Source organism: Leptodactylus fuscus, chromosome 1 (genome assembly GCF_031893055.1).
Source record: "Leptodactylus fuscus isolate aLepFus1 chromosome 1, aLepFus1.hap2, whole genome shotgun sequence".
Lineage (NCBI taxonomy): Eukaryota > Metazoa > Chordata > Amphibia > Anura > Leptodactylidae > Leptodactylus > Leptodactylus fuscus.
The window spans coordinates 104,614,031-104,686,119 of NC_134265.1; the positions used below are offsets into that span (position 1 = coordinate 104,614,031).

Sequence of the window (72,089 nt, forward strand, 5' to 3'; positions counted from 1 at the left end):
TAGTCAGCCAGGCTGAATTCCAAGTTGGAGAAAAAAACCCAGTCCTCAAGCTCAGGGAAGGGGCAGACAGGCAACCAAAACGCCCCCTCCCCTGCACCCAACAACTCCTGCACCCAAAAACTCCGCCCACCCTACCCATCCCGTCGGTGCCTGTGATCAGACCTCCTGGGTTTCAAGACCCCTAGGGGGTCTATTAAACGTAAAAGAAAAAAGTAAAAAAAAATATATATATAAAAAAAAGCATGAAAAATTCATATCACCCCCCTTTCCCTAGAACACATATAAAAGTAATTAAAGGGATTCTACCATTAAAATAAATATTTTTCTCACTAACACATAGGAATAGCCTTAAGAAACACAAACCACAAAAAAGGGTAAGTATGACATAATAAACACACTAATAATAAAAATCTCAAAAAATCTTTATTATAATAATTTAACACATACACAAAATAGGACGATGCAAAGAAAGCAAATGTACACATACACAAATGGGTATAATGGATGCCACAGCAAATAGTGGTCCCTGTGAATACTGCTAGTTTCCCTCATGAGCCATAATAAAGTACAAAATACACACTCTCGTATTATGTATTGAAATTCACATAGGTGAGTGTTACCATCATAAACAACTATATAGGACACAAATATAAATTCTGACTCCCAGTATTTTTATGTTCACCCCTAAGGATGAACAATAGATACTATAATATCAATGACTACAGGTCCTATTAAGATTTATCTTACTTCCTGTATACAAAGAGCGGTGTATACATTGCCCTCAGAGGTCTAGTAACCACCATATGTTAGAAGAAAGACATGTTGCAAGTACAAGAAGATTTGTATAGACACTCACCCATGGGGAAGGTAATCAGCAGATCACCAGGGACGGGCACCCACTACCCAAACCCCGACGCGCGTTTCGGCGCAGAGAGCCTTCGTCAGGAGGAGCGGTTACTAGACCTCTGAGGGCAATGTATACACCGCTCTTTGTATACAGGAAGTAAGATAAATCTTAATAGGACCTGTAGTCATTGATATTATAGTATCTATTGTTCATCCTTAGGGGTGAACATAAAAATACTGGGAGTCAGAATTTATATTTGTGTCCTATATAGTTGTTTATGATGGTAACACTCACCTATGTGAATTTCAATACATAATACAAGAGTGTGTATTTTGTACTTTATTATGGCTCATGAGGGAAACTAGCAGTATTCACAGGGACCACTATTTGCTGTGGCATCCATTATACCCATTTGTGTATGTGTACATTTGCTTTCTTTGCATCGTCCTATTTTGTGTATGTGTTAAATTATTATAATAAAGATTTTTTGAGATTTTTATTATTAGTGTGTTTATTATGTCATACTTACCCTTTTTTGTGGTTTGTGTTTGCGCTTTTTGTGGTAAGGACATGTGTTTATAGGGCGTAGAATACATAATGGAACTGATATATTTACGTTTATTTTGTGTTCCGATTTTGCTTTGTGTCTTATAGCCTTAAGAAAGGCTATTCTTCTCCTACCTTTAGATGTCTTCTCCGCGTTGCCGTTTGGTAGAAAGGCTGGTTTTCGTCGGTATGCAAATGAGTTCTCTCGCAGCACTGCGGGCTGTAAGTAAGCGGCCATTTTGTTGTGACCTGTGGGCATTCGCAATCAGTTCTGCCCGAGGCCTAGTAGTTTGAACGCCACCACCGGAGGAAGACGCGTGAAGAGGCCGTTCCTGAAGAAGATGGAAGTGGCGCTCGCAGCATTGGGGGACGCCCCCAGTGATGTTTGAGTGCTGGAGCCCGGCCCCAGTGCTGTGAGAGAACTAATTTGCATACCGACGAAAACCGGCATTTCTACTGAACGGTGGCGCAGAGAAGACATCTAAAGGTAGGAGAAGAATAGCCTTTCTTAAGGCTATTCTTACGTGTTAGGGAGAAAACAAATTTGATTTTAATGGTAGAATCCCTTTAAATACTGTGAAACACATAAACATTAGGTATCCCTGTGTCCGAAAATGCCCGGTATACAAATCTATAAAAATATTTGAAGGGTTTTAACTTCTGTGTTTTAGCTTGGTTGCTAATATTGTTTTTGTTAACCCTCTTTTCCACTTACAGAGCTAGTTTACAGTTAATGTAATTTTATTGGTGTCCAATTTAATTTTTGAAATTTTCCAGTAGCTGCTGCATCCCCCCCCCCTATACTCGAGTCAATAAGTTTTTCAAGATTTTGTGGTAAAATTAGGGGCGTCGGCTTATAACCAAGTATATACAGTACCTCCCAACCGTCCTGGATTCAGTAGAACAGTTCCGAATTACGCGTCCTGCCCTGCTGTTCTAGTTGGCGGGAGGTATGTCCCGGTTTCAACTCATCTCTGAGTTTGCAGATGAGAGTTGAATGCAATGATAAAGCAGGAGACATCCGAGGACAGCTCCTGCTTCACCACTGGTTCTCTGCGTGCTCCGGCCCCGAGAGCTGTAGGCGCAATGTGATAATGTCACTCACATCGGGCCTTTAGTCCTTGGAGCACTGATGTTTTTGCTCAAGTAGGATGAGAAGTGGGAACCATCTCTCACTACAGGGGATGGAGTAGGCAGGAGATGGTAGATAGGGATCTGAGTGACATCAGTGCCCCAGAGAAGCCCCCACCCCCAGTTGTTTTTCTCCAAATCTACAAAAGTGACATACATAACTAAGGTATGTTGTTTATCACTGTAATGTGCTCTGTAACACAGTGGTGAAAGTGGAGTGTGATTGAGGGAGGTGGTAGATTCCCTTAAAGAGGCAGAAGCAGCTAAGGGATAAGATTCTGAGTTCTGGCATTGTCCACTTCTGCTTGGAGCTCTGAATCCCATCCCCTTTCTTCTATTAGTTAGCTCTGCATATCAGAATATACAGCAGACAGGATCAGGCTATTATGCAAAATGTCACAAAAAATATCCCGCGACTTAACAGTCTTGTAAGCTGCAAGCCAAATAAGGCCTGCAGTTCTCAAGACCCTGAGAACACAGTTGAATGTCTAATTCTCAGCATAGGCGGCAGCGTGATGATGTCACAACATCACACCACCTGTGCTGAGACACAGATGTCCTATGGACAGTGAGGAGGCAGCGACTCCTTCCATATAAGGATCGCAGGTAGGTGAGTATAAATTCCAAAAATATGACCTCTCTGTTTACTCTCCAGCCAAGCTCTGCCCCCAGTCTGCTGCTGGAGCTGACTTCTTAAGCCTCCTTGATGAGCAGACTCTATGCAGCTGAGTCGCTGCCGGAACATCCCCAAAGTGTGGACTGGAGGGGCTGGAATGACAGGTCCCACTACCAACCTACCTGTCATTCCTAAAAATCCAGCCCAGTAAACCCTCTGAAATAGCCCTCAGCAGACAGTAGTTATCTGCTGAAAAACGTTCCTTCTGGAGTGTTCTCATCTCACCCACCTTAGTAGTCTGGGTGAGAAGTAAACCCCCTCCATTACCTGACCACCCATCGGCTTACAATGTGTATAGGACAAGGCTGTAGTTACATTACATGGCTGCTATGAGATGAATTACAAATAGAAGGGGCCACAGCGCTTACGCAGGTACCACGGTTCATTCAAACAGCAGATCCTGGGGTCCGGGTATTGGAACCCCAATACTGTGTAAGCGGCCATTTATCTTGTGGCCATTGTGACGAAGCCATTCTGGTGAAACGCATGTCGGGGTGTGTTCTGTGTGGTAAGGTCTTATGATCTGTATTTCATATTTCCATTAGGATCTATTTACTGTTTGATACTTTAATTTGGCTTAGCCTTTTTCTAAGCCTCTCTTTAGCTCATGTCTTTTTCACATTCTTACCTAGCATGTTGTGTACACATTACTAACTCAGTGTGTATCATGATAACATTGTCTTACTTGGATACCTTTATACTTACTATGTATCCGTGCAGTTTCAGAGTCCTCATATCTATATTCCTACATTGTTTTTGGACATATGTTTTATGTATATGTGATCCTGCTGGGTTTTTTTTCACTTCCTTTAAGACTTTTTGTCTTTTGATTAGTTCACATTAGCAGCATTCACATCACCCATGATACCATTGATGTCCACTCTCAGTATGATTTTTTTTCTGACCTTCCTCATTGATTTCAGGTAGCTTTGGTCCCCCTGTCTTATATATTATTGTTTGTTACTACTTGATATTTGTGTATTTTTTATTACACTTCAATAAATATTTAAAGGGATTCTACCACTAAAACACTTTTTTTTCTAGTTACCACGTCGGAATAGCCTTTAAAAAGGCTATTCGTCTCTTACCTGTGGAAGTGCTCTCCGCCGCGCCGTTCGTTCAAAATACCGGTTTGTACCGGTATGCTAATGAGTTCTCTCGCAGCGATGGGGGCGTCCCCATCGCAGGAGCAGCGATGGGGGCGTCCCCATTGCAGCTCAAAAACTGACCACAGCGCCGCCTCTCTGGTCTTCGGTGTCCTCCCTTTGCTTCTTCAGCGTACTGTCGGACACCTGCGCAGTACGCTCTGTTCGACGAAGATTGCTGAACGTACTGCGCATGCGCGAAATTGCGATCCCAGCCATAGTGCGGGCACCGAACTTTCGCGCATGCGCAGTACGTTCGGCAATCTTCGCCGAACAGAGAGCATACTGCGCAGGCGTCCGACAGACGCTGAAGAGGCAAGGGGAGGACACCGAAGACCGGAGAGGCAGCGCTGCGGTGAGTTTTCGAGCTGCAATGGGGACGCCCCCATCGCTGCTCCTGCGATGGGGACGCCCCCATCGCTGCGAGAGAACTCATTAGCATCCCGGTACAAACCGGTATGTAGGGTTCTTCTGTCCGCTTGAGAAGTCGGACATCTTCACTTGCGGACAGGGAAGGACAGGCACGGAGTGCAAAAGAACGCACCCGATGCCCATTTAAGTGAATGACAGGTGTCACGGACACAGCTAGTGTCCGCTCCTAGTGTCCGTGACAGATTTTGAGCGGACACTAGGAGCGGACACTACATGTCGGACACCGACGGTAGTGTGAACGCTCCCTAGCAATTTTTGGTGATTTCTGTCTTTTGACATAGTATTTTGTTCCAAGGCCAGTATCTGTTCTTATCAGTTTAATATCTGATATGTCCCCAATCTGGGCACCGTATAGTAAATGGATTTTTGGAACAGTGAGGTGGAAAAAACTCCATGCGTTGACTTAGTATTGCAACCCCCCCCCCCCCAAAAAAAAAAAAAAAAAAAAAAAAAAAGTACGCACAAAACTTTTTTCCAAAGTGAATTTTATCTTTTGCAATGTATTTGGTCTGTGGACCATTGTAAAGACCCATAAGGAGTGAAAAGGAAAGACAAAGTGAAAAGACGAAGGCAGGCGTTGCCAAAATGCACGTCGGGTGCAAGGCAGCCGCAACCCTCCTCTTTGCCCTCCGCTGTGACAGTTTCTTACATGGGTAAGAAGTATTTATTCCTCTAATGCTGATCTCTATCACCTAAAGGGAGTCTGAAAATCTGCAACAAAAAAACTCTACATTCCTATCTATCCTGGCTGTTGTGTGTGTTCGGGCTGAGCTGCTGCCGGACGGCTCATACACACACATACAGCTATATCTATGTATATGCGCCATCCGGCAGCAGCTCAGCCCGAACACACACAACAGCCAGGTTACCGCCTCGTACTCTGACGTCACACTTTGGTACGCTTCCTTCCGCGCATGTGCATCAGAACGGTATCTTATCCTGCACGTGTGCAAACATGGCTGCGCGCAAGGAAAAGCTTGCGAAACGGGTCTGTAGCAAGGAAAATGACTCGGTGAGGCATGAGCTGTACGCAAAGCTCCGGCAGGTGCTTGAGAACCGGGCAAACGCGAACTTTGTATTTGATATCCTCGAATATATGGAGGTAAGTGTGTGCGTGTCTGTATGTTGGTATTGGCCGCATTGATGTGTGCTTCCGGTTCATGTTAACCCTCTGCATGCCATGATAGATGAGCGAATATATAGCCTGTACCCCGAGCTTTTCTTGGTTCATAGGTCGCCCATGGACTGCTAAAACTATGCCCCTACCTCCTAAGAAGGTTACAAAGACCCCGACAATATTGCTGTACATTATCATTCACATTAGGTTGAAGGAGCTGTGAGGCCTGAGACCCCTGCCAATTCCAAACCACTAGCTGAGCATTAGGCATTTTCTAGCTGCCAATTTTGGATGGAAACCTGGCGGCTCCTATTATGTTATAGGGTAACCGCTTTTTAAGCAGATAAGGACTCCGTTTTTCAGGTTCCCAAGTAGACCCGGATAATGGAGACTTGAACACTAGTGTGATTCAGATTTTTTACTATAATTAAAGGGATTCTACCATTAAAAAACTATTTTTTCTAGGTAACACATCGGAATAGCCTTTAGAAAGGCTATTCGTCTCCTACCTTTGGAAGTGATCTCCGCCGCGCCGTTCGTTCGAAATACCGGTTTGTACCGGTATGCTAATTAGTTCTCTCGCAGCAATGGGGGCATCCCCCAGCGCAGGAGATGCGATGGGGGGCGTCCCCATTGCTGCTCGAAAACTGTCTGCAGTGCCGCCTCTATGTTCTTCTGTATCCTCCCCTTCCTTCTTCAGCTTGATGTCGGACGCCTGCACAGTACGCTCTGTTCGGAGAACTTTGCCGAACGTACTGTGCATGCCCGTGGCCATAGTGCCGACACCGCAATTTCACGCATGCACAGTACGTTCCTCGAAGTATTTGTTTTTGCAGAATTTGTTGCGTTTTTATTTTTTTTGAGCCAAAGCCAAGAATGGCTGCAAAGGGAATGGGAAATATATAGGAAGTTCTTATACTGTTGTGCTCAATCCACCCCTGGCTTTGGCTCAAAAACACGCAACAAAATCTGTAACAAAAAAAAGCTGCCCTTTTGTAACGTGGAGGTTTAGCTTGAGTGTCAGTTATTCATTACTAGCCCCTGCCCACGACTTCGTCTGCGTGTTGATGATCCGCTTATATTCAGCAAATTGCTGCCGTTGATGGTTTGCCTGCTCCGACGTTTCGGCAGCTCTCAAGCTGTCCTGCTGCTGAACATGAATGCCTGTGATTGTTCCGGCATCTCAGCAGCTCACTGGGACATCATATAATCAGGTGTATAAAAAGGTGTTTTCCCATCCAGTGTGTCAGCACTGATGCAGATCAGATAAATTGCAATTGCAGGTACACAATGGACTCAGGGTTAGCTGTGTGTTTACATAAAGAGATAACAGACCCGGCTTTCTCAGCTTGCTGCCATGAGCAGTTTAATATAGTATGTGAACATAAATTCATAACAGTCGTGAAGCCATGTCGTTTACCGGGATAAAAAGTAGCCTATGTGTTAATCGAGGTTACAAACTATCTACGTGACAAATTTCATCCAAATCTGTTTTTTGCATGATCAAGGAACAAACATCCAAACTTTCATATTTATAATATTAGTAGGATATTAGTAGGATGTCTTGATCCGGGTAAGGTTTGGCTCACCTAAAACAAAGCGGGTAATACCTATGTTTATGCTTAGAAGTGATCTGTGGAAATCTGCAGTTACTGGTCTGTCTGTAAAATTTGCAAAGTTGGTTTTCTGTGTACAGGTGAAGAAAGAAACAGAAAATATAGATGTTGTGAGCGCAATCTGCTCTAAGTATCACCATATTGAAGTTCAAATTGTTAAAGACATGGTAGCATATGCTAGGGATACGCACAAAATGCACTCAGCTGTGGTGTAAATGGTGGTTCTGTTTTAATGATGACAATGAAGCAGTATATAATACATTGCATAGGCAGGAGAAGGATTTACTTGCATAATTAGCATAACATGATTGGTGGAGAAGTTGTAACAACAAGATACAAAGAGGCTTTATTAGCATAACCAAAGAAAAATATTTAGTATTGCCAAAGCAAAGAATGGTTGAGGGTAGGAGAAGGGAGTGGGTATGGCATGTGTAGTTTGGGGGGTACGTGCGCCCTTGGGGTCTCATCGTTCTTGTTTGAGACATTTGGGTGTGGGTGGGCGGGCTTAAAGGTCTGTGGTTGGGGGGGGGGTTAATAGTCTTTGAGGTCTCATCTTCCTCTTGTTTGGTGGCAGCTTGACACATATTGGGCAGCGATCTCCACAGTGGTCTCCTCTTCTAGTAGGATGTAGAGTTTCCTCTTCTCGTCTGCAGATGTGAAGTCTGGGATGTGGGCAGAGAGTCTTTCAAAGTAGAGTATTTGGTGCAGTGTAGCAAGAAGTGAGCCTCATCTTTTAGGGCCCCTTGGTCGCAGTGTTGGCACAGTCTGTTTTCCCGTGGCTTGTATGACTACTTGTGCCACCCCCTTTCAATCTCTAGATTGTAGGCACTCAGTAACAATAGTCCTGGCGCGTTTCTATTGGATAAGAAACTGGAGAGAGGTCGCACCCCCTGAAGGCTGAGGGGGGTTGTGAGCTCTCTAAATAAACGTGAAAGACCACATGGCAGGACCACATGTCTGCTATCCAAAATTAAGGTTTACGCAAGCTGACATCCTCCACAATGTGTATTATAAAAAGCCTTGGCACTTTGTCTTCAGCTTCGTTGAAGTTGGTGCAAGAGAAATATGACAAACCTATCATAACTCTGGTAACCGTTACGGTGGGTGTCTTCAGTGGTTACGTGCTCACCTGTACATATATGAAGCTTTGCTGATCCTATGTTTCATGTACACTAATATTAAATATGTACTGCTTGTCTTGTATAGTCTGAACAAGAAGATGTAGTTCTTATGGCAATTCGGACCTGCACTAGGCTCTTTGAAGCCTTACTTGAGAAAGGAGATATTTATATTGGTGACCTTCCAGCTGAAGATGACCGTGATTCTGGTAAGCATAAACTTGAAAGCTGCAGTAGTACTGCTTGGACAACTCCATGGTATCTGATGTGATTTATATTTTAGGCTGTGTTTAGAAGGCAGCTTTCTCTCTATATTTGGTTTCAAAAATAGGGTGGGATTCCATCTGAATATACGGTAGCGAGGAGTCCTTTCCCAAGTACACATTCAGGAGAGTTACATTGGTGTACTATCACTTCTATATGGTTACAAGTGACCACTGAATACAAACTTTTTAATATACCAGAATTCCATTGCTATTTATTAAACTTTCCCTTAGGGTTAGGTTCAAGCATCAGTGGTTATGTTAAGACACTCTGGCACAGATGCATAAAAAAATCACCAGCAAAGTGATGGATTCCATAACAGAAAACCCACAGACACTGTCAGTTGGGGGGTCTGTTGAGTGTTTTCATTTATTTTTTTATAAGAAGAATTTACCAACATCTTTACCAACTCTTAGGGTATGTTCACACTGAGTTTTTTTTTTTGGAATCCGCCTCAAAATCCGCTGCCAAAAATGGCTCCCATTGACTTCAATGGGAGCTGCTTGCTTCTTTTTTCTGCTAGCTAGTAGCGGAAAAAAGAAGCGGTATGCCCAATCTTGCCGCGGATTCCGTGGCTGACTCGGCCGCAGCATCTGTGGCGCGAGACTCCCTTCCGATTAGGCCCATTGATTCGGGCCTAATCCAGACCGGAATGTCGCGACAGGATGCCGGTGCATTGCATTGGCATTCCGTTGCAGTTAGCCACGCAGTATGTTCACATGCGGAATCCATTTTCCACTGTGTGAACATACCCTTAGAGGGTCAAGTTAGTATATCAAACACCAAAATGAACTTTGCTGATTGCTTGGAAATGGTTGGGGCAAGAAAAAATTCCAACTGCATCGTAATGAGTGGGGAGGAGTCTATTAAAGGATGCCCTATGAGGTATTTATGGGGGACTACAGTGCAATGGCATTCGACTTTAGGGCACCATTTTCTTCTATTCATTTTGAAACTTCACATGTTTACATTTTCAGTACATTGAGAATAAACGTGAACGATTTTCTGCTTCATTAAATATTTGTGGAAGTCATTTATGCAAATGTTTGTTTGGACAGATTCACTGAGTGCTGAAGACAAGTACAAGATTTGGATGCGGGACCGTTATAACAGCTGTTTGTCACGTCTAGTGGAGTTTCTGTATTCTGATTTTATTGATGTTCCGGTCAGTATGGCTATCAAGATCTTCAAACCTTTTCTGGACCATCCATAGACTATAATCAGTAATGGTGAACCTTTTAGAGACCGAGTGCCCAAACTGCAACCCAAAACCCACTAAATTATTGTGAAGTGCCAACATGGCAATTTAACCTTAATACTGTGCGGATCCACAATTGCGGACAGTTATGGATCCATAAATTATAGCCATGTGAATGGGGTTTTACACAGCTTTCAATAATACAAACAACTTAGTACTAAATGTAAAGCTCTCTGCATTTAGTACTTTGAACATTAAATGTTCACTATTTACATTGTACAGGATCTGTTTTATAATGACCGAGCAATGTTATTACATCTTGTACTAATATCAAGTCTGCTATAAAACAGATACTGTGTGATATAAATAGTGAAGGGACCCCAGACAGTATTATATGCAACCGCAGTGCACCCCCTACAGTATTATATGCTACACAGTAGGTCCACCACACAGTATTATATGCTCCATAGTAGCCCTGCCACAAGATTATATGCTCCACAGTGGCACCCACACACAGTATTATATGCTTATCAATATTCCCCCGCAGTATTATATGCTCCTCAGTACCCCACACATACAGTATTATATGCTCCTCAGTACCCCACACATACAGTATTATATGCTCCTCAGTACGCATCCCCCAGTATTATACGCACACACATTCACCTACTCTTATACTTACCCATGAAGAGCCACTGACGTCCACTTCTTTTTGTTTGCGGGCATTGATGACTCACGTCATTGCGCCTGCTCTGGGGTAGAAGTCAAACTCTGCAGTTAGTGTAGGCCGCGGTCACGCGATCTGCGGCCTACACTGACAGCTTTCAGCTGTATGTGCATTTGCACATACAACTAAAGGCAGCCATCGCTCATCAATGGGGAATCATATATCGGATTCCCCGTTAGTGAGCGATCCGGGCTACCACATGTGTGCCAGCATAGACTGCTTTGCGTGCCATAGGTTCACCATCACTGGATTATATACATCCAGGTGGTTCCTTACTTGTTCTGAAAGGATGTACCGTTAAGTCCTTGCAGTTTTCAGTAATTGCATGAAATCGTTCAGCTGCTGAAATGGGGAGCCGGCTGTATCTATAGCGGTGCTCCCCTAGAGAACACTGGGAAGGTTTATTACCTTCCTGAGGGAGAAAGCCCCACCTTATAGGCCTCATAACTGCACATACAGTAGTGTTTGGTGAACATCTCTATATTATACTTTCCTTATTAACCTGTTGTTCTTTTAGTAGAAAATAGGTCCCAAGGTTCTTAGCGACATATTAACTAATTTAGCATTGAAAGGGAGAGTCTATCTATACACAGTGTACTGCCGTTATGTAAATATGTAGCAGTTTCCAAAAGGGGGTTGTCGCATCAGATAACTGTATCTCCAACAATGGTTCATATAAAGAGTGAGATTCTCCACTTTCATATGCTATCAAGATCACTATTTAAAAACAACATTGCTGACTGTCTTTATGTACAGCATGAACTGTTCTAGGTTGGTAGAACCACTCTTCTAGATGATGTAAAGCTGCTTATACAGCTATTTAACGTGACATTTTACCCCCTTTGTCTGCTGCTACATCTGTGCATACATGACAGATTATCTTTGGCAAAGCTTAGAGTATTACTAGGGAGAACTTTAGGACCTTTTCTCTACTGAAAGGGGAAGCATAGTGGCTTGTTCTGCTGAACAGACCCTAGAAGGTACCAGGGATAAGTAGTTATATGGTAGCCGCTTACTCCCGTATTCTGCCCGAGCTTTGAGTCTTTTGAGAAAATGCATTACAAATGTTTGTCATTGCCAAACTGGGTTAAAGTATATTATGAAAATATTCACCAAACACCCCTCGAGAAAAAAAAAAAAAAGTGAAACCACACTTGCACCTTAAGGTATAATAGGAAGGTGTAGAGAAGGGGTAGTATTAGACAATGTTCAATCTGTGTCATGTTGCTGATTTCATCCTTTTAAAATAGCAGATTCACTTTTAATCTATTTCTCCAGAATCTCTGTATAAATATAGTATCTTTTTAGATTAATGTAGTAGGCTATGCCATTCTGCCTGACAAAGTAGGTAGCTTAGGTTCTGTCTCAGACTTCAGAGCTGAACTATCACTTCACGGTGCTAGAGCTATGTCATACATCCTATAATGTATGGTGGGCTATGTTGTAAGTATTCTTACACATTGAGAACTACAATGAAAGTTGTCAGAAATTACAAGTCAGTGTCTTGGTCTGAGAGATTATTGAGTTTATAGTTGATTTGTAAGAAATTCTATTAAAGAGGACCTTTCACATCCTGGGGCGCATGCAACGTAATACACTGCTAGAAAGCCGACAGTGCGCTGAATTCAGTTCACTATCGGCTTTCTTGTTCTGTGCCCCCGCTGAATAGCTATCGCTGCCTCTCCTCACAGTAGTGTCTATTACGCTGTACTGTGAGAGGGGTCGTGTCTGTATAGTGCGGGGGGCGTTCCTCACCGCTCAGTGTCATGGCTGGGTGGTAAGGAATGCCCCCCCTCTCACAATACAGCGCAATAGACGCTACTGTGAGGAGGGGCGTTCCTGACAGACTGTTAGAAACGCCCTTCTCACACTGAAGAGCTATGGTAATGGCAACGATAGCTCTTCAGTGGGGGCACAGAATGGGAAAGCCGAAGTCTGCTTTCTAGTGATGTATTACACTGCATGTGCCCGAGGACGTGAAAGGTCCTTTTTAATAGACATGTCTATCTTAACCTGATGGCCAACTAAGATCTAGCTGATCTCGTCTCTTGTTACAGGCAATGGCATTGTGCATGCTCATGAAATTTGTCCAGCTTGAAGGAAAGTTCCCTTTGGAAAGTGCCACTTGGAAAGACAGTTACCGTTTTCCACGTCACTTGTTGAAGGTAAGGCCCATTGTGAAGTTGTAAAACTGTTCATTGTACTTTGGTTACTGTTTGTTGGCTTACATAGTTTTCCCTTTAGATTGTTATAGATGGCTTGCTGTACAAAAAGGACACTACTGGCCATGTAATAGATCGGTTCAAAGAATTTCTTGAATATGATGATGTCCGTTATTACACCATGTCATTGATCAATGAAAGTCTTGCACAAGCCCAGAACACTAAGGAGGTAAGTTGGTCAGAATTTGACTATGGTTGTAGTATTATTCTGGATGCCTTTCATAGTAAAGTCAGTATGATTTGATAGGGAGAAAGCTCTATACAGACACTGAATGAGGAGAGGAGCTTAGAAATTCTCTGAAACAACAGAATGCAGCTGAAACTATTGTATCAAACTGCCTGCAATGTGATCATTGGATATTATGAAAGTCAGTTTACTGTGCATTGCAAATTTATTGGACATTTACAGGGATTCTACCATTAAAACCTATTTTTTTGTGGATAAGACGTCGGAATAGCCTTTAGAAAGGCTATTCGTCTCTTATCTTTAGATGTGATCTCCGCCGCAGCATTCCTTAGAAATACCGTTTTTTACCGGTATGCAAATGAGTTCTCTTACAGCGATGGGGGTGGGCCCCAGCGCTGAAAATGCGATGGGGACGTCCCCACTGCAGCTCGAGAACACGATCCTGTGACGCCTCTATCTTCGGCTAGATCCTCCCCTTCTCTGTCGTCTTCCTCCTGCGTCACCTCTGACGCCTGCACAGTTGGCTCTGCCAGTGAGACACCATTGAACAGCAAGAGCGGCCTCCCAAAAATGGCCGGCATGCGCGGCGGCGATCACATCTAAAGGTAAGAGACTAATAGTCTTTCTAAAGGCTTTTCCGACGTCTTATCCACAAAAAATAGGTTTTAATGGTAGAATCCCTTTAAGTGTACAAGTGTATGAAATGAATGAGATATATGTAATTTTGATTAAAAAATAATGAAAATTTCTGTGAGAATTTCTGACTATTACCCGTTTGCTCATCCATCGCTCCTTGATGTTGGTTCCTGTGTCCTATACTTCTTACTGGGTAGGCAATCTACCAGTAACCATGTGACTGCCAAGTAGAGCAGAGCAGTTGGGAGCACATGAGTCAACAAAGTACTGTCTTCCTAAACATAGTTATGGAATCAATAGGCCAAACTACAGACTGATTCATGCTCCGGCTCCAACTGCTGACAGCCATAGTTCTTCAGAAGCAGTAAAGTCCCTCTAATTCATTAAAAAGCTAGTGATTCTATTTGTATGAAAGTTAATATGTATCAAACTATACAATATCAATAATTGTATAAAATTTAAATAATCATTTTCATTGAAGTCAGATCTCTTCTTTCATCTTCACCAAAATTTCTAAGTATTCCTACACTACAGTACCAGACTGTTGCCCTACTTTTTATCATACGATGTGAATAGTTTTCTACTTCAAGTTCATTTCCAAGAATCTGAAGTCTTACTTGATCCTGCATGTATAAATATAATCCTATAATTCTGCAAGCTGTGTAATAAAACACACAGTATGTTGCCATACAACTCCTCCTGTTGGTTTATCAGAAGCAGGAAAGGAGCAGCACACACTGTAAATAGGGCATTGTGCTGTGAGCAGGCATGTCCGCTTTTTATATGTGCTGCTGGTGGACACAACCTAGAGTAACCCATATTTAACAGCGAGCACCTTGTGTAGGTTGGATTGGCAGATAATTTCACCCAAGCTTTTCTGTTAATACATTTACTTAAGGATATTAGTATTTTCAGATATCGAGGTTAATAGTACTGGGTATCAGTACTGAAACCTATTTACACTAACGCACATATAGGATAGTAAAAATGTTTTTTGTTTGTTTTTTTTTCCAGCCCATTCCACTTATGTTCCTGGAAAATGTTATATGGCTTCTTTCGGTAATTAATATGCCAGATGATGGTGAATTAACAAACTACCTCATAACACAAAAAGGTAGGAATACATTTTATATGTGTTGCGATGTGTGATAAATGTGTGGGTTGTTTAAAAAAAACAACAAAAAAAACGCACTGATACAACGTAAAAATAGATTTCCTCACAGTGGTCAATGAAGTTGCAGTTTTTCAGATAACCTCTGAATAGTTGCAACACCATCACTTTTTCTTTTGCGCTTCATAGCAAACTCACAATATAACTAAGAGTTCAGTGTTTATCTATAGACAGGTTTGCAGTTCTGTAAGTTGAACATGGTGTGTGGAAGGTAGCTCGGTAGCAGCAATGGTGCGGACCCAACCAGTCAGAGACAGGGACACAAAATCTGTAGAAAACGGGTTTATTTACACAAATAAACATTTTGTACCTTCACGTCAGGTACAAAATGAGCAAAATAAAATACAGCCTTAACTTCAAAACAATAAGCACTAACTGTACGGGTGGCTTACTACCAGCCACACGAATCGACAAAAAGTGTGCAATATAGTCTCACCAGACTCCGTGTCAGGACAGACCCAGGTGCCTCCTCTCCTCCCACGATCTGCCCTGAAGTGCAGGCTCTGCAGCCTTTTATGGCCCAGTAACAAGCCCAGGGCCCACACCTGGGGCTGAGGCCTATTCCAGACCTGGACCACACATGTCAGAAATCTGGGGGAGATATACCGTGACTCCAGCACTGCCTGTCTCCTTCTCACAATGGTCATAAGGTTATTTTTGATTTTGTTTACCATTGGACACTAAAATTAACTCTTACTATTATCCCTAATCCCAACTTCCCACCACATCTTGTACTTGTGGCACCTGCCTCCCCAAAGCACACACAAAAGAAATCTAAAGCTATACTTGTCGCTGTGAAGGTACAGTTTTGAGGTACTTTCCTTCTCTGGTTGCCAGCTAGCAACTCCGACTTAATCATGTGCTGCTTAGCAAGCAGTGTGGTGATGGAGCATATTCATTAACCCTTTACCGACACCCGTCATACTATTACAGTGAAAGTTGGATGTTTAAATATGGTGCTCAGGAGCTGAGCTGCTGCCATAGCCACAGAGTCTCCACTGTATTATACAGAGGAGACATGGTGCTTATACCTGCGATCTGAGCGGTATTAACAGTTTCATTTTTGGGCCCCCAAAGTTAAAAAAAAAAAAAAAAATTCTTACCCAGCGCAGCTTTCTTTCTTCTTGGGTCCAGTATGATGGCTTTCGCGTGACAATATTGCCGCATGTTTTAACTATATGCCTGTTGAAGCTTGTCTTTGGCAGGCCTCAATAGGCATGTAGCTGTTTGCCTTTTTTTTTTTTAATAAATTGCCGCATTTTCCCTAGTTCTCAAAAATAAACAAAGATGAGTGTAAGCAAACTATGCATCGCCACAAAGGGGTTAATACATGAATAGATAGTAGCACCATCAAAAGTGTAAAGCTAAAGATTGCCCCCTTTTACAGCAAAGGGTGTCAGTCAAATGGTAATTGGTTATGGTCACATAATATTATAGTCTCCTCTGAAAACAAGGAGGTTCCATCTGTCAAGTCAGTAGTTGTTCTTTTGGGCCATTTCTTAGACCTGTTGATCGGACAGAGAAAAATGCTCTGTAGTCAGACTTCAACCGGTAAATTTCCTTTATACTTATATGGATTTGCTATAACATTGGTGTTAATAAAATGAAGTTTTTGTTCTTGTAATATTTTGACTGTTTTTTTTTTTTTAATGTTTTTAACTTAGAAAAAATAGATGATTGGAAGCCAGCAAAACTGAAGGTAAATCCAATAGTACAGTGTACTAATGTGTACAATGTTACTTCTAGTTTGTTGGCTTGATAGTAATAGTTCATGCTTTATCTTATAGGAGCATAGGAAGATCTTTGAGCGAGTCTGGATGGCCTTCCTAAAGAACAAGGTATGTTCTCCGGGCCTGGTTTATTTTCCCAGAACTACATGGTTGTCTTCTTTTGTGTTGTCATCATTTTAAGGAAATTCTGATATTTACTATTTGGCTTCCAGCTAACTGTGAGACAGTACAAGAAGGTGCTCTCCATGCTTCATGATTCCATATTGCCTCACATGCTTAAACCTGCTTTGATGATAGACTTCCTTACTGCGGCATATGATATTGGTGAGCAGACATAAGACGTATAGCTTACATTACAGCTAGAATATACTACAGGTTACTTTCTAAAAAACGCCTTTGTTTTTTGAACACTTGCTCAGGTGGATCCATAAGCCTTCTTGCACTAGATGGACTTTTTTACCTGATTCACCATCATAATTTGTAAGTAATGGATTTGTTACTATTTGTGTTAGTGATATTATCACATTGCTGTGGGACACAAATGTCATTTATTTCTTAATATTTTTATGTGGTAAAGTATCCCTACAATTGTAGACTTGTAAAAAGCTGTTATGCTTTTTATGTATCACTGAGTAAAAAATAAATCGTGGGGGGAGAAGCAGACCAGGACAGGATCCGTTTTTCTGTAACTCAAGGCAGAAATCTGGTCTGTTATACCTGAAATCTCTTCCGGTCCCTGAGATTACATTTCACTTCAGGTACATGGGGCCTCCCAACATGTGCAACTAAGAAGCTGGGCCTTTTAGTAATCCTAGCATCTATAGGCTGGCAGAGGAAAAGCCAATCTTAAATCCCCCTCCTTCCCACAGGGTGTATTGATAACCATAATAAAATGCCTTAACGCTTGTAGGGAGTGTTCACATGTTATGAGCTATCTGCTTTCTTAACGTACACTATATATCAGCTATCTCTACTATCTTTTGGCCTCACATGCATGTAACTGTTAAATATCAATTCTCTTACAACTGTATGCACATATATTTAAAAAAAAAAAGTGCTCCTATGTGGTAATAAAGACAGACATTGCAGAGGTAGGACCTGCATCCGTCAGGTATTTATTGCATATCCTGTGAATATTCTATAAGTGTTGGGGATGAGAACACCCCTTTAAAGGGATTCTACCACTAAACCAACATTTTTTTTCTAATGACCACGTCAGAATAGCCTTAAGAAAGGCTATTCGTCTCTTACTTTTAGACGAGGTCTCTGCGGCGCCGTTCCTTATGGCCGGTGGCCATTTTTGGGACTCCGCTCTTGCTCTTGTAGTTCAATACAGGAGCGCACTGCGCAGGCATCGGAGATTGGACCGAGACGGAAGAAGGAAGAGGCGGGGTTGCAGCTGAAGATGGAGGCGGCGCTGGAGTGAGCTCTTGGGCAGCAGTGGGGACTCTCCGATCGCCGTTTGAGCGCTGGGGCCCGCTCTCATTGCTGCGGAGAACTCATTTGCATACCGGTTAAAACCGGTATTTCTAAGGAACGGCGCCGCGGAGACCACGTCTAAATGTAAGAGACAAATAGCCTTTAAGGCTATTCCGATGTGGTAATTAGAAAAAAATGTTGGTTTAGTGGTAGAATCCCTTTAAGAAGTACAGTTTGCATAATGTATAGCTTGTACAGTTTGTCAGCTGCAGCCACTACCCATCACTGATATGTATGTTCTGTTTGATCTTTCAGGGAATATCCAAATTTCTATAAAAAGCTGTACTCCCTGCTGAATCCTTCAGTGTTTCTTACGAAATACCGTGCCCGCTTCTTTGAATTGGCTAACTTGTTCTTGTCATCTACGTAAGATTTACAACACCTTTATTTAAGAACTAAACTCTCCTAATTGGCAGTTACATGGGACTTCTCTGCAGCAGCTTACAATTTACATTCCTTTATGTGTTCTTCCAGGCATTTACCTGTGTACCTTGTTGCTGCGTTTGCCAAACGCCTTTCACGACTGTCTCTCACTGCATCGCCACAAGCCCTGATGATGATTATTCCATTTATATGTAACCTGATCCGGAGACATCCAGCTTGTCGACCCCTCATCCATCGACCCGCGGCGGAAGGTTAGACCTATCCTCAGACATGTTAGGACTTTTTGTTGCCAAATGATATTACAGCCCCAAAGAGACCAAGTGCATTGTATGCATTCTTGTGTACTGTAATAGTTCAAATTAACCAGAAGGGCCCCAGAAAGTCTTGCGTAACCCTGGCCATAAATTTCATATTTTAAAAACCTGACCATGGAGCATTATGTCAAACAAAGTAATTTTCCACAAATCAGTGTGTTAGTCCACATTAGAACGGGAAAATTGTCCGGTTTTGAGAGCCTTTGAACAAGGCGTCGTCTTTGGTGTTACACTAGCTGGGGCCAATATTTTAGAAGCTGCCAATCTTGTGGGGTTTTCTTGTGCAATGGTGTTATGAAAAAAAGAAAACATTCCATGGACTTACAACTCATCAGCTAAAGGAGTCTTAGGCGAATGTCAAGAATCATTTTGACAAACAAGTGCACAGTGAAGTAAATTGCAGCCAAATAAAACACTGATACTTCAGTTTACAAATCTGGAAACACAACTCATTGTTGGATTGTAACAGCCGATTACTAGTTAGTGTCATTGCTGCTGTCGAGAGACAGAAAGGCAAGATCCCAAAATTGTGCCAAAGCTGCATCCCAGAGCATTAGGAGACATTGCCTGGTACTGTTCTGATGGGAAGGTCAGAATTTGGTGAAAGTCACATGAATCGATGATTTATATAGTTCAGGATAGTGGAGATGGAAAGTTTTGTTAGCACACCCTGTGTTCCCTGATACCTGTGCGTAATATCTATATTTGTTTTCCTCCCTACATTTCTTAATTGCACCTTTATCATGTAAAGGAGTATATCCATACAACATGCCCTAAATTCTCTGTTCTGCATTCTTCATAATCCTTAACTCCTGGGCACACCACGATGTAACTGTATGTCCTGGAGAGAGCTTCATTAGCGCATCAGGACATACAGTCACATCCCAGCTCTGGGTCTTTTCTCTAGCAGGGAGTATGGCTGGGCATCTGAAGCTTAGCTGTTGCCGGCAGCTGAGACTCTCATGTGACTGATGAGGGACCACTACAAGTCTCCCCTCTCTAGCGATCACTGTGATTGGTGAGTCTGTACAGACCCACCATCCACAGTGCAGCTGTGTCCAGTACTGATCCTGGGGCAGTCATAACTGACAGTGTCCCAGAACAGGGTGATCAGAATATGTGCTCTATAACACAGCTGATTCTCCGATATGATCAGCAAGAGACCTGTCACATTCTTCAGTTGCCAGCGATCACTCACAGCCAGACAGCAGGGGCTAGGAGAGATGAGTATTCATTTCTGTTGTGTGTTTTTATTATTATTATATTATTAGCTATACCCGCGACTTTGTCCGCGGCCCCTCACCCGTTGTGTGAACCACCTGCAGCGTGACCTGTGGCCCCCACGCCCCTTCCCTTGCAGCCGTCGCAGGCCCCTCCCACACCATCGTGGGCCGGGACCCCACGGCCCCGCTGCTGCGCCTCCGGCCCCCCTCCCTTACCCCCCACCCGCACCTACATCTACATCCTACATCTCCCTCCCCCACCCCCTTCCCAACCCCCACCACCCGCACCTACCACCTCTTGTACACCCCCTCCCCTAACCAACCTACTGATACCTGTACCCGCATCACTCACCATGTAGATGCTGGGAGGTCTGTGTATCGTGGCCGCAACATCAGCCAGCATGTGTGGTCTTTCCCGAGACATCTGTTTTCCAGTACGCAGGTACGTGCAGCTGGCTCCGTTAGGCCTGGTTGCGCTGCTGCATGCTACGCCGGCATGAGGCAATGTGTGGCCAGCTGGCATGTCAGCGGCGTTTGGGTACATGCGGGCAGCCACCATGTTCAGCAAAGTGCACTTGCGCACTGGTCACGCCCACATTTGGCGCAAACCTATGGGGCCACTGTGCTGGCTCCCTATCCCACCCACACACCGCCATGCACCAATAGGAGTTGCGTGTGACTACCTACGCTCACGTCATGTCAGGGCCGACAGCGGAGCAGGAGACAACTTTTGAGGGTCGCAGTGGCGATTTGGGGTGAGTGAGACACATTTAAAGTAGCCTATTTTTCCTTCCTGGCCAATATGTATGTGTGTGTGAAATTTCAAAGAAATCCATTCATCCATTCGGGTGTGATTGATGAACAAACATCCAAACACACCAACTTTCACATTTATAATATTAGTAGGATTATTATATTATTTATCTCAGGATCCATAAGAGCTATTGAGATAGCCTTGGATTCATTTTGAAGATGAGATTCTCCTGATAATTCTTAGAGATCAGGAGCAATTCACCGTTGAAAACTCTATTGGGCACAGGGCAAGGATGTGTGTAGCATTGTACACAATGTTACATGTTGCATATATGACTTAAGTAAACATGTTATTTATCTTGTACTCCTTCTAGTACATGGAAAACCCCATACTACCTAAGCTGAGGGTGTGGTGAATGTTTAAACTTGTGAATGTGGTTTGTGGGTATCAAGAAGTTAAGTGGTGATGAAATAACTGTAAACTATATTAGGTTTTGTGCAAATAAATGATGATTGTTTTACTTGCTTTAGATTTGGCATCAGATCCATTTATCATGGAGGAGGAAGATCCAGCTAAATGTCGAGCTTTGGAAAGTTCTCTGTGGGAGCTGGAGGTAAAACTACAGTTACTATATGCTATTATTTAGAACCTAAGGTGATGCGTAACAATGAGCTGTCCTGTGGTGTCCATGTGAGAATCCTCCTCCTGCTACAGTTTAGCTACACTTAAGGGATTACCTTCTTAAATGGGTTATCCGTGAATAGAAGAACATGGTGGCCTTCTACCGCATCTGCCCAGAGGTTCTGTGTGGTAATACAGACTAGCTCCATTTAGAAACAATAGAGCTAAGCTGCAATACCAGACACAACCTATGGACTTTTGTAGGACTGTTTGTAAGACAGCAGCCGTGTTTTACTAATCCTGTACAACCCTTTTAATCATTCGTTGGAATGAAAATTTCCTCATGCCATTCTGATCCACAGCAAGCCGTTGCTGAATTCAGGGTTCTGTAAGCCAAACTACTGATTCACGCTCTTTCCAGTTCAAAGTGGTTCATTTAAAAACTAGCGACTGATTTCCTATTAAAGTAAATCTATAATATTTGTATTCATCTAATTTATACTATATCAAAAATTTGTATAACATAAGAATAATTAAGCATTCTTCTGAAGCCTGAGTCGGTAATTGTTTTCCTACTCCCCCCCCCCCCCCCAACCCATCCCATCCCCCGGGCTATACATTACATCCTCAGAAGGTACTGTAGTTACCCTAGATGTTGACTTGTGGTTTATCAACCTTTGAATGAAATTAAACCTTTTAGTAGCCATTAGAGGGAGCTTTATAAGTTTGCTGCATACTGTTATATATTGAACTCAATAGCGGCACAGCAAGCTCCCTCTAGTGGTGGCTGCTGGCAGCTAGTATGTTATTGCTTCGAAAATCTGACTTGATCTGATTTTATAGTAAACCTGAATTAATCTAACTGAACTACACTATTTCTTTTCCCTTTTACATCCCTGATCTTAATATGAGCTCCCTTTTATTAACACCAGGCTCTGCAGAATCATTACTACCCAAATGTTGTGAGAGCTGCTAATGTTATTAGCCGAGCCCTGTCCGCACAAGAGACTGACATTTCTGAGCTTCTGGAGCTGTCGTCCGTTCAGGTAAGGAAAACTGGCTCATGTGCCTACACTGGGAATTACCGTATTAGCAAATCTCTTTGCTGTCGTTTCCTAGTAACTAATTCCAGTTGATCAGTTGATGATGTCTGTATTTATACAAAGAGACTAAAGTGATTGAAAGAAATCTGTTCCAGCCACAGGGGATGCATGCATGAATAGCAATATTTAGATCTACACACAGGATGCGAGACACTATGACTAAGCTATAAGGTCCCTTTATGCTGGCCATCAATCAGGAACACCAGCCTTTGCATGAATGGTTGTCCCCGACTATTGGCCTATGCTGAGTGTATCTTTTATGCAGGTACAAAAATCAACTACCTGCGTAAACAGGATGTACTGCCAACAGAATGCAAAGTCTATGGAATACCTGTAATTGGCCATGCAGACATAGGGGAAGTCAATTCATAGCTAAAGTATCATACTTGGCAGGTTTACAGAACCTTATGCAGGTTATGCGGTTTGTTCCCGCTAGCGTCTGATTCAGCCGTGCTGTCTGCCCCGCGGCAGCACCCTCTGGACTAGGCCCATTAATTTGGGCCTACTTCGGAGTGGGAAGCCGCGACTGTCGGAAGCCACGGCAGGCACGTTCTGGTCCTATTCTGACCAATCAGGACCAAAATACGCTGTCCTGTGCCCCATGTGAACGGGCCTAAGGCTTACATTGAGGTATATAAAGAGCTGAGTGAATTGACTTTGGGACCCATTTTCTTGCCAATGAGCGAGGAAAGAGATTTTTTTTTTTCCCTGGACATTACCCTGGCCTTTATGCATTACTTCTGCATGCAGAAGACGGAAAGCTGTCAGACCGGGTCCGGCCGTGAGCGCCGGTGAGTGTTTTATGCTCTCTGCGGCGAAACCTCTTCTTTTTTTTTTTTTTTTTTTAAATCGGACATAGAGTACTGCATGTCCAATTTTAAAAAACTGTTTCGCTGCAGAGCGCATAAAACGCTCACCGGCGCTCACGGCCGGACATCTTTCAAACCCATTTAAATTAATGGGTATGAAAGAGTCCTGCAGGTTTCCGTCTCCTGCTCAGTTTTGTGCAGGAAACGGAAACCTGCATGAACAGAGACCGGGCGCAGATGTGAATGAGCCCATAAAGTGTTTTTGTCAGATTGTTAAGGAGATATTGTGAATATATATCATAAATTTTATTTTCTATGTGTTACAGCTTGTTGAGAAAGACATGAAGAAGAAATACCATACTGTGCCTTTGGAGTTTGAACCTGCTCAAGGTTTTCTTGGCAAGAAGCATGATATCACCGCAGACCACTTTTCTCTAAAATAGAAACCGGTTTTGTGCAAGGTTTCTTTATGAACTATCAGAACATTGTCCTTTATATGTAATACATTTCTTATGGTTATGACAAGCTGTGCTGTGTAATTTTTTTATAATTAGATTTAATACTATATCTGTTGGAATTTGCCTGTGCTGTTGCATAGCAACGTTCTAGGCATGCTTTAGGGGACAAGTGAATGTCTCCATCATTCTGTTTGATCCACGGTTGTCCTTCCATCTGCTATTCTGTTCCAGGGCTATTGCTATGGGGGCAACTATTACCCTCCCTGCCAGCAAATCTCTGCAAGCTTAATGGCGGCAGCAAGATGGGTAAAGCAATCATATAAATAGCTACAAAGGAAAGAAAACATTTTATGAATAGGTTGAGTTAAGGGGTTAATACTGTTCTGCTCGAGTTTTCTATAGAGATATTGTGGCTTCAGGAAGTAAAGGTTCATTATATTTATTGTCTTATTTGTCCCTATTGGTGTACATAATGACAACTCATGGATTAGGGGCTACTGAGTATATCTGAGCATGGAGCACTGAAGAGTGAGATTTTCATTGGAGGATCTTTGTTCTGCTAATTTGTTCTGCTCAAACTGGTAATTTTTTTTTTTTTTTTTTTTTTAAATAAAAACATGCTCATTCAGAAACCAGTGAGGCAATTTACATACCTAAAGGTAGGTGTAAAATAGCATTTCTAAAGCCTATGCAAGGATATGCTTAGTTATAGATGACTATGCTGCAGCTCACACTGACATGATGGCACTTGCTGAGAAGAAGAAAGCAGTCAAGTTCTGCATTATCCTTTTAATGTAACTCCTATTACTACTGGGGGGGGCGGGGACCGACTCTGATATGCGATTGTCCCCACATAGTCACAGCAACAGTTGGGACAATGTGTCACTCCACAGCAAGAAGCAGGAGGTTAGTGCTCACCACAAAGCCTCCATACTTGAACCTCATTATTGTCAGATCACAAACAGACCCTGGATTTGTAGCTGAAGACTATATAGTTCCAGTCTAGTCTTGTTCACTACAAATGAAGTTGCTGGTGACAGGGGAAGTAATGGCCCTGTGACACCAAGTTTCCTTCTTCTAAGTGCCTGGAATGATTTGGGCAGAGATGGGTGTGTAATGAAGATGCCACCTGTGTATGGATGGTGGACAAGTAAACTGTGTGCGCTTGTCAGTGGGTAAAACTACCCTCTTTCCCTAAAAATAAGACCATGTCTTATATTAATTTTTGCTCCTGAAGACAGACTAGGTGTTATTTTCAGTGGATGTCTTATTTTTCTATGAACGAACAATAATTCACATTCACGTATCTCTCCCCATCTCACTTGTTTATTTTCACCAGATAAACCAATATAACACAAAATTTAGCAACAAACATTTCTGAAAACAAAAAAAAATTCTGTGACTAATATAGCCACCTTTCTTTATGATGACACTTAAAAGCCTTCCATCCACAGATTCTGGCAGTTGCTTGATCTATTTACAATCCACGTTGCGTGCAGAAGCCACCACAGCCTCCCAGACACTGTTCTGAGAGGTGAACGGTTTTCCCTCCCTGTAGATCTCACATTTTATGAGGCATCACAGGTTCTCTATGGGGTTCAGATCAGGTGAACAAGGGGGCCATGTCATTATTTTTCCTTCTTTTAGACCTTTACTGGCCAGCCACGCTGTGGAGTATTTGGATGCATGTGATGGAGCATTGTCCTGCATGTAAATCATGTTTTTCTTGAACGATACCAACTTCTTCCTGTACCACTGCTTGAAGAAGGTGTCTTCCAGAAACTGGCAGTAGGTCTGGGAGTTGAGCTTCACTCCATCCTCAACCCAAAAAGGTCCCACAAGTTCACCTTTGATTATACCAGCTCATACCAGTACCCCACCTCAACCTTGCTGGCGTCTGAGTCTGAGTGGAGCTCTCTGCCCTTTACTGATCCAGCCTCGGGCCCATCAAGAGTCACTCTCATTTCATCAGTCCATAAAACCTTAGAAAAATCAGTCTTAAGATATTTCTTGGCCCAGACTTTGATGTTTTATCTTATGCTTCTTGTTCAAAGGTGGTCATTTTTCAGCCTTCCTTACCTTGGCCATGTCCCTGAGTATCGCACACCTTGTGCTTTTTGATACTCCAGTAACGTTGCAGCTCTGAAATATGGCAAAACTGGTGGCAAATGGCATTTTGGCAGCTTCATGCTTAATTTTCCTCAATTCATGGGCAGTTATTTTGCGGTTTTTTTTTTTTTTTTAATCAACACGCTTCTTGCTCCCCTGTTGGCTATTTGCCATGTAACGCTTGATTGTTCGGTGACCACGCTTCAAAAGTTTTGAAATTTCAAGACTGCTGAATCCCTCTGCAAGACATCTCACAATTTTTGACTTTTCAGAGTGTCAAATCTCTCGTCTGACTCAATTAGCCAAAGCAAAGGAAGTTGCCTAATAATTAAGCACACCTTTATAGGGTGTTGACGTCATTAGACCACACACCTACTCATTACAGAGATGCAAATCACCTGATTTACATAATTGGTAGTTGACTTTCAAGCCTATACAGCTTGGAGTAGGACAACATGTATAAAAAGGATGATGTGATCAAAATACTCATTTGCCTAATAATTCTGCACACAGTATATAAGCTATTGCTGTCACTAGTTGCTGGAACACACTGACACCTGCCCACCCCTCTATATGATAACCAGTTTGGGTTAAAGTTTGCTGCAGCAGCTTGCCCAAGCTCACCTGTGCATATGGTACAGCAGGGACAGCGTCGGCGGGCTTCTCCCAGCTCACCTATTCATGCAGGGACATTGGATTCGGTGAAGGTAGTGACCTCTCCCAGCTCGCATGTGCATACCGCTGCTTGGATAGGATAGAGGCTTCTTACAGCTCACCCAGGCACAATGGTCCTCGGAGACAGCAGCAGATGCATCCCACACAAGTTGAGGCCTATCTAAATGACCTGCTAATGTATGTCCTGAGGGGGAGCTGTAGCAATGACTACTGCTGGGTCTTATATTTCTAAGCTTGAAGAAAAATTGCACTAGGTCTTATCTTCTGGGGATGTCTTATTTGGGAAATTGTATCCTGTGATGGTGGGTAGATTGTCATCACTGGGCTGTGAGGAACACCCCCGTCCACTAACCTTAGTGTAAAGGGAGAATACCGAAGACCAAAAAGCCCGAATCTCCCCACACTCCCACCAAATATGAAGGAGAGAGCCAACAGGTGTCAAACACCATGGGGAAGATTCTATGACTGAGGTCTGGGCATCTGTACCAACGAGTCAAAATCTTAAAATTTTTCTCTTGAGCACTACTAGAAAGCAGCAGTTTGTGCGTGAACAGGAAAGAACGGGCCCAATCCAACTTTAATTTTTAGAGAGTGAAATGAAAGCTGAGCTGTGGTTGCTATAGACAACTCGGGCAGCTTTGCTTTTAGATTGTTTTCGTTGTAACAAATCTGCTCCCGTGAGTGTATATTAACTGTGTAGCTTGGAGCAATAGCTGAGTTATTCTTTATGAGCTGTTATGAAGAAGGAACCTGGCTTGGCTATTGTACATCGCTATGCGGCTGATCCCCCTTAAAGCACATCACTAGAGAAACCTAGGTGGGAAGTTTCCTTTAGGTTAAGGCCCCAGCGAAAAAGCGTTGTGGGAAAAACTGTGGTGGAAATGTACTGCTGTTTCTCCTGCAGCTCTTTTCACAGAAAGTTTTTCTGCTCCAATTACACCTATAGGGAAACCGCTGATGTTTCCATAGGTATAACTCACATGCTGCAATTTCTGCTGCGTGTATTTTTCTGCAGTGTGTGGATGGGATTCGACTTTGCAAGGACTATAAAACACTGAAGTCTTTGCTGCAGGTGTTTACACCACGTGGGGCCTCGCCCTTATGTGTCTAAACCAACCATGGATGTGCAGAGGGATTGACTGGTAGTGGGATATCTGGTCTGCTGCGTTACTCAAGTGTAAGCACTTTTAATGTTAAGTGCATCAATACAACTTTTTATCTGGCTGGAAACCCCGTAATACAATGAGAATAATAATACAATAAGAATGAGTATGAATTCACATCGCCATACAATTGGAGAACGAAGAATGGACCTTCCCGTATCAAAACATTTCTGCAATGAGGGTCATAATATCACCGATCACATGAAAATTTTGGTTTTAAGAGGGAATTTTAAGTTAAAGAGCAACGAATTTATGAGTATAAACTTATGACCCTGCTTCAAACACTGGAGAAGGGGTTAAATCTGTCACATAGTTTTATGGCATCTTACAGAAATCACTGACCTGAGAACTGATAAGAACCTGGAATTGTTTACGTTGTTCTTACATTGTTTCTACCAATGACTAATATCCCTCTACCCCCCCCCCTTCCTCCTAGAATTCTATCCCTATGTGTCCTTTTGTACATAAATATGCATCCTTCAGAAATGTTTTTTAAATTTACTTGAGAAAGGACCCTAGAGTTCCGAAACGTAATCTGTCATCATTATTAGTTAGCCATTAAAAAGGTATCAACTGCTGAAGACTATCAAGTTTTTTGTTTTTTATATAATACAATAATAGTAAGAATGATTTAATAGGAATACATACGTCAATAGAAAAAATGTAACTTTTTCTTCCATAAAGTGTTTTCCTATTAAACTTGGGCTTCTAGTGTAATCATTGCTTTATCTGTTAGATTTGTGGGAGTTTTTTTTTTTTTTTTTTTGTTTTTTCTGCATGGTTTTTGCAACTTACAGTACTAGAGATTTTTGTTTTCAAAGTTGTACTGTAAATGTATCATTCTTCTGCCTTTTAAGTCTTCGAAATCTTATCCCAAGACTGATATTGGTTTGTGACGGCTATGCTAGAGTGTGCTATACAGTACTATCCCATAGGTCATGTAATAGAACAGGATGTAGGGTGAAAAATGGCACCCACTGCAGTGTATAAGTCTTCTGCCCTCACCAGATCTCACTCGCTCTCTTTAGACAGCTATTTCCCTTCTACAGTGAAGCTCTAATTCTTTACAGTAGGCATCTGACACATTGGTCCAGAACTAGAGATGAGCGAGTGGTATTCGATCGAGTAGGTATTCGATCTACTCGTACTCGATCGAGTACCACTCGCTGTTGGAATGTAAAAGTTCGATGCAGAACCAGCATTGATTGGCCGAATGCTATACAGTCGGCCAATCAATGCTGGTTCTTCTCCTATCTTTAGAAGTCTTCTCCGTGCAGCTTCCCCGCGGCGTCTTCCGGTTCTTCATTCACTCTGCCAGGCATCGGGCCTGGGCAGAGTCGACTGCGCATGTCCGCTTGTAGTGCGGGCATGCGCAGTCGGCTCTGCCCAGCAGGGCCGGCTCCAGGTTTTTATTGGCCCTTGGGCGACAGCCTCAGTGGGCCCCCTTGTAAAGGAGGCGAGGGAGTCAAGACACTGTGCGTTGCAGATGAAGCGAGTGATGTCACGCAGGAGTGTGGCGTCACCAACGCCATACCTTCCTACTTTTAAAGAGTAGAAAGAGGGGCAAAAAGTGCGGCGTGCTCTGCGCGTCGTGGCAAATTTGGCTCCACCCGCTTTTATATTGACTCCACCCATTCTCATTCATTTATCATGTGCTCCCACACAGTATAATCCTCCTACAGTCACCCGTAAATTATATGCCCCCCTCCATCTCTCCCCCAGTTTCATATACACCCTTCCTCTGCCCCCAGTTTCATGTCCCCCCCTCCATCTCTGTCCCCAGTTTCATCACGTTCTCCCCTTCATCTGTCTACAGTTTCATGTCCCCCGTCTCTGCCCCAGTGTCATGCCGTTCCCCTCCCCCCTCCCCTTCATTTGCCCCCCAGTTTCATGGGCCCCCTTCATTATGTTCCACCTTAATATAATACAAAACAAACACACTCACCTTCCATCGTTCCCCCGACGCTCCTCTCTCCGCTCTCACTCCATTCACATAGGCGATTAAAGCAGGAGCTGTGAGCTCAGCTCCTGCTTTAAAGCTGCGGCCCGGCATGCGTGTGTAGGCGCGATGTGATGTCGTCATCGCGCCTACACACGCAAGCCGGGCCGCAGCTTTAAAGCAGGAGCTGAGCTCACAGCTCCTGCTTTAATAGTCTATGTATTCAGCTCATCGGCGTCCGTCGGACAGGCAAGTGCTGGGGCGGGCAAGTGCCGGGGGGCCCCCAGAGGCTCTGTGGGCCCCGGCATTTGCCCGACTATGCCGTGCGCTGATGCCGGCACTGCTGCCCAGGCCTGATGCCTGGCAGAGTAAATGAAGAGCCGGAAGACGCCGCGGGGACGCTGCAAGGAGAAGACTGCACGGAGGCTCCAGCCCGACCCTCACTCGTGGACTTGGTAAGTGTAATTTGATCGAACGTTGCCTACCCCTGAAACGAGCATTTTCCCCCCCATAGACTATAATAGGGTTCAATATTCGAGTAGTCGAATATTGAGGGGCTTCTCGAAACGAATATCGAACCTCGAACATTTTACTGTTCGCTCATCTCTAGCCAGAACATAAATCATGGTCAGTCTGTCTGTACAAAGCAGAACATCTTTGTATTGTTTCCCTAGGCTACTGCCTATACTCCCTGCCAGTCTTCCTGACTCTGGTATCATAACTTATTAAATTAGGTTAAAAAGATATTAAAGGGGACAAATGTATTACATCAGATCTGGATGTATTCCTTTTATGCCTCTGCTTGTTTTCCTATGTTTTCTTTTTCCATGGTGCTCTTTTATACTTCAGTCTGTGATTTTAATATTCAGACAAGCTGACCTGTTTCTTATCCTTATCTTTGTAAATTGTATCTTCTTGTAGAATTCTTCGTACTGGTACATAATATAATCAAAAATATGAAATCTTTAGCAAGGCTAGGTTCTGGGACATGACATGGCAGAAGTGGATGTGCATTTATAGCCTACTAGAAAATGTTATTCTGTTTGTAAATTTAATTTCCGGCCAAATGTAGAGAATCGCCAAAAATCTTTGTATCTGTCTTTTCTAAAGGCTGCGAACGGGAAGACTCCTAGAGAGCCCTGTAGATCCGCTTACTCTGCTGTACATATGTTATGTTCTCTGAATGAAATTGAAAGATCAAGAACACGTTGAAAGTTTTAGATGGAAGGAAAGGCTGGGGACATGATTCAATTTGTGCTCTAGTGCAGAGGCCTTGATACTAAAATGTAGCTATTGTGGCTGCAAAAAGTATGGTGTACTGGGATATCATGCCTATCTGCTGCTTGGTTAATATTCATAGTCTAAGCTTGTTACAAATCTAGCCATTTGACACTGGCTCTCCAAGAATATTGAATGCCCATTCCCCAAACTTTGAAGCGCACCCCCTACATATAGTGTGACGCGTGTATTTAGTGATGTATTGATGCTAGGGCACAGAATGTCCCTGACGGCTGCTAAGATTTGTGAAATGAAATCAGAGATCATTTGACACCCCTGTAAATGAAATAAATAGCTAAGTATAGGAGTAGATGATTTTATGAGGTGTAATTTCCTTCCCAATCAGTATACGACTAATTTAAATGTATTTAAAATGTAATTCTTAATGAATGAAATTAAACATGAATTACATTTACTTATAAAAATGTATGCAAAATCAACGATCAGTCAGTGTATGCTTTGGGAGCCTTGGCAATCTATTCTGACCTATCACAATGATACAACAGTGACTGTGGAGATGGGAAAACTAAAAAGTATGCAGGGAGTTAGGAATTGATCACTGTATGGGATGTATGGCATGTGCCCTATGGTCTGGAGCGGACTTAAGAAGGCTTCCTTTTATATTTCATGGTCATCTCTGGACATTAATACCTATGAAGGTCCATCCTCCAGGACCTTTACTCATGACCACTTTATGGTAGGTTTCTGTTGCGTGTAGTCTTGGGATCTCCCAGGAAAACCTTCATACTTGATACATATATTGTGACATGAACAAGTATCAATTATTTTTCAAGTTTTACCATTTTTTAAGCTTTAAAGTTTTTATTTCAAGACCTAACACTATTTCTTAAACCATCATTGCCTATTGAACAATGTAAGTGAGAACTTGCTGAGTGTTCTACAGTCCATTATAAAATTACTTTTACATAGCCTCTTAATTAACCCCTTTTTGTGATCCTTATAGGAACTCCGCTTTGTTCATTAAAGGCCTCCACTGATGCAGCTAACCAGCATCCTGCACAAACAGCCTGTCCCCTTATCAAAGCCAGCAGCCCGCTTCTTGCAGTGTCTGACGCCTCCTCAGATAATTGATGCTTTAATAATGCTGCATATTAACAAGGAGGTTCTGATGGAACGGCTAGTGCTAACAGCAGCATAAATCACTCTGTGTTATTTAATGTTATCAGATTTTCACTCTGAATTCAAGGAAAAGGAGGTGCCATTGGAGCCCTGAGCAAATAATTAGATACAAGGACACAGTGTCGCTTCACACTGGAAATAACTGTTCAAGAAAGTAGTTAGTAATGTAATTTACTGTACTATATGTAAACTTACACTAGGTTTATTTAGCTTAGATTCAGACAGTTTTGTAAATTATCTCTCTCTACATCGGGGGCCTGGGCAATGAAAATGAGGCCCTGGGCAATAAACTGAATAAGACTATTGCATAACTTCTTTCATGCGGTTAAAACCAAGCTTAATTTAACATGATGAGCCTGTTGGGCCTTCTTCAAGGCAGTAAGCACTGACAGCACAATACGGATAAACTGTGCATAGATCACACTATTCAATATGCCTGTTGAGACATAGACTCTAGAAAGACCTGAAATTTTCTCCAACAGATGATGTCTGGATCTTGTTGAATTTTTGAGGCAGAAGCGTATTCCCCTGTTCACTAAGAACATACACAATAAGCTGAGTTAAGCATGCGTGCGTATGGGAGGAACGGCTTTCGGCAAAACAAGTTTTTGATGGTGTAGGTACCTAGGGAAATGATACCTGCTATGTGCTAACTTCTCTTATGCTTACATTTTTTTCCACAGATTATACAATACTCCTGCATATGATCGGTAACACCAGTGGGCTATGATCCCATATTACATGTCAAGCCACCTTCATCTGGTCTGCTTGTTATCTTGTCATCAACTGGAAGTGGATCATGTATACACTATTTGCATTCCCTTTCATCCCACCAGCGGCACAATACGGGGTATTTTCTGCCCCTGTGTGCTGGTAGGACAGGCGAAAATTTAATTAGAAAGCGAGAGATCCAGCATCCACGTGAATATAAAACTAAAATACTTTATTTGAAAAAAATTTAAAAAGAAGAAACATAAATGTCAGACAGAGGTGCTCCCTTCCCCACAGACCGCAATGGCGCTGGAAATTTAATTAGCCAAGCTGAACACCTGGCTGACCCCTATAAGAGGGCACAGAGCCCCTCCCCCCGCATGTTTTTTTCTGTCCTGTGTGTTGGATAGGTGGGGAGGACTCTGTGTCCTCCTAGGGGGTCTGGTCTGGGTTCCTACCTGGTCATGGACCTTCTTGTCCTGGCTTGGAAAGTTCTTGCTCCTTCCTCCCCCTTCCTTCCCCTCTTCTCCGGCTGCCATGCGTCCCCACCTTTCCAAGTGCTGGGCTCGGTGTACCGGCTCTTGGCTACTCTGCAGGGCAGCCTCTGGCTTGGAGGCTGTTCTTGCAGTCGGCCGGCGGCCCTACGGCCTGCTGGTGGCCGGAACTATTGTGTGTGTGGGGGGGAGACTGAGTTTGCGGGCTCACAATTCTGGTGCGGTCTTCACTTCTGGTCGCACGGATCGTGGCCGGAGGCGTCTTTTGCCCTGCCTGGATGGTACAGGGTAAGGATAAAGATGTGGGGTGCTTTTGAGGGGGGTAGAGGTCCCCCCCCTTCCATCCCCTCTGCCTCAGTAGCCTTGGCTAGTCGCCACAGGCAAAATCTCAGACGGGGCGGTTACCCAGTGGCCCCACCCCAGGCGTGTTTCAGCAGATCGTCTAAAGATGGGGTCTCCCAGAGGTCGATCTCATGGCGACCCGACTCAATGCCAAGGTGGAAACCTTCTGCTCTCTGTATCAGGAGGACAATCCCTTGGCAGTGGATGCCCTATCCATCCCATGGAGATTCAGGCTGATATACATTTTCCCTCCAATTTCCATCATACGCAGGGTATTGATGTAGATAAGATAGGACCAAGTCTCGGGAATCGCCATAATCCCGTTCTGACTGAAAAGGACTTGGTTTGCCCAGCTCATGAGGATGAGTCAAGGCATTTACTGGAGGCTCCCCCCCCCTTTTGGTTGCTACCCTGAAGGTACATGTAGCCGCCTTGTCCACCCATGTGGGGAGGCGTTTATCTCAATACTCTCTAGTAAGCACCTTTTTAAAAGGCGCTGGGAGGTTGAGACCAGCAGTTACTGCTCCCGTCCACAAGTGGGACCTCAGTACGGTCCTGGCAGCACTATGTGAAAAGTCTTTTGAGCCTGTAGAGGACACAGAATTAAAATTCCTCACCTATAAAACTGCTTTCCTCCTGGCCATAACATCGGCCAAGAGGGTGGGTGAGCTGCAGGCGTTCCCCTCTGAAGAACCTTATACCACCTTCTTTGAGGATAGAGTCCAGCTCAGGTACCTCCCTCGATTCAGACCCAAGGTACCCTCCGTCGCCAACATGGAGTAGTTGGTCACACTACCAGTCTTTCATCCATCTCCTGCTATGGCGGAAGAGATTAAGTTTCATTCTTTGGACTTATCCAGATGTCTGAGGGTTTATAGAGAGCGCACACGTCCCTTCAGAAGGGCAGAAAACCTGCTCATTAATTTCCTAGGAAGGCTAAAAGGCCTTAGGGCCTCAAAACCCACTATATCCAGGTGGGTGAAGGGGGCCATCAAACCTCTTTTTCATCCCAGGGTCTGCCTCCACTTGCCTTCCTAAAGGCACACTCCACCATGTCAGTGACGACCTCGTGGGCCGAAAGACGTGCCTTGCCTTTGGAACAAATTTGCGCGGCAGCTGCTTGGTCCTCTGACTCTACCTTTGTTAGACACTACAGATTATGTAGCCATTCTGCAGAGGCCTCTGCCTTTCAGGCTTGCGGTGCTTAGCTCGGTTGAGTGGCAAAACCCGCCCTAGGGGATTACTTTCTATCTCCCCGTATTGTGCCGCTGGTGGGATGACAGGGAATGCTTGGTTATGTAGATAACCTGTTTTCCCTTTGTCCCAACAGTGGCACAAGGCTTCCCTCCCTATATTGCAACTTGGATTGTAAAGGGGAAAAATATATATAACCTTTATCCTTGTATATGTATATACTTATGTATAAGGTTGTCAGTATATCATGCTTTTGTATTAACACGCTGGGGGAGGGGCTCTGTGCCCTCTTATAAGGGTCAGCTAGGTATTCAACTTGGCTAATTAAATTTCCGTCTGTCCTACCAGCACACAGGGGCAGAAAATACCCTGTATTGTGCAGCTGTTGGGACTAAGGGAAAACAGGTTATCTACATAACCAAGCATTATGCTGCCTTGCTGATAAAAAGGATCACCAGGCCCAAAGACTCTACTTGTCCTGAGTACTTATATATGCTGTGCTGTATATTAGATCTATAGCGACTTATATACGTTATGTAATGCCCATAAAGAAGTTTTCTTCCACATAAAACCAGGGGACACTGAATAATGTTCTTTGATTTCTCCAGTGCGGTCAACACCATTCAGCCAGGGATACTGAGGGAGAAGCTGAACCTTAGTGGAGTGGACCACCACCTGTCCAACTGGATGCTAGACTACCTCACAAACTGACCACAGTATGTGAGAGCCCGGGACTGTGTGTATGACACTGTGATCTGTAGTACGGGGGCACCACAAGGTACAGTTCTTGCCCCATTTCTCTTCACACTGTACACTGCTGACTTTAGGAACAACTCATCCAGCTGTTACTTACAGAAGTTCTCCAATGACTCTGCAATAGTAGGCCTTATCACTGATGGCGACGATAGGGAATACAGAGACTTAAACCGGGATTATGTAGAATGGCGCCAGCAGAATTACCTCAGGATTAATGCTGGGAAGACCACGGAGATGCTGGTGGACTATAGTAAATGGAGAAGTGCTCCGACCCCGGTGGAGATCCAAGGGACATGCATTGAGATAGTCAAAACCTTTAAGTACCTGGGTGTGCTCCTCAATAATAAACTGGACTGGGCTGATCACCTGAGTGCGCTGCACAGAAAGGTTCACAGGAGACTCTACCTGCTCAGGAGGCTGAGGGCCTTTGGAGTTAAGGGGCCATTTCTTAGGGCCCTTTTCAACTCTGTGGTTGCTTCAGCCATCTTTTTCGGTGTAGCCTGCTGGGGGAGCAATATATCAACTAGGGACAGAAATAGACTTGACAGGCTGATCAGAAGGGCCAGCTCTGTCCTGGGGAGCCCCCTGGACCCAGAAAATCTGGTGGGTAACAGAAGGATACTGTCCGTGGTGAGCTCCATGCGGGAGAACAAATCCCACCCCATGTAAGAGACCTTGACGGCACTTGGCAGCACTGTAAGTGACCGTCTGCTTCACCCCAAGTGTGAGAAGGAGCGCTATCCCAAGTCCTTCCTCCCAACTGCAATCAGGCTACATAATCTACATCAGACCAAGCGAAGATCACTCCGCCCGGAGAACGAAGTGATCCTGAAGTCGTCTTTAATTCTTTCTTCTCTTCCTTAGCTGCTATGGACTCCTAGTATATCTTCTCTTCTCAGCATATGTGTGTCTACTTCCGTAATATATTACTCTTTATTATCCTCTATCTGTATTACTATGCTGCTGTAACACACTGAAATTTCTCCACTGTGGGACTATTAAAGGATTATCTTACATAGTCCTTTATTACACTTAATGCTGATTTATAACCAGTATGCCTACATTTCAACCTATATTTATGTTTTACACATATCAGATTTTGTAAATGATAAAAGACAGACGGACAGTTCTCAACAAAGAGCAAATGAGATGGTGATGGCATTGTAAATGAAGAGGTTCTATCGAACCCCATCACAATATACCAGCTCATGGCAACTGCTGGTCCTGTGCTATGACTATTACATTGATTTATGATTTAGATGCAAAACCAGGACATTTTCTAATAACACTTGTGTAAAGTTCTATTCACGTTCACCAACTTTGCTAAGCTTAAATATATTAATCATTTAAGAGAAGATGCTATTAATGAGAATAACCTACACTGGCGTTCAGCCAAGGATGTATAATAAATGATATCTTTAAAAAGTCCCAGTGGAGCAAACTAGTTAATTCATGAGAATGTAATTTCACATTTTCCATCAAGGTTATACAAGGAAAATCGTTTCCTCCTTTAGAAGCCCATCAGGTGTACAGGCTTAAACTATTAAAGTTAACCTGACAATTAGAATGTATCTAATAAAACCAGTAACTACAACCCGACTCCCAACGGGCGCCAGTGATTGCTATATACCATATTCATTTTGGACCCAGTTTTCTTATGACTGGTATTTTTGTTTAGCATATCTATATGTACAGCAAGTGATTGTATCTTGGCCATGGTTGAAACCAAGCCTATAATGCTGATACATTAATATATATATTTTCCTCCTCTAAAACCTGGGTGCATCTTATAAATAAAAAATACAGTATGTGACAACACTTTCTATACATGTGCATCGGCATGATGCAGATTCTTGCATGTCAGTGAATGAAAATCATAAGAGATCAGATTCATGTTACATGGACATATAGGGGCAGATTTATTATTGTTTTATGCCAGATTTCTGTTGATAAAGTTGCAAACCCTAGCTGTGTGACTTTTTAAAATGCCACTTGCAGCATAAATTACCGCAACGGGTGGTTTTGAGTTGTCCACAGCACTTTTCTCAAATAGGGGCATTACAAAGGCCATTTCAGATTTGCTATCATTTTCGCTATAAATCTGACATAAATGATGATGAAACTCTGGCCTGGCAATCTTAATTTATGAGGAGGTCTGTGCCTTGTCCATATATGAGGTGTACCCTCTGCTAGCTCAGGGGTTATGAAGACTCTCCCCCATAGAGTAAGTTTGATTAGGTCATAAAAGGAAGACCTAGAAAAGAGGCATTCATTTTAAAGGGGTATTCCCATCCCATAAGGATCCTATCTATACTGGTAGCTTATGTAAATTCAAGGGTTTTCCTAATTACATTGCTTTATAAATGCTGCTTTGTTTACCTGCTATGTGAAATTATTTCTCCCCATTGTTTAGACAGCATTGTCAAGGATCCTGGCCTGGTACCTATCCTTGTCTAGCATTATAAAACAGGTGAAGTGGGTCTGAGTTCTTGTGATCACATTTACTCTCACAGCTGTTATCTTCAGTTTGGGCAGTCATCTAATTGCAGTTTTCAGATAAAGGCTCAGATAAAATTGAGTTTACTGTCCCTCCGAACAGCATGTAAGTTTCTTTTTCTCTCTCCACTTTTTTCCTCAGATATATTATACATTTAGTGTGCATATTTGAGCTACATTTATATTAGAGTTCTAGTAAACTTAATAAATGACCTTTCATGGTAAAGGCATTGTCTATATCTACTGAGGTACTTCAGTAGTATCCTGTCCATCCAACCACCAGCTTATTGAAGAATACAGAAAGGAGAAGAGAGCAGGCAAACTTCTGAGAGAGGGAGACTGAAAAAACCCCAATGAATTGCTGCACGTTGTCCTAAAAGGGTTTGATAACAGGAAAGTGCACCATATGTGAGAGAAGCAAACGCCCTATACGTGAAAGCATGACAACACTGGGAGGAGTCACAAAAATAAACTGACACCTACCTCTATATGATAGTTGGCTAGCTGTAAATCTCTGAAAACCACTGTAGACCCCCCCCCCAACCCTTTTCTTCCATTTTTTGCCCCCTCCTTTCTATTCTCCTCCTCACTATACTTGCATTTTAACTGCTCTTCCTTGTACTTTCTTCTCACTTATCTCACCTCTCTAGGCTCTTCGATATTTCGATATACTCCACTACTCCAGTAACGCCTCATGTAACCTTTCTTGTAGTAATACAATTGCTTTACATCTACTGTATTACCTGAGCTTTAGCTTCTTTAGACTCTCTATTGATTTTGGCATGTAAGTGCTAGTATTGGATGTATGTATTTGTGCTTCACACTACCCTCTTATACATGTTAATGTTTCTTACTTTTCTCCTTTTGTCATCTTCTGTCTTTGTACCTATGGCTGTTCATTTGTTTGCTTTTTAAGCCATATTTGTTAGAGGACCTTTCATGTCCTGTAGCACACGTGGTTTTATATACCGTATTTTTAATATACAGTGTACTGTATTTATTAATGAAGAAAAAACAAATCATTCTTTACCTTACCGCTTTGTGAATTTTTTTGTTCCTGAATTTCATTTGCTAAATCTTCAATTGACGGCTGGTATTTCGTACACTGTTCTCTTCCCCCAGTATTGCTGAGCGGTAACTGTGGTGGTTACACTGGCAGCAGGGTGAGATTTTGGTAGCTGCTTTAAGCTAATGGCGGGGTGTAAGGAGCCCACATGTCTGAGATGACTCTCCTATCCCCCTGCAGTCACTAGAATGGGCTTTGGTCCAGCTGTCTCTCGCTGACATTGCAACTGTGGGTCTCAGTTTTAGTATTCCTAGATGTCTGGGTGCAAGTCTGCAATAAATTTAGTGAAGGAGCGCTCTGGCTTCATGGTCTAACACCAACTTCACTAACGGAGGTAAGATGTCCGCCATTCGTGCAGCACTGTCAGGAGGAAGCAGGAGAGTTGCTCCACCTCTGGATACTGTCAGCTTGCTGCATGTCAGCAAAAACGTCTCGCATGTTACCTGTGACACGCATGTAATAGGTTAACCATCAGGGCACTGGGACCACACGCCACCACCACATATTAACTAAATAATGCCACTATACTGTTACCAAATAACAGAAGAAGGGAAGTAATCCAGGATTCAATCAGGAAGGTAAAAGGTTAAAACAGGTTAAAAAATATCCCTGACACACCACCACAGGAGGGAGGGCTAGAGTATTACATGGGATCCATTGGCCTTGTAATGTACAGGCGTGCTTAGGCCTTAAAGGGGCTCTATCAGTAAAATTATGCTGTATGAGCCCCACATATGCGTGAATAGCCTTTAAAAAGGCTATTCAGGCACCGCTAATGTTATTTTATCCCCCCTTCCCGTTTTAAAATAAAACCATAAAAACATATATGTTAATTATACTTATCGTACACGGTGGGCGTTGATGCACGGTCCGACGTCATCTTCTGGCATGCCTTCCTCTTCTTTCGGCAACGCCCTCCGGTCCTGGCTCTTCCCTGGCTTCATCGTCCTCTTCTTCCGGAGGGATTGGTCCAAATCCGGTGCATGTGCAGTATTACTCCCTCTGGAGCGTTACTGCGCACACTCGGGCACTATTTTTCCCAATGGCAGATCACAAGCTTACTGCGCATGCGCAGTACGCTCGTGTAGTTCTAAGGTGAACTGATTATACAGAGTACCCCTTAGAACCGTACGCTCACGAACTGCCATTGGGAAAAATGGCGCCGGAGTGTGCGCAGTAGCGATACTGCACACACGCCGGATTTGAACCAATCCCACCTGAAGAAGAGGACGACGAAGCCGGGGAAGAGCCAGGACCAGAGGGCGTCACTGAAAGAAAAGGAAGGCATGCTAGAAGATGACGTCGGACCGTGCATCACTGCCCACCGTGTACGATAAGTATAATTATAAAACGGGGGGGGGGGGGGGGGGGGGTTTAAAGTAACATTAGCGGTACCTGAATAGCTATTCACGCATATGTGGGGCTCATACAGCATAATTTTTCTGATAGAGCCCCTTTAAGAAATAAAGGTACACATTATACCCCCCCATTCCGGCTAATCCTCTTCCAATTTCCAATTGGAGGTACAAAGCTTGTCTGAATCTATTTTCGTTGTAGATCTGGGAATACATTGTTTATTTTTTGTGTTGTCAGAGAAAACTGATAAAATGAGCCAAACCATGGAAATAGGGGAATTGCTAAAAATCATCATTTGTAGGTGAAGATAAACAACAAATGTTGGGAAATATATATATGAAAGCAACTTGTGTGAAAAGCAAACTTTTGTTATGTGTTTTATAGAAGTACATTGCTCTTTTGTCTGAATCTCTTTGTGGATGTTTCTGAGGCTGCCATTATTTCCCACAGTCCAGAAGTGAAATTACCATCATTTAGAAACAATTTTGGCCATGCTTTAAAATGACACATACATTTTGCAAGGGAGAGTTTTCCACTTCAGAGGAAAATGGCTTTAATAATGAATCTGGAGTGACTTGCTGCTAGCGGGACTTCGCTATTATTATTGGCTGAGGGAGTAAATTCACTGGCACGCAGTGTATCAGAAGTCGCCGTGTTATAAGAAAGCACCGTACATGCATGCAAACTCGTTTTATACTGTGCTTGTAAGCAAGTATCTCAGCTGATCACTACATGGGAGACTCTGGAAAAAAAGCCTGTGGGGAACTTTCTTTTACAATTATTGCTACAGATATTTCAGATGATGAACAAAACTCCAGGGGAAATGCACCAGGCCACTGAAAGCTACACTGCGGAGAGATAGAAAGGAAATAAAGGAATCAAAACCTTCCCAGATGAACACTGTACCACTACTACACTGTCTAGCTGACATTTTAACACTTGTCTCATTGTTGCTAGTGCGAAGCACAATTTGTTATGAGTGTTTGCATACATTAAGGCAATTGGAAATTGGTAAATTTGTAAGTAAAGTCTCTTGGACATGACATTTGTATAACATTCTGCAAATTATTTAGACTATGGACTATCTAGAAAGGGTCTTCTGATTGGTTCTTAAGACTCCTGCGGACCTAGACTGTCCCTGTATTAATGGCAGGCCATTCATTGGAAAGGCCATCATCACATTGTAAAAGACCCTCCCCTTTATCCCCTGAATGAAGGCATATAATGTGATTTTCCCTTACTACTCAGTAGTCTCAGTGTATAAAGGAAAAAAATATGCAAATCTATTCTCCTGGATGGAATTAGGAGAACAGAGTGCACTCTGTACACCACCCTATAGAGGGCAGCATCCTTAACATCATGAATGACTCAGTTATAAGGTCTTTTAATCATAATGTGGATTTAATTGCTAAATCAGTATTTCTGTCCCAAAAGGAACAGATTCCCAGCTATAGACAGCGCTGTTTCGGCCTATTGGGCCATCCTCAGCATAGCGTAGGGATACTGTTTTAGCAGAGTGAGAGACTATAGACCAGGGTATGGGGGCACTCATCCACATTAGGGAGAGTGTGTGCCTACATAGGCAGTACGGAGACTTACAAGTCATTCCTGCTAGGGATTATGGGTAAAAAATATGCAAATCTATTCTCCTGGATGGAATTAGGAGAACAGAGTGCACTCTGTACACCACCCTATAGTGGGCAGCATCCTTAACATCATGAACGACTCAGTTATAAAGTCTTTTAATCATAATGTGGATTTAATTGCTAAATCAGTATTTCTGTCCCAAAAGCGGAGCAGGAATTTCTGTCCCTAGCGGAGCAGGAATGACTTGTAAGTCTCTGTACTGCCTATGTAGGCACACACTCTCCCTAATGTGGACGAGTGCCCCCATATCCTGGTCTATAGTCTCTCACTCTGCTAAATCAGTATCTCTACGCTATGCTGAGGATGGCCCAATAGGCCGAAACAGTGCCGCCCATAGCTGGGAATCTGTTCCTTTTGGGACAGAAATACTGATTTAGCAATTAAATCCACATTATGATTAAAAGACTTTATAACTGAGTCGTTCATGATGTTAAGGATGCTGCCCTCTATAGGGTGGTGTACAGAGTGCACTCTGTTCTCCTAATTCCATCCAGGAGAATAGATTTGCATATTTTTTACCCATAATCCCTAGCAGAGCAGGAATGACTTGTAAGTCTCCGTACTGCCTATGTAGGCACACACTCTCCCTAATGTGGACGAGTGCCCCCCATACCCTGTATAAAGGAAGTGATATGAGTAACAAATTGATTTAAGGAAATTGGTTATATTGCAATTTGCTAATGCACCTGCATAGGCTCACAAAAAAAATCCTGCATAGATCGGTCTATTCCCTCCTTGCTAACTCTCTTCTGGACCCCTTACAATCAGGTTTTCATGCACTACACTGTACAGAAAAGGCCCTTACAAAAGTCTCCAATGATCTCCTGATGGCTAAATCTAAAGGGAACTACTCACTTCTTATTCTTCTGGATCTCTCAGCAGCATTTGACACAGTAGAACTCCAACTCCTCTTCACTATGCTCCACTCTATTGGCCTCAAGGACACCACTATCTCTTTGATTTCTTCCTATCTTTCTGACCACTCATTTAGTTTATCATTCTCTGGTGCTATTTCTCCTCCTTTCCCCTTGCTGTTGGGGTTCCTAAAGGCTCGGCCCTAGGCCCCCTACTCTTCTTTCTCTACACAGCTCCTATTGGACAAACCATCAACAGATTTGGCTTTCAATACCATCTTTATGCTCATGACACCTAACTATATATCTCATCCCAAAACATCACCCCTGCACTACTACAGAACCACCACTGACTGTATCTCTTCTGTCTCTGACATCATGTCTTCTCTTTATCTGAAATTGAATCTTTCAAAACCTGAACTTCTTGTGTTCCGTTCATCTACTAACCAGCCTGACCCGGATATCTCCATTTCTGTATGTCTTCTTACTATTACACTGAGGCAATATGTCCTCTGTCTTGAGGTTGAATTTGACTCGGATCTCACCTGCTCCCTATGTATTCAGACAGCTGCACATTCTTGTCACCTGCACCTCAAAAACATCTCCAGAATCCTTGCTTTTCTCTCAGTGGAAACATCATAAACCCTCATTGTCTTTCTGAGTCATTCTCATCTTGACTATTGCAATTCTCTTCTGATTGGTTTTCCTTGTACTAAACTCCCTCCTCTATAATCTGTCCTCAATGCAGCCGCCAGATTCATCTTTCTGTCAAACCGGTGCACAGATGCATCTACCTTGTAGCTTTCCTCATAGATTGTAAGCTCTCGCTGGCAGGGCTCTCACACCTAATGTTTGATACATTCAGTCTTTCTCCCATTGTAATGTCAAATATTGTCTGTTCCTGTCTCCTCTGATTTGCAAGGTGCTGCGGAATATGTTGGTGCAATATAAATAAAATTATTATTATTATAATATATGTGGTGCAGGCAGATAGCAGAAAAGTACATATAACACAGGGAAAGTGAAGTACTTTACAGTAAATGCAGTACAGATGGCAGAGATAGCAAGAAGTACAGTATAATGTAGTGCACATAAAGAGTAATTCTTTAGAGTATCTATAGTACAAGTAGAAAGATGAATGTTATATGCAGTACAGGTAGATAACATACTCTGTATGCTATATGTAGATAGTACGGTATGTGTAATAGTAGCAAGTAGAAAGCAGTACAATTAGTAGTACAGATAGAAAGCAGTATAGGTAGGTTACAGTACATGTAGTACAAGTGCCACAGCCAAGATGAAGGGAACTGGAGAATGGGAGTAGTAGTGGTGATAGCTGTGCCAACAGATAGGCCGAGTGCCCTCAACCAATCTCCCCATCTCAACTCCTACGTCGGACACCGACAAGAGGGGCCTCCTGTGCTTGAGATGGTGGTGGCAGTAGTTCCCCTGGGGTTCTTCCAGTTGGAGGGGGGTCCTCTCTTACCCCGAGTTGGTGTGATGGTGTTTCACAGGGCCCTGATAGTAATGCAGGAATGACTTGGGAGGCAGCAGTGGAGTTGAAAAAGGTTAAACTTTACTTAGCACACTGTAAACTTTGCAGCTTCCAAATGGGGGTAGTAGTCTCCCACTGTATAGCACTCCCAGCCTTGGTCTTGAGGGGATGCGCAGTTATGATAAGGCACTAGTGCCGTACCCCACTCCAACAATTTTATCTCCACAATACAGCCACCTCCATTGGGGGCTCTACACCAAGGCAGTCCTTACATAGGTCTGGTTACCTTTAGATAGCGAGTCCCAGACAAATCCTCCTGGCAGAGGACTCCTTCTCTCCTGGCACAGTGTCCTAGTGATGGACAGCAGAATTCCCTGTCTCAGGGCTATCTTTAGATGAGCTCCTCCTTCAGGGGCTGTATTGAAGCTGTTGGGTCTCAGTACACAGAGCTGGCTTGCTCTGTCTCCAACTATACGAACTACTAACTGTTAGCTCTAGAACTGAGGCCCCAGTGGTCCTTCAGAACCCGCCCAGTGGCCTGTGATAGGCCAAGGCTGTACCAAATGTGGGGTCAAAACAGTGGGAAAACTAACAGGGAAAATAACATGGCTCCAGGACACCGATACAGTTGAAGTAAATGGTAGAGCAGGAAGCCTCCTGCTCTGCCATTCTGCAAGCTAAAAGCTGCTACAGGGTCACAGAAAAGCTGCCTGCACCCAGGACTGTGCAATTATGTCATAGCATTGCACCTCCTGTGGTGAGACGTCCTGTCTGCTCCACACAGAGAAGAGAGACAGCGACAGCGGTGCAACAAGGGATTGCAGGCAAGTGACTATAAATTCTATTTTTTATTTTTTTGGGCAGTTCTTATATATGACATAGAGGACATGATAGGAAACATTATTCCTATAAGGGCGAGAACATTTATGTAAAGGGCATAGAGAATATAAGGGGTCATTGGAAGTATTATTACTATAGGGAAGAGATCATTTATGTAGGGGGACTTAAACAATACAAGGGGCCACTACATTATATATATATATATATATATATATATATATATATATATATATATATATATATATATATATAGTGGCCCCTTATGTTCTTTAAGCCCCTTTATATAAATAATCACACCAGTAATAATTCCCTCTAATGACTACATATATAGGGGGCATTATTACCATATGTACAATGTCTGCTCAGGTAATAAGGAGATACCAGGCAATGGGAAATATTGCATTCTGTATGGGGTCATCCCTGGACATCTGTGACCATTTATAAAAAGGAGTATTTTTGGTTGGTATCTCTATTTATATCACATTTACTGAACATACTTCATGACTCAATTAATTTCTTATTCAGTGATGATAGAAAGATCTCTCCTCATTTCCCTGAATGATAGGCCAGAAACACAGCGCCAAGCCAGGAAAGAATTAAAAAGGAATCACAGACATAAACCTGCACCGCCGGATGATTCTCCCCAGGCCGCAGGATATACGAGGATAACGTTTCCACTGTGAAATCTGCATAAATCTAATCTGTACAGATCAGCCGCATCCTGCAGGTTGGGTAGACACCCCGGAGTGGTATTAATAATTCAAAGAGCAGACTGCTCACCTGAAGGGAAGCATGGCGTGTGAACTCCTGTTTATGTTATTTCACACTGCGATTAGAGCATAAATAAGATGGTATTTAAAGCCGTCCTTCTCCTGCTGGGCTGAACCTGTTACTGTTATCTGGAGACAAATGGGCAGCTTTTATACCTGAAGTGCACAGTGATTTGTCACAATAATTTAAGTAGAATCCTATGAGTCCCATTGAGATCCACGTCTGTTTAATAGCATGTCTTACTCCTCCTCTTTCCTTCTTTAAAATCTGATTCATTCTGTCATCTGCACTGGAAGTCATGAGATAAGATGGCACATATTCCGTTCCTGTTGAGCATAATCATTGGTGTATCAAGTAAGCTAGTGATTTATCAAACCATCGGACTTAAATAAGCAGTTTTCAGCCCTCATCCTCAAGGGTCTGAGTGTACGAAGAAATAATGGAACACCCCTTGGAATCAGTTTCAGATCTGGTCTGACATAAAATCCACACAAACCATTTCATGGAAAAAGTAAATGTGTAGTCTGTTATTTTTGTTATGTTTTGCAATGCAATAAACTCTACACAATTAATGGAATATGTCAGGAGATTTACATATGTGGTTATGCATATGTGCATTACGCATACTCTCATAGAGAATAACAATAATGCACCTGGATTGATGCAAGACTCAGCATGCAGTTACGTCTCAGCCATATATGTAAATGACTAGAGGTGTGATCAGACATTGGGTCTTACCAGTACTGCCCTATAAAAAAGATCTCAGAGGCTATTTAGGTAGTTCACCTCTTGGTGAGAGATCATTCATTGTTAGCCATACCTCTACGACATTTTGCCTAGATGATAGGCTTTGAGAGGGTGCGCACTATTGGATTTACAGAAGCAGGATTTTTTTCTTTTGCCTTTAGACAATTCCATATTATCTTTAGTATCAAATCTAGATTCTGTGTGCGATTAGACAATGATCAGGTTCCAGTATGGATGTCTTGTTGTGAACACTTTAATCCTGTGGAGCGCCACACTGTGCCAACTGCTTGTGTGATGATCTGGGGACATATCACATACCACAGGCAGTCACAATAGTCATACGAGGCACACAAACAGCTCAGTGAAGTGTGCAGGGCATCCTGTGGCCACATATATCACATCTCAAGGCAGGGTTTCCAACTGGCATTTTTCAACAGGATAATGCCCGCCTGCACACGGCAAGGGTTTGCCAGGAATGTCTCCACCAGATTGTAACACTACCTTTGTCTGTTCAGAAAAAGATTTATCACCAATTTATGATTTCTAGGACCATTTGGGATGTTAGCTTCACCAACCTACAAGTGTGCAGGACTTACAGGTACAGCTTCACTATCTGTGGCTAAATGTGCTGCAGGATACGATACAGAATCTGTGTTTCTATTGCCAACCAAATCTCAACTTGTATGGCTAGAGGTGGCCCAAGAGGATACTAGAGTCTTCCTATATTCACACATATAAAATTAAATTAAATTCTAACAACAACTTCTTGTCCATTCATTTTTCTTCTGTTGATCAGTGTACAAACTGATATTGACTTCCAGGGAATCAATCTGTGAGTCCTATGGTAAGTCTAAGCAATATACACCAACCTGCCACTGCTGACTGACATCTTTCTTCCTATACTGTGCCGATGGAGAAGGCTACCAATCAGTGATTGCAATTCCACCGGTCAGAGTGGACTCTAGTAGACTCCATGAACCTGCGGATTAAAAGGTTGTTTTCATGCTGTGATATAATTAGACATCTATCCTAAGCTTCTTCCTAGTACTGTCACCAGTTTTGTATAGTCAGATCCTCTTCAACTTAGCCATGGACATAATACAATTCTGACTGTTCTACTGCATACACATTTATGTAACTCCCCCTGAAATCATGTTTGCACATTTCTTTTACTCTTTATATACTTTGGTTGCCTTTTAAAAGCTTATAATTGCTTATTGGTATTCTGGGCTTCTGGAGGGAGATTAAGGCTCTGTCCTTTGCTCTCTTTATTCAGGGGGTTCCCCCTGATTCTCTTGTTTACGTCTTTGGCCTCCCTCCTAGACATCTGAATAGGAATGAGTGCAGGCTTTTCCTATACCTTTGCACAGTGGCTAAGACTCACATAGCTAAACATTGGAAGAGTGTAGCCCATTCGTCCTGAATTACTGGCCAGGATGAAGGATGTGCAGAGCTTTAAGTATCTGACTACGAGTCTATATAATACCCCAGTCTATTTGGGCCCCTTCGGACACTTACTGTAACCTGCAGGATTTTTGAGCCTGGACCTCCCTCCCCCATTCCTTTCTCCTTCCTGTCCCCCGTTCTTTTCCCTTGTTTTTTGTCTCCTATTTGTTCTCCACCCCCTCTTTTTTCTTGTGTTTTTTCTCTTCCTTTAGTAGGCCCTTGGGCTTTGATTATGTGATTGCATTTCACTCTGTTTTGGGTCGTGGGTATCTGCCGCTCTCCACTTGTTTCTATGTTTCTGTTTTTGGATTATATATTGAAAATATCTTTAATAAAGAATTACAGATGAAAAAAATTGCTTATTGGGAGAAGCACATGAAGTGTAGCAACTAGCAAATGTTGGACATTTGCTACATATCAGACTGCTAAGATTAATAAAAAAAAATAACAACAGAACAGAAATCCACTGTATTAATGAGTCATCATATGCATAGTCAAAAAGTAGTACACCCTTATTAATTGTTGGATATATTGCATTTCAGAATGTCATAAGGAAATTGTACTAGACCTTGTTCATACTGCAGAATCTGCTGCTGGATTTGTGTTGGATTCCGCCCTGGTTCTGGTTCGTAGAGATCGGATTCGTATGCTGAAACAATAGGCGTCCTTCTCAATGTTGCCGCAGGTTCTGCAGTTAAGTCAGCCGCGTAGTCCAATCTTGAGACAGTCCACGCATTAGGGACTAATCAGTGGTGAAAAGGTGATTCTTTGCCTCGGCATTCTGTCACACAGAACAGGGGGACGGAAAATGAAGAGGAATCTAAGGTGACATGTGAATGTAGTCAATCAAAAATAAGTAAGCCATTACCATTTGACGCACAGACAATCATACATAGATCACATGCACTTCATATACCCAGGACTACTCACCTGATCCCCAATGTCAACATCAAGATAACTATAGGGTTGTGTCAGAGATCTCCAGCCACCTTACCTATATCTTCTCAACTTATGAGGGCACTTTCTATTGAGGTATAGTAGCTAATGTAAGGCGATATATTTATTAATCAGTTATAGCCAGTGAATTAAAGCAAGTTTATCGGTGGATTTCCATGCCATAACGACCATCTTCTGGGCACTGACAAGAATAAAAACGAAAAAAGATTTTGTCATAGTAGCCTTCAACCAATTTGTACTTGACAGCTATCAAACATTCCTGCAGATACGTGGAATGGTCATTCAAAAAGTGAGCAAGTGACAACTCAGAACGGTACTGGATCGAGAGTAAACATACCCTTTAACTCAGCAAACCTAAAGTGTCATCATGAAAAATGATTTCAGCCAGCATAACAATGAAAATTTTTTTAGCTTTATAAAAATATTTAATGCAGCATTTTTTATTGTTGGGTCTTGACCATCTCATGTTATATTAGACTTCAGCCCAATGGAGCTGAAAATGTACGTGTATATTATTAAAAGGACATTGCCCCAATAGCTGGCAGATGGAATTGTCAAGGCGAATAATTTTATTGTTCACTGGATGGGTGCACAGGGATGCAGTAACTTACAGTGCCCGCAGGCTGGCTGAAGAAACACTTCTTGCTGCACTGTCTAAGGCAATAGCTGTATTTCTGCTTCTTAGTAGTCTACGAATAAATGGGGATACTTCCATAGCATCTGTAGAAAGCCCTTCTGGGGAAATCTCTCTCTCTAGAGCCTATTCAGCTAGTGATGTGCCTTGAATCACCAGCACATAGCAGAAATGTGAGAAAAAAGCCATGCAGAGATGTGCAGCCTTGGTCTTGTAGTCTAATGACAACTAGAGATGAGCGAACAGTGTTCTATCGAACTCATGTTCGATCGGATATTAGGCTGTTCGGCATGTTCGAATCGAATCGAACACCGCGTGGTAAAGTGCGCCATTACTCGATTCCCCTCCCACCTTCCCTGGCGCCTTTTTTGCTCCAATAACAGCGCAGGGTAGGTGGGACAGGAACTACGACACCGGTGACGTTGAAAAAAAGTAGGCAAAACCCATTGGCTGCCGAAAACATGTGACCTCTAATTTAAAAGAACAGCGCCGCCCAGCTTCGCGTCATTCTGAGCTTGCAATTCACCGAGGACGGAGGTTTCCGTCCAGTTAGCTAGGGGTTAGATTCTGGGTAGGCAGGGACAGGCTAGGATAGGAAGGAGAAGACAACCACAACAGCTCTTGTAAGAGCTAAATTCCAGGGAGAAGCTTGTCAGTGTAACGTGGCACTGACGGGCTCAATCGCCGCAACCCAGCTTTCCCAGGATCCTGAATGGAATACACTGTCAGTGTATTCCCGTATACCCGATATATACCCCCGATACCCGTTCCAACGGTGTGCCCCCCCACCTTCACCCCAGAAATACCCTGCAAGTCCCCTAGCAATAGGATTGGGGCTATATACACCCACTATTTTTGCTACTGCCATATAGTGCCATTGTCTCACTGGGAATTCAAAGAATATATTGGGCTTACATATAACTTCAATTCCAGGGAGAAGCTTGTCAGTGTAACGTGGCACTGACGGGCTCAATCGCCGCAACCCAGCTTTCCCAGGATCCTGAATGGAACACACTGACAGTGTATTCCCGTATACCCCATATATACACCCCAAATCCCCGTTCCAACGGTGTGCCCCCCCACCTTCACCTCAGAAATACCCTGCAAGTCCCCTAGCAATAGAATTGGGGCTATATACACCCACAATTTTTGCTACTGCTATACAGTGCCATTGTCTCACTGGGAATTCAAAGAATATATGGGGGTTATGTGCACCCACAATTTTTAATACTGGTATACAGTGCCATTGTCTGACTGGGAATTCAAAGAATATATGGGGGTTACGTGCACCCACAATTTTTAATACTGCTATACAGTTCCATTGTCTCACTGGGAATTCAAAGAATATATGGGGGTTATGTGCACCCACAATTTTTACTACTGGTATATAGTGCCATTGTCTGACTGGGAATTCAAAGAATATATGGGGGTTATGTGCACCCACAATTTTTAATACTGGTATACAGTGCCATTGTCTCACTGGGAATTCAAAGAATATATGGGGGTTATGTGCACCCACAATTTTTAATACTGGTATACAGTGCCATTGTCTGACTGGGAATTCAAAGAATATATGGGGGTTATGTGCACCCACAATTTTTACTACTGGTATACAGTGCCATTGTCTGACTGGGAATTCAAAGAATATATTGGGGTGACGTGCACCCACAATTTTTGCTACTGCTATACAGTGCCATTGTCTCACTGGGAATTCAAAGAGTATATGGGGGTTATGTGCACCCACAATTTTTAATACTGGTATACAGTGCCATTGTCTGACTGGGAATTCAAAGAATATATTGGGGTTATGTGCACCCACAATTTTTAATACTGGTATATAGTGCCATTGTCTGACTGGGAATTCAAAGAATATATGGGGGTTATGTGCACCCACAATTTTTAATACTGGTATACAGTGCCATTGTCTGACTGGGAATTCAAAGAATATATTGGGGTTATGTGCACCCACAATTTTTACTACTGGTATACAGTGCCATTGTCTCACTGGGAATTCAAAGAATATATTGGGGTTATGTGCACCCACAATTTTTACTACTGGTATATAGTGCCATTGTCTGACTGGGAATTCAAAGAATATATGGGGGTTACGTGCACCCACAATTTTTGCTACTGCTATACAGTTCCATTGTCTCACTGGGAATTCAAAGAATATATGGGGGTTATGTGCACCCACAATTTTTAATACTGGTATATAGTGCCATTGTCTGACTGGGAATTCAAAGAATATATGGGGGTTACGTGCACCCACAATTTTTGCTACTGCTATACAGTTCCATTGTCTCACTGGGAATTCAAAGAATATATGGGGGTTATGTGCACCCACAATTTTTAATACTGGTATACAGTGCCATTGTCTGACTGGGAATTCAAAGAATATATGGGGGTTATGTGCACCCACAATTTTTACTACTGGTATACAGTGCCATTGTCTGACTGGGAATTCAAAGAATATATTGGGGTTATGTGCACCCACAATTTTTAATACTGGTATATAGTGCCATTGTCTGACTGGGAATTCAAAGAATATATGGGGGTTATGTGCACCCACAATTTTTAATACTGGTATACAGTGCCATTGTCTGACTGGGAATTCAAAGAATATATTGGGGTTATGTGCACCCACAATTTTTACTACTGGTATACAGTGCCATTGTCTCACTGGGAATTCAAAGAATATATTGGGGTTATGTGCACCCACAATTTTTACTACTGGTATATAGTGCCATTGTCTGACTGGGAATTCAAAGAATATATGGGGGTTATGTGCACCCACAATTTTTAATACTGGTATACAGTGCCATTGTCTGACTGGGAATTCAAAGAATATATGGGGGTTATGTGCACCCACAATTTTTAATACTGGTATACAGTGCCATTGTCTGACTGGGAATTCAAAGAATATATTGGGGTTATGTGCACCCACAATTTTTACTACTGGTATACAGTGCCATTGTCTGACTGGGAATTCAAAGAATATATGGGGGTTATGTGCACCCACAATTTTTAATACTGGTATATAGTGCCATTGTCTGACTGGGAATTCAAAGAATATATGGGGGTTACGTGCACCCACAATTTTTGCTACTGCTATACAGTTCCATTGTCTCACTGGGAATTCAAAGAATATATGGGGGTTATGTGCACCCACAATTTTTAATACTGGTATACAGTGCCATTGTCTGACTGGGAATTCAAAGAATATATGGGGGTTATGTGCACCCACAATTTTTACTACTGGTATACAGTGTCATTGTCTGACTGGGAATTCAAAGAATATATTGGGGTGACGTGCACCCACAATTTTTGCTACTGCTATACAGTGCCATTGTCTCACTGGGAATTCAAAGAATATATGGGGTTATGTGCACCCACAATTTTTAATACTGGTATACAGTGCCATTGACTGACTGGGAATTCAAAGAATATATTGGGGTTATGTGCACCCACAATTTTTAATACTGGTATATAGTGCCATTGTCTGACTGGGAATTCAAAGAATATATGGGGGTTATGTGCACCCACAATTTTTAATACTGGTATACAGTGCCATTGTCTGACTGGGAATTCAAAGAATATATTGGGGTTATGTGCACCCACAATTTTTACTACTGGTATACAGTGCCATTGTCTGACTGGGAATTCAAAGAATATATGGGGGTTATGTGCACCCACAATTTTTAATACTGGTATATAGTGCCATTGTCTGACTGGGAATTCAAAGAATATATGGGGGTTACGTGCACCCACAATTTTTGCTACTGCTATACAGTTCCATTGTCTCACTGGGAATTCAAAGAATATATGGGGGTTATGTGCACCCACAATTTTTAATACTGGTATACAGTGCCATTGTCTGACTGGGAATTCAAAGAATATATTGGGGTTATGTGCACCCACAATTTTTACTACTGGTATACAGTGCCATTGTCTGACTGGGAATTCAAAGAATATATGGGGGTTATGTGCACCCACAATTTTTAATACTGGTATACAGTGCCATTGTCTGACTGGGAATTCAAAGAATATATGGGGGTTACGTGCACCCACAATTTTTGCTACTGCTATACAGTTCCATTGTCTCACTGGGAAATCAAAGAATATATGGGGGTTATGTGCACCCACAATTTTTAATACTGGTATACAGTGCCATTGTCTGACTGGGAATTCAAAGAATATATGGGGGTTACGTGCACCCACAATTTTTAATACTGCTATACAGTTCCATTGTCTCACTGGGAATTCAAAGAATATATGGGGGTTATGTGCACCCACAATTTTTAATACTGGTATACAGTGCCATTGTCTGACTGGGAATTCAAAGAATATATGGGGGTTACGTGCACCCACAATTTTTAATACTGCTATACAGTTCCATTGTCTCACTGGGAATTCAAAGAATATATGGGGGTTATGTGCACCCACAATTTTTAATACTGGTATACAGTGCCATTGTCTGACTGGGAATTCAAAGAATATATGGGGGTTATGTGCACCCACAATTTTTAATACTGGTATATAGTGCCATTGTCTGACTGGGAATTCAAAGAATATATGGGGGTTACGTGCACCCACAATTTTTGCTACTGCTATACAGTTCCATTGTCTCACTGGGAATTCAAAGAATATATGGGGGTTATGTGCACCCACAATTTTTAATACTGGTATACAGTGCCATTGTCTCACTGGGAATTCCACAAATAATTTGGGGATTCATTCACCCTACATCTCAGGCTCTTGCCATATTCACCCAGGTTGTCAGTGCTGCACCAGCTCGTTCCCAGACAGCTCGGCCCGAAAAACACGTTACCTATATAGAGGATTTGGACAATGAAGACAACATGTTCTAAATCTAATGTCTGCACCTTCTCCAGAATTAAAATAAAGGCAGCGTTTAACTTTCAAATAGCACTGCACAAAGGAAGAGCTTATCAGCTTGTCTCATGACATGCTACTGAAAAGTTTCATTTGTGTATCTTAATGTAAATATAGTTGTATAAGCTTTTTGGGTTTTAGGCACTGCCAAGTTATTTATTACCACCCGCTCCCTTATAATGATGATGACGCCAAAGTCACTGTGGGTGTTCAGAGCTCACAGCTTTGGGTGACATTTGTCTTGCTCTCTGTCGGTACCAGCTGTCTTTTTGGATACCGTAAAGTTATGTTGACTTTATTAACAGCTATAGAAGCTTTAGCCAGGTTGTGACGGTGTGTAACCCTAACAACACTAAGTGGGATACACATTAATAGTCAGTCTATGTACGCTAAACGTATCACTGAAGTAATTTTTTTTCCCTCTCCCCTAATATAAGAAAGGAACAGACATTAGACCTAGACCGGGGTTCGAGGCTTGAAAAAATCCAGTATTATTTGTTCTTCATGATGTGAAATATGTGTTGAAAAGCAACCCAAGATGAAGTCAGCCATGTGTGCCAGTGTGTTACTTGGCATGCCTTTGCTGGCCCCAACTGTAAGGGTCACTCTCCATTTCCTCCATTTTCCACTCCCCTTCACACCATTTGTGGTGAAGCAATGGGATGCACTGAAGTGCACCCTCTAGCCTCGTGTGGGATAGGGACATCAGATGCCACTCCAACCCCCTCGTCTTCCTCCGCCAGCCAACGGTGCGAAGATGAGAGGAGTGTGCTCTGAATGTTTTCTGCCTAGCAGAGGCTAGTTCTCACTTACGAAAATGGCCCCACTTTGACCTGTATATCAGGCACAATGGTGTAGGTTTCAAAGAAACATGGCACCAACAAGTTGGAAAACGTGGGCCATGCGTGGACCGTGTTTGAGTCTGGCAAGCTCCAGATCTGCTACCAGGTTCCAGCCATTATCACAGGCGCAAAAATGCCAGGCCCCAGGTGTAGCAGGGAAAAAAAAATGCCATCTCAGCCAGGATGGCATCCCTGACCTCGGAGGCACTGTGCTGTCTGTCCCCCAAGCTGATCAGTTTCAGCACGGCCTGCTGACATCTCCCCATGCCAGTGTTACAGTGTTTTCCGCTAGTAGCTGGGGTGGAGGTTGCAGCTTCGTAGGGTTTCAGTCTACTCCTGCCATGAATTTTGGCCTGGGAGAGGAGATAGGCCACCCCAGTTTGCACCCGGGGAACAGACTCCACCACATTCACCCTGCCTGTCATTAAAGATAAGCACTGCAGCATCCCTGACCACAGGCGCTTGTCCATGTGTCGGTGGTCAAGTGGACCTTGCAGCAAAGCGCAGAGCTCTGGGCCCGACTGATGTTATGGGACACATGCAGGCGCAAGGCAGAGACAGCACACCAAGAGAAGTAGTAACGGCTAGGCCCAGCATAGGGAGGTGCCCCAGCTGCCATCTGCTGACGGAAGGCCTGGGTCTCCAGAAGCATAAACAAACACCAACATCTCCAGGGCCAGCAGTTTATCGATGAGGCTGTTACAGGCTTGGGCATGGGGGTGGGTTGTATTGTACTTCTGCCTGCAATTAAAAGCTTGGGAAATGTGGAGTGGCTGGGAAGAGGCGCATGATGGTGCAGGCCAAAAGGGCGCATGAGGGTGAACTCCCCAATGTGTCAGAGATAGGTGTGTAGGTGTCCTTGCATCATATACTTGCACCATATTTGGCTTTGGAAGTTAATTTTGTGCCAAAAAGTGGTTAAGACAGCGATCCCTCAGCTACTCCCGTTACACTGTCTATTGAAGTTACCATCTGTGGAAGTGGACCACCATTTCTAAGATCCCAAAGGAAGCAGGCAAGAGATGTGCAGTTCAGAAAAAAAGATGAGAAAATAAGTTTAGGCTGTAGAGCACAGAGGGATCGGAGAGGACAGAGCTGGTGTCGGCCAGGTATTCCCACAACATGCGCCTATACTTGTCCCTCCTGGTGACACTAGGCCCCTGAGTGGCAGTAATTTGTCCAGGGGGGCCATTAACGTGTTCCAGACCTAGGAATAAGTCTTCCAACAGGGTAGAGTTTTGCATGCCTTTGCTTCTACCCACTGTTTTTGCTGCTTAGCTTCCCTCCACATCTACTCTGCTTTCACCCCTAAACATCACCCCAGTTTATGCCTTTGCTTCTACCCAGGTTTTTTGTTGATTTAGCTTCCCTCTACATCTACACTGCTTTAGCCCCTAGACATCACCCCTGTCCATGTGGGGTCGGTGGCCTCGTCATCCACCAACTCCTCTTCCAATTGCGCACTGCCCCCTTACTGCAAACCGCACATGACCACAGCTTGCCTTGATGGCAACTGTGTCTCATGATCCCCACTTAGGTCCAGACAAGTCGGTGGCGGGTCCAAAACCCCAAAATTGGAAGGAAATGGCAGATGCTGCAGTATTTCTAACACCTGTTCCTGGTGCTCGGGCCTGGTCTGTGTTGTACCCTGCACCCTGCTTAACGCATCTGCCATATCCGAAGTTGTGCTGAGCGCATGCTAATGTTTCGTGTCCAGTGCAATGGATGGGATGGGATTTCACATAAGTCTGCCACCCATGGCCACTCATGGTTGAGCAACTGAGGGAGTTGACTTTGACGAACCCGAGGGTTTTGGAGTTGGAACTACATCAAAGGTCTGTGCTGCTCACACACTCTGCTCAACACATGATATGTTTAGTGCCAGCAGTGTGGAGACGTCGCACAACAGCCGTTGTTCCAGCAGGTACAGGCGTTGTAGGAGTGCATAGAGGCTAGCAGCGGCAACTATACACTTTAAAAACTATCCGCACAAGCGCCACACTTTCACCAGTAGCTCAGGAACATTGGGGTACCTTTTTCAAAAGATTAGCAGCAATGAGTTAAAAACGTGGCCCAGGCATGGAATATGTTGCAGGCTGCCAAGCTACAGAGCCAATCCCAGGTTACGGCCATTATCACACATGACAACATGCCTGGGCCCAGGTGCAGTGGCAAAAACCACATTGCCGTCTCATCGAGGATGGCATGACTCACTTTGTAGGCAGTGTGCTGTCTGGCCCCCAAGCTGATGAGCTTCAGCACGGCCCGCTGACGTCTCCCCACACCAGTGTTGCAGCGTTTCCAGCTCGTAGCTGGGGTCAATTTAACAGCGGAGGAGGGTGGTGTTTCAGCCCTCCTCCCAGGAATGTTGTGTGGGGAGACAAGTCAGGCCACCACATTTTGCGACCCGGTCCACGCCTCAACTACATTCAACCACTGTGCCCAAATTGAAAGGTAGCGTCCCTGTCCGCATGCACTTGTCCATTCGTAACTGGTCACATGGAACTTTAGGGCTAAGCGCTGAATTTAGGGACCGCCTCATGTTTGGGGGAAAGTGCTGGTGTGGACGGCACAGTGCGGTGGCGCAGTAGACACTCTGCCCAAAAAGGGCAGAGTGTCCCCCAACCGGGATTCCAACATCTCCTGGGCCAGATTTCTTGAGATGAGGCCGTTGAAGCCTTGGGCATGTGGGTGGGTTGCGCTGTACTTTAGCATGAAATGAAAGGCTTGGGAGATGGGGAGTTGCTGGGAAGAGGCGCATGATGGCGCGGGCAAAAGGAGAAATGGCAGGAAAAGGTGAGGATAAGGGTGAACTCCCCAAAGTGTCAGAGGCAGATGTGGAGGTGTCCTGGCTCCTGGTCTGGACTGCAGCGCCAGCCCTGTCAACAGTGGAAGAGGCAGTGGCCGCCAGGCCAAACGACGATTATCCTGCGCTTGCTCTCACCCACTGAGCCCAGGGCTTGCCTTCCAAATGATGGCACCCGCAAGAGGTGGTGAGATTCCTCTCCGCAGATCTCCAAACCATCTTGGACTTGCAAATTGCACTAAATTTGTCATGTAACTGACATGTATATGATGAGTCTATCCATTGTCTGTTCATTTTGGTGAAAGTCAGCCTGTCAGCTGACAGACAGCTGTGCTTGTCAGTGATGATGTCACCGGCTGATTGTACCCCCAGTTTTTGCTGCTTAGCTTGCCTCCACATCCACACTGCTTTTGCCCCTACACATCACCCCTATCCATGCCTGTGCCTCTAGCCATAAGTCTGCCACCCATGGAAACTCATGGTGCAGAAAGTGAGGGAGCTGACTCTGAGGAACCCTTGGGTTTTGTAGCTGGTACTCCATCAAAGGTCTCTGCTGCTCACACACCCTGCTGAACATACGGTATCTAGGGTTAGAGCGTGTGGTGACCTCGCACAACAGTAGGTGCTTCAGGCAGATGTAGGCCTTGCTGGAGTGTATTGCGGCTAGCTCCAGGTACTGTAGACTTGGGAAAGTGGGTGTCCAAGTGCCGCACTTTCACCCTTAGCTCAGCTAATTTGGGGTATGTTTTTAAAAATCATTGCACCACTACATTGAACATGTGGGCCAGGCATGGAACGTGTTGGAGGCTGGCAAGCTCCAGAGCCCTCCAACAAGCTAAAAAACCTGGCCCCAGGGGCAGCGGGGATAAACAAATTGCCATCTCATCCAGGATGGCATCCCTGACCTCAGAGGCAGTGTGCTGTCCGTCTCCCAAGCTGATGAGCTTCAGCCCAGCCTGCTGACGTCTCCCCACACCAGTGTTGCAGCGTTTTCAGCTCGTAGCTGGGGTAAATCTAACAGCGGAGGAGGAGGAGGGTGGTGTTTCAGCCCTCCTCCCAGGAATGTTTTGTGGGGAAACAAGTCAGGAAAATTCTTGAAACGGGAGAGTTTTGCATCTTTGCCCTTGCTGCCTATGGACATCCCTTTGCCTCTAGCCACCATTTTCCCTGCTTTGCTTGCCTCCACATCCACACTGCTTTTGCCCCTAGACATCACCCCAGTCCATGCCTTAGCTTGTACCCCCAGTTTTTCCTGCTTAGCTTGCCTCCACATCCACACTGCTTTTGCCCCTAGACATCACCCCAGTCCATGCCTTAGCTTGTACCCCCAGTTTTTCCTGCTTAGCTTGCCTCCACATCCACACTGCTTTTGCCCCTAGACATCACCCCAGTCCATGCCTTAGCTTGTACCCCCAGTTTTTCCTGCTTAGCTTGCCTCCACATCCACACTGCTTTTGCCCCTAGACATCACCCCAGTCCATGCCTTAGCTTGTACCCCCAGTTTTTCCTGCTTAGCTTGCCTCCACATCCACACTGCTTTTGCCCCTAGACATCATCCCTATCCATGCCTCTTCCCCTAGCCATAACTCTGCCACCCCTGGAAACTCATGGTGCAGAAACTTTGGTTGCTGACTTTGAGGAACCCTTGGGTTTTGTAGATGGAACTCCATCAAAGGTCTGTGCAGCTCACACACCCTGCTCAAGATATGGTATTGTAGGGTTTCAGCGTGTGTGAATGACGGACAACAGCCTGTGTTTGGACAGATGTAGGCCTTGCTAGAGTGTTTTTAGGCTAGCAGCGACTCCTGTGCACTTGCAAAAGTGGGCGCACAAGCGCCGCATTTTCAACAGTAGCTTCGGTACATTTGGGTATGTTTTTAAAAAACTTTGCACCACTAGGTTAGACGTGGGCCAAACATGGAACGTGTTGGAGGCTGGCAAGCTCCAGAGCCGCTACCAGGTTCCAGCCATTATCACAGGCGTAAAAATGCCAGGCCCCAGGTGTAGCAGGGAAAAAAAAATGCCATCTCAGCCAGGATGGCATCCCTGACCTCGGAGGCACTGTGCTGTCTGTCCCCCAAGCTGATGAGCTTCAGCACCGCCTGCTGACGTCTCCCCACACCAGTGTTTTAGCGTTTGCCGCTAGTAGCTGTGGTGGAGGTTGCAGCGTCGTAGGGTTTCAGTCTACTCCTGCCATGAATTTTGGCCTGGGAGAGGAGATAGGCCACCCCAGTTTGCACCCGGGGAACAGACTCCACCACATTCACCCTGCCTGTCATTAAAGATAAGCACTGCAGCATCCCTGACCACAGGCGCTTGTCCATGTGTCGGTGGTCAAGTGGACCTTGCAGCAAAGCGCGGAACTAAGGGCCCACCTGATGTTGAGTGACACGTGCTGGTGCAAGGCGGGGACGCCACACCGGGAGAAGTTGAGACGGCTAGGGACGGCATAGTGAGGTGCCACAGTTGCCATCAGGTCCGGGAAGGCGGGAGTTTCAACAAGCCGGAACGCCAACCTCTCCTGGGCCAGCAGTTTAGCGATGTTGGCGTTCTAGGCTTGCGTGGGTGGGTGGTTAGCGGTGTATTTCTGCCGGCGCTCCAATGTCTGAGAGATGGTGGGTTGTTGTAAAGAAGCGCCTGATGGTGCCTTTGATGGTGCAGGAGAAGGAGATAAGACAGAAACAGGGGAGGATGAGGGAGAAGTCAACAAAGTGGTGGAGGCAGATGAAGTGATGTCCTGGCTCGTCCTCTGGAGTGCATCGCCAGCACTGTGAGCAGAGGCAGTGGCATGAACGGCGGGCGACGTTTGTCCTGCCGTTGCTGCCTGCCACTGATTCCATTGCTTGGATTCCAAATGACGGTGCATTGAAGTGGTGGACAGGTTGCTCTTCTCAGGGCCCCTACTCGATTTCGAGAGGCAAATTGTGTAGACGACACTATATCTGTCCTCGGCGCATTCCTTGAAAAAACTCTACACCTTCAAGAAACGTGCCCTCGATGGGGGAGTTTTTCTGGGCTGGGTACAAAAGGGAACATCTTCGGACATTCCGGGTCTGGCCTGGCTTCGGCAAAGCAGCTGACCTCTGCCTCTGGACATGTCTCTGCCTCTAGCTACCCTTTTTGGTGCTGCACCTGCCTCAACATCCACACTACTTTCCCAGCTTGACATCTGCCTTGTCCAGGTGGGGTCGGTGTCCTCGTCGTCCACCACCTCCTCTTCCAACTCCTGTCTCGCCTCCTCCTCCTGCACAATGCGCATGTCAACTGGCTGCCCTGACAGCAACTGCGTCTCATCGTCGTCGATGAGGGTGGGTTGCTGGTCATCCGCCACCAAATCGACCGGAGATGGAATGGAGGAGACTCTAGTGTTTGAGCATCTGGACACAGATACTCGTCTGTTAGGTCCGTGGAATCGCGAAATGGAGGGGCAGGTTGCGGTACAGTCAAAGGAAGGGAGAACAGCTCTGGGGAGCAGGGACAGTTGGGGTTATTGTTCTGGGAAGATTGGGAATTTTGGGTGGAAGGAGGACAAGACTGTTGGGTAAGAGGAGGTAGAGGCTGACTGGCTGGTGGACAATGTGCTTTAAGCGTTATCCGACAGCCATTGCAAGACCTGTTCCTGGTTCTCGGGCCTACTAATCTTTGTACCATCCAGCCTAGTTAATGTGGAACTTTTGTGCAAAGCGCAGAACTTAGGGCCCGCCTGATGTTAAGGGACACACGTTGGTACAAGGCTCAACTCACCCTAAGTGCCAAAAACACTGCTGGTGCAAGGCTCTACTCATGCCAAGGGCCTCAATCTCTGCTGGTAGCTCAGCTTAAGGTCATGTAACTTTGTTTGGAAGGGCTCATGTTAAGGGCTAGAAAAGTGAATTTTGGAAGGTCTTACCACATCACACACACACACACACACACACACACACACACACACACACACACACACACACTCAAAATGACAGTTAAGGGTGAGGGCTTTTGGAATTCCCATTGCCTATTCCATTTGTGGTTGTCATGGGGAACGTGATTTAAAGGGGTGGTTGTTACTGTTTGTTGAGCTTAAATTGGGGTTTGTGTCCATCCATTTGGGGAGTAAAGAAGGTTTCCAGGTATTTTCCCACTTTGATAGAGGTTTTTTTGAATGTGGAAAGTGTGTAGTTGTTAGGCAGTGATGTTGGGGTAATAGAGGGTCTTTGGTGTGTTAGATGCCCCCAGACATGCTTCCCCTGCTGTCCCAGTGTCATTCCAGAGGTGTTGGCATCATTTCCTGGGGTGTCATAGTGGACTTGGTGACCCTCCAGACACGGATTTGGGTTTCCCCCTTAACGAGTATCTGTTCCCCATAGACTATAATGGGGTTCGAAACCCGTTCGAACACACGAACATTGAGCGGCTGTTCGAATCGAATTTCGAACCTCGAACATTTTAGTGTTCGCTCATCTCTAATGACAACCAGTTGAAAATATATTACCAGACCAATGTAGAGAATAGAAGAGTTATGTTTAAAATGGTTATGGATATTAGTAAAATCTAATAAGTTATATGCACATTGTGGCCATGTACAATACAGGTAGTCCTTGACTTACGACGTTGATCCGTTCTTACGCGTTGTCGTAAACCGAATTTCAACGTAAGTCGGAAACATACGTAACTGTACCATACGACGCCGCGTAGGAAAGGATCAACCTGATTTAGTGTGCAGCGGCTCGGAACCGAGGAAGACTGTACCATATACAGTACAGTCTATCTCGGTTCCGAGCCGCTGCACACTAAATCACGTACTGTAAAGGGAGAGCTGGCAGCTTGCGTTTATTCGGGAGCTGAGGAGCTGACTTTATCTCATAGGAATGCATTGACCAGCGTTGATTGGCCAGTGTACAGCTGGTTCTGCCAGAGGCTCATCTGTGAGGAGGTGGAGTCTAAGATTGGACCACAGCAGTCTCCATTGTGGTCCCATCTTAGACTCCGCCTCCTGGCCAGTGTTGATTGGCCGAATGCTGTACACTGGCCAATCAACTCTGGACAATGCATTCCTATGAGAAAAAGTCAGCTCTCGCATAAATGCAAGCTGCCAGCACTCCCGACTACCAAGGACCTACTCGCTCATCTCTAGTCATAACCCGAGGACTACCTGTAGATAAAAATTGTTTGCATGTGATAATTTTGTCAGGATCTCCTTATGATCTGCTGTTTTTGGATCCTGAAGGTGGGAAAGAACTGGAATAGAAATATATTATACAGAAATACTGACATTTAGAATAGCAGAACATCCCCCAGAGAATAATATCTGGAGCCCACAATGCTGTTCTGCTCTAGACACTAGAATTGGTGTCATATGAGGTTTTTGTACAGGGGTCCTCTTTTGTAAGCTACTGCGAAGTCACCAGATTGTTTCAGTTTGGCTACATTCACACAACAGTGAATAATGGCCGTGTGACGTTTGTTTTTTAACAGACATCACACGGGAAGCAATAATTTCATTGTCACTCAATGGGAGCTACTCACACGACTATTATTTTCATTTTCAGGTCATGTCCTATTTTTGTCCATTCTCACAGGTCTCTCCATAGACTGAAATATATGGGGGAGCCCTGAAAATGGGTGCCCATTGTGCACAAGATGCCCGTGAAAAAATTAACTTTTTCAAGGCTGTTTTACAGCTCTTTTAAGTGAATATAGCCTTTTGTAAGGTGCCGTGAAATCACAAGTGTATTTGTCTTAAGGGTGAATTGTTCCAAAAGAAAATTTTTAACAATTGATGGTCGATTACAAAACGTGCCAATCAGTGTTTGCTCGTTACCAGTCTGATTACATGGACCAATGCAGAGCATGTACAGGAGGAATGATCACTGAAGTGACAATTTCCTTGGCATATACTTTTATTGTTTGCAGGCAGCACAGATTTTATTACACAGGGTGATGGACTGCTGACAGACAATGATGTTTTGTCCTATGAAAGCAACCAATCACCCAAAGAATAGGCCAACACTTGATCATCAGGTGAATGGCTGGGCTATTAGACAGGCTGATTATAGAGAACAATCGCTGGTACAGTGGTTGTACAACCCTAGGGAGTCTAAAAATAAAATTTACAGTTTTTAAAAGAACAAAATATATAAAAATACAAAAGTTTAAATCACCCCACTTTCCACAGTTTACACATAACAATAAATAAACATAAATTAACATAAGCAAATTAAGCTTCGTCGTGTCCAAAAATACTTCAATTATAAAAACATACGTGTCAAGCTGTTCTATAAACATGGCACAGATGGAAACTGTAATACTCATAACTAGAGATGAGCGAGTAGTGTTCGATCGAGTAGGTGTTCGATCGAATACTACGGTATTCGAAATACTCGTACTCGATCGAACACTACTAGCTGTTCGAAGTTTAAGGTTCGATGCAGAACCAGCGTTGATTGGCAGAATGCTATACATTCTGCCAATCAACGCTGGTTCTTCTCTTACCTTTCCGAAGTCTTCTCCGCGCTGCGTCCCCGTGTCTTCTTCCGGGTGGAATTCACTCTGCCTAGGCATCTGGCCTAGGCAGAGCCAACTGCGCATGCGGGGGCATGCCCTCGCATGCGCAGTCAGCTCTGTTCAGGCGTCGGGCCTGGCAGAGCCGACTGCGCATGCGCAGTCGGCTCTGCCTAGGCCCTGATGCCTAGGCAGAGTGAATTCCAGCCGGAAGACGCCGCGGGGGTGCTGCGCCGGGAGAAGACTTCAAGGGGAATGCAGCCCTACCGTCACTCGTGGACTTGGTAAGTATAATTGTATCGAATTTTGCCTACCCCTGAAGCGAGCATTTCCCCCCATAGACGATAATGGGGTTCGAAATCCGTTCGAACAGCTGAACAGTGTGTGGCAGTTCTAATCGGATTTCGAACCTTGGACATTTTAGTGTTTGCTCATCTCTACTCATAACTGTTTGGGGTTCCAGCGGTTGGATCAAGCACTTATCCATTAACCTGTAGGCAGAGGTAAGTATCATTAGTAGGAAAACCTTTTTGGGCTAAGGCCCCAATTAGTGGGCTGCAGCAAAGAAGTGGTGCTGGAAAAAAAAAATTTCCCACAGCGTTTTTCACAGAAAGTCTACAGAGATTTCCACTACAGACTTTCTGCTTCCATAATACCTGTAGGGAAACCGCCATAATTTCCATAGCTATAATTGACATGCTGCGTGTATGTTTCCGCAATATGTGGATGGGATTCGCTAGACAGTGTCTGTAAAACACTGATCTCTTTTTTTCCTGCGGCATTTCCACCAAGAGGGAACGCAGCCTTAATGTTAAGGCCCCACAATTTTCCGATAGATCCAATATGGGGCGATGATTATAGAATAAATTTGTGCTATCTTATGTATTATAATTCTTTGCACTAGGGTAGGGAGTAAGAATGGAGAGGCAGCCACTGGGAAACACTTTTAAACCTTGGAAAATGGTGAGATTGATTTTCTGACACGCAGATTTGTTGGGCTTCATGGTGGTTATTTCATTAAGTTGTCATACTAATGCATCTTTTTAATCATGTGCACTTAACATTCAGCACCGCTCATGAATAAACCTAAAGAATTGAGTATTTGGAGCAGACCAGCAGCTCCAAATTATTTAGAAGAATGATGCCGTAAGACTCAGACTCCATGAGGACATTGCCGTTATGCTTGATGAATCTCACCAATGCCATGTAAGAGTATAAGGCCGGTCACTGTGAGTGGGGACAACCACTTGCCAATATTGATAGACTGAAATAATTACATTCATTTGGTTGTCGAAAAATTGATGGGGATCATTACCACTAAAACCTGGCCTCATCTTTTTCCTTTCAATTTATGTGGGTCTGAACTTGCTGAACAGGCATTTCACACACCTCATTTTCCACTGGTTTTCTCGGTGTTTGCTATTAGTGCATTGATTTGTAGGATGACATGGGAGTAATTGAGAATGATAAAGAGGTAGGAATACAGAATACTCACAGCAATGGTAAAATGGGTGCACATTCATTGTGGGACTGATCACTCTCCCAAAGAAATCCAATACAATGAAGTACAGGACAACACTCCAGCACAAGGTACTTTATTGTGTAACAAAATCCTTTGATCACTGCTTGTAAGTGTATCTTGTATTTATGCAGCATTTACAATTTACAAATATATTCAACTATCAAGACAAAGTGCAGAAAACACCCAATAAGCACACAATACAAGCAAGTATTTTACAGAGGAACAAGGTGCCAAAAATGATAATAAAGATAATTTTCAATAGGAACGCCAAGAAAACAAGGAACATCACTATACATTTGTCAGTCATGAGCCAATCTGTCATAGAATTGCCATTAGGACCAAGAAGTACAGGAAATGGCAGATAACAGAGAAGAGCAAACAATCTAAGTCTCAGACTGCACTGGACAATAGATCTAAGGAACCCCAAACATTCTTCACCAGAGCCTGCCATGAAGCTGACTTCAAAGACTTATGCTAAATTTGGGCCCATGTTATTGTTCAAGGGCAAGAAATAGATGCTCTGCAATCTGAATACAAACCAAGTCAAAATGAGATCAGAATCAAAAGAGTAAACGCATCCAGGCTGGAGTCAAACCAAAAAGTCAAAGTCAACGCTAAAATCAGAAGACTAGAGAATATGCGGTGAACAAGCCAAGTTCAGTATAATGCTAGGTTCACACTAGCGTTCTCCTGTCCGTTCAGTGGTTTCCGTCTTCTGCATGCCAGAAGACGGAAACCACAGACCGGGTTCGGCCGTGCGCGGCGGTGAGCGTTTTATGCTCTCCGCCGCGAAACCGGATTTTTTTATCCGGACACAGAGTACTGCATGTCCGACTCTGTGTCCGGATTATAAAACCCGGTTTCGCGGCGGAGAGCATAAAACGCTCACCGCCGCTCACGGCCGGACATCTCTCTCACCCATTCAAATGAATGGGTGAGAGAGACTCCTGCAGGTTTCCGTATCCTGCCTCTGTTTTAGGCAGGAAACGGAAACCTCAAGTACGGAGTTCACAACGCTGATGTGAACGAGCCGTAACAGCAACAACAGTTATGATCAGAGTTCTGGGGCCAAACTTAACTAATAGCAGGCACATGGGACATTCAGAACAGGCTTTAAATGATCACTTATTTCTCAGATAACTTAGTCTAATTTTATATAGCTTTTGATTATGGACTACCATGTAATGCACTTTAATTAAAATGTTGATGCTTTTTCCCTAAAAAACCTCTTTTAAGTTCTGCCACTAGGTATCTCTCTTATAGCTAATTTACAGTTGACTCCTTTGTTACCAGAGAAGTACATCCCTAGCACAAAGATGGAAAAACAGTGAGGCGAGGAGGAGGGGTTTCTGTTTACACATCGGGAATAATATAGATGGGGGGGGGGGGTAATGTTCCTCACAGTGTACAATGTAAGAAAAAAGTTTTCTATATACTTATATATACTCCTTGCTGCTTGTGTGGTTGCAGATGGGATATTAGTCACCGACAGCAAGCAGCTTTACTGACTGTGCTGATAGATTGCTGTTTTCCTTTGTCTTCCCTGCATGGTAGATGCTACAATGTAATGGGTATCTGCAGATATCTGCGGTTCAGTGTTCCTGAATCTCCTCTATGGTGGTCACTTGGCATTTTCTCAGCTATTTGTTTGCTCTCATACTGTTACTCCTGTCAGAATTGCATGTTAACAAACCAAACTAGTTATAATGGAGAGGTGAGTGGAGCAGACTGCCCCTTATTGTAAATGTCCACAGCCTCATAGTTTAATGCAAAATGTACTTCAGCCAAAATAGGAACATTAGCATCAGAAAAACTGACAGGACTTCATGTAGGAAGGCTTATATAGTTATGAAACAGGGTGCCTGGCAAGACCCTGAACATATTTCAACTGTTCATGAAAACTCAGGTACCCTTTAAATATCTCTGACAGCTTCAGAAAGTTTGGCAACCTTAACCCTGCTGTTCTGTTCGCATTTGCTATACACTTGTACTGTTCCCGGGTCAATATGACCCGACCTATTAATTCTTGATTTTTAGCTACTCTAATTGTTTTATTTGAATACTTTTTTCATTGAAATACTGTATGTGAACATGTTTGATCATAAACAAAAGAAAAATTTAAATTCAAACTTAATTTTTTTTTTTTTTTCATAAAAAGGTTACACAGGCTTTTTGCAATTATCTTCGATTGTTGACATTCTGCACACAAATAATAAAGAAGCTTTACATTACTATTACTAAAACATGAAATTTATCTTTTTGAAAACAAATTTTATAAATTAACAAATGAAAAATCATAAAAACTTCAACCATTTTAGAAAGAAAAAAAACTGAACATGTTCATGCGTTTTTACACTGAGCACAATAATAAGACCCATGTCCTTTACACAGATCTTTTGAACATCCAGCACATGTCAGATTAGTCTTATTGTCACAGGAAGATGGACAGAAGCGACATCTCTTCCTTTTTTTGCCGGTTGCTGTGCTGTGGAGGCCGTGGATGTGGAGTCTCTTTCTTGAGCATGCTGGACACTTTTTACAATGGCTGCTGCTCCATCACTTCTGAGGGTCACTTTTCTGCTCTCAATATATGGCCTCACCAGGGATATTCCCAATTACTCAAGAAATAATCTTCTTTTATGCAGCTTATTCCGGTTCCAATCGGGGTCAATTTCTCTCCATAAGACAAATGCATTGTATGCAGAAACGTCCAGTATGTTATAAAATAAGATCATTGGCCACCGATTGGTTTTGCGTTTGCATGTATATGTTGATATTGCTTGGTCTAAAGTATCAACTGCTCCCTTTGTGGCATTATAATCCAAAATAATGTCAGGCTTTCTGTCTTCTCTATCACTTACGGCATTGTCATGGTGCATTGTGCTCATTAGAATTACCTGTTTGGTTTTTTTTTGGAACATAAGAAACAACAGTTGTATTTCCAGAAAAATAAAAAGTTGAACTGTACACCTCTCTCTTGCTAAGGATACCTTGTGGTAGTTCAGGTTTGTTTTTTCTCATAGTACCCAGCATGGTAAGTTGTTTTTTCTTCAACATCTGGCCTAGTTGATAGGATGTAAAAAAGTTGTCACATGTGACATTTTGTCCTTTTAGTTCATGAGTCAAATCTAGAACAACACGCATACCCTGATTTTTTTCAGGTCTTTCATCAGGGGCTTTTCCTGTATACACTTGAACATTTACTCTTGCTGTCGCAAAGTGTCCAGATCTTGATGCCATATTTTGCTGGCTTACTTGGTATATATTGTCTGAATGGGCACCTACCTCGGAATGCCACCAGTTGCTCATCAACAGTTACATTTTCACCACTGTTATACAATTTTGGTAGAATCTCTACCCATTGATTCCAAACATTTCTAATAGGGGCTAGTTTATCTTTAGCTCTTCTTTCCATTCTATCTGTTTAAGAATCAAACCGCAGTACTCTAGAAATGTCATGAAACCTTTCAAGACACATTGTAGCTCTAAATATGTGGCGACCGGTTTCGCCATTCCACAAACTTTTACCCTTTGAATGACAGACAACCAGTCTCCTCTCTCACAAACAGACTAGATAATTACTTGCTTACTGATAAGAACAGTGAAACCACCACCATTTGGGGATGAAGTACACATAAAAAAACATAACTTTTGCAGTCAGAAATAATCAGAGTCCTGTAGAACAGTATAAAATGCTATCGGGTCATATTGACCCGAACAGTACAAGTGTAACAATCAGCGTGTAGCAAAAAGTAAACAAAAAAACCCCAACAAAAACAAAAAAAAATGTAGAGCTCCACAAATGAGGAAAAGTCAAGGAACCACTAGTTTCAAATCCTCATTAAAAAAAATCTGCAGGGTCTCAAAAATCATTTCGGGTCATATTGACCCGAACAGAACAGCAGGGTTAAAGAAACAGCAGTGGTCAATGATATAAAGTGGAATTCCTAACATAATCACATCAAAACAATACAGTCTCACATAAATGTATTAATTTCCAGGGATATATAAGGTCACATACAAGAGGCAAGAAACATACTGAAATATTCTGAAATAAATCCCCAGAGGGAGACCTGTCTTCACATGTGGGTCACCTAAATAGGTTCAAAACGATGAGTGGATAAACCAAACATTACAAAGCCACGTGATGAACAAGTATGTAACTGGCCAGTAGGGTGCCACAATGGCTCAGAACACAACAAAACCAAAAACTCAAATACACAAGATCTTGGAACACTGTACAATGGTCAGGCAAGGATAGGCTTCTCCAGACAGAGGCCAGTGGGTAAACTGAGCCAAGGATATTTGAGGTTTAGAAGAAGGGAGGATGTTTCTGTCTGAGGCTAAGGCCCCGCATAGAGAAATGCAGCTAAAAACACAGCGGAAAAAAATGCAGTAAATACGCATTACATTTTTTTCCCACAGCATTTTTAATTTTTCAAATGTCTATTGACACTAGATTCACACTAGTGTTCAGACAGCGTTTGTGCACTTTTACTCAGATTCCCCATAAAATTGGCAGAGGACATTTCTACAAGGAGGACTATTCAATATATAATCTACAGAAACTGGGTGAAAACCCGGTAGACTCCATTAAAGTCTATGTGGTTCGCAGGTTTCTGCATGTAACACTTTTTAAGCAGATAGGGTTTCCGTCTTTCGGGTCCCAAAGCAGACCTGAAGGATGGGATCTGAAAACTAGTGTGAACCTAGCGTGAGGCTAAGGCCCCAAGTAGCGAAACGCAGCTAAAAACACAGTGGAAAAAATGCTGTAAATGTGTATTGCATTTTTTTCCCACAGCATATTTCATTGTGTTTTTGTTGCTTTTTTCTCTACATTTTTTCTGCCGTTAAGAAATCCCATTTGCGCAGCTAAAATTGACATGCTGCATTTTTCTAATACAAATACGCTTTTCAAAATGCAGCCTTTCTGGTATTTTGTTCTGCAATGTGTGGATAAGATTAACTAGAATCTCTTTCACTTTGCTGGTACTGTAAAACATGTTTCCACAACATGGGGCCTTAGCCTGATTGTTGGTGTAACAAGACATCTATATATCTCAAACAGAATGATATATATATATATATATATATATATATATATATATATATATATATATATATATATATCCATCCTCCTGAATGTTGCAAAAGCCCTGCTTTAGCCAAGGAGTGGTCTTTCTTAGACACAAGAAACATGGCTACCTCTACGTGTTAACTAGCACTATGTGTGAGATATGTTATGCCTTGTACTGCAGTTGTATGAACTATCTGATGAACAAGGCATTGAAAAGTAGCACGTTTTGTACAAAAATTTGCAACTTTTTAATATTGTTTATGCTGCCCTTGCCATTTTCTTGAAAGGGGCCATAGTGTGGGAGCGGCCACTGGCACCACCAGGTTTATGATCATTTACACAAGTTTACTGGTGTAATGATCCATTCATTTCATGCTCCATTCATTTCTATGGAAGGAATGAAAATATGCGAAGTATAACATTCAGCTATACCTGAGCTGAATTTCAGCAATCA

At 43.4% G+C, this 72,089-nt stretch overlaps 1 protein-coding gene and 1 pseudogene across 1 annotated transcript; both read left to right on the forward strand.

The window, feature by feature from the left end:
* The first annotated feature begins 5,045 nt into the window (after positions 1-5,045).
* On the forward strand, positions 5,046-5,172 carry LOC142190761 (U2 spliceosomal RNA; annotated as a pseudogene).
* Positions 5,173-5,732: 560 nt separating this feature from the next.
* NOC4L (nucleolar complex associated 4 homolog) lies at positions 5,733-24,231 on the forward strand. The gene is made up of 15 exons (XM_075275001.1): positions 5,733-5,879; positions 8,717-8,837; positions 9,951-10,057; positions 12,875-12,982; positions 13,062-13,208; positions 14,877-14,976; positions 16,698-16,732; positions 16,821-16,871; positions 16,976-17,087; positions 17,183-17,243; positions 18,498-18,608; positions 18,717-18,877; positions 21,448-21,530; positions 22,471-22,584; positions 23,777-24,231. Exons 1-15 carry the CDS (start codon positions 5,733-5,735, stop codon positions 23,891-23,893), a joined length of 1,575 nt encoding a protein of 524 aa, XP_075131102.1. The 3' UTR covers positions 23,894-24,231.
* Positions 24,232-72,089: the final 47,858 nt, after the last annotated feature.

Excerpts from the sequence above, each read along its gene's own strand:
- NOC4L (XM_075275001.1), top strand. The coding sequence starts at position 5,733 with ATGGCTGCGCGCAAGGAAAAGCTTGCGAAACGGGTCTGTAGCAAGGAA. Across the intron at positions 5,880-8,716 it reads ATATCCTCGAATATATGGAG|TCTGAACAAGAAGATGTAGT; the intron begins GTAAGTGTGTGC and ends TGTCTTGTATAG. Across the intron at positions 21,531-22,470 it reads GTTCTCTGTGGGAGCTGGAG|GCTCTGCAGAATCATTACTA; the intron begins GTAAAACTACAG and ends TATTAACACCAG.